This window comes from Canis lupus, chromosome 37 (genome assembly GCF_011100685.1).
Source record: "Canis lupus familiaris isolate Mischka breed German Shepherd chromosome 37, alternate assembly UU_Cfam_GSD_1.0, whole genome shotgun sequence".
In the NCBI taxonomy this organism is placed as follows: Eukaryota; Metazoa; Chordata; class Mammalia; order Carnivora; family Canidae; genus Canis; species Canis lupus.
Window position 1 is genome coordinate 23,589,110 of NC_049258.1, and position 71,470 is coordinate 23,660,579.

General features: G+C 45.5%; 4 long non-coding RNA genes across 6 annotated transcripts; 3 read left to right on the plus strand and 1 right to left on the minus strand.

Moving 5' to 3' along the window:
- Positions 1-24,392: 24,392 nt before the first annotated feature.
- LOC111094411 lies at positions 24,393-32,573 on the minus strand. Of its 2 annotated transcripts, XR_005385386.1 has the most exons (5): positions 31,611-32,570; positions 31,401-31,527; positions 31,105-31,254; positions 30,117-31,024; positions 24,393-24,535 (listed from the first exon to the last, which is right to left on the minus strand). It is a non-coding gene; the product is annotated as an uncharacterized LOC111094411 (long non-coding RNA). The 2 variants fall into 2 exon arrangements; XR_005385385.1 differs by having other exon boundaries at positions 30,117-31,254; positions 31,611-32,573.
- A 4,100-nt stretch (positions 32,574-36,673) lies between these two features.
- LOC102156055 lies at positions 36,674-57,974 on the plus strand. Of its 2 annotated transcripts, none has more exons than XR_005385384.1 (4): positions 36,674-37,604; positions 46,003-46,068; positions 55,123-55,288; positions 56,787-57,974. It is a non-coding gene; the product is annotated as an uncharacterized LOC102156055 (long non-coding RNA). The 2 variants fall into 2 exon arrangements; XR_005385383.1 differs by having other exon boundaries at positions 36,685-37,604; positions 56,782-57,971.
- LOC119867961 lies at positions 37,627-39,263 on the plus strand. The gene is made up of 2 exons (XR_005385387.1): positions 37,627-38,918; positions 39,000-39,263. It is a non-coding gene; the product is annotated as an uncharacterized LOC119867961 (long non-coding RNA).
- LOC100686867 lies at positions 48,632-49,528 on the plus strand. The gene is made up of 2 exons (XR_005385382.1): positions 48,632-48,859; positions 49,341-49,528. It is a non-coding gene; the product is annotated as an uncharacterized LOC100686867 (long non-coding RNA).
- Positions 57,975-71,470: the final 13,496 nt, after the last annotated feature.

Sequence of the window (71,470 nt, forward strand, 5' to 3'; positions counted from 1 at the left end):
AATAGGCGGCTCCTGGGTGGCTCAGTTGGTAAGTGTCTCAGGGTCCCTGGATGGAGCCCTTACTAGGCTCCTGGCTCAGCAGGGAGTCTGCTTCTCCCTTGTCCTCTGTCTCTCTCCTCCTCCCTGGCTTGTCATCTCTCTTGCTCACACTCTCTCTCAAATAAATAAATAAAATATTTTTAAAAAAAGAGAAATGCTTAATATGCGGTGAATTCGCCTTTTAAAGGGGACCCTATGAAAGAGAGAAAACAATGTTTAATGCTATAGGATTTCTGCTAACATTTCAGGTGTTGGTTGCGGGGGCAGTTGGGAGAATTGTCCCAGCATTCCTGGGGTCTCCACTCTCCTCTTCTGCTGGAGAGTGAGTGATGTTAAGGGAAAGGGCTCCAGGAGAGGGGAGAGGTGGGGGAGGGGGTACCTGCCAACCAACAGAACAAAAGAAGTCAGAGATAGGGACTCAGGAACCTCTTTCATAAAGCCCTGAAAGAGCAAGGGGAGGGGAAATGTGGAACTTCTGAGATGGTGGGCATTGGAAGACCTTGAGGCGATGCCCTTCTTCCTTAAAAGGGCTTTCCCTTCGCCAGCCCTGAGCCAGCATGAATATGTTGTCCTTCGTTTCCCCCAGGGAGTAGGAGAGAGACAGAAGAGGCAAGAATCAGTTGCATCTTAGAATATATATTTTTACTTGGGTTTCCTAGTTCATGGAACTGTCTGCAACTGTAGCTCAGGGTTGTGAGGAAGTCCCCCCAACACATCTGAGAGGCTGAAGTATTTTTCTCAGGCTTTTTTCAGTGTCATTCACTGTGAGAAATGGACAAGAACGACTCACTTTGACTTAAAAACAGCAAGATTTGGAGATCACGGAAACCCACCCCCCCAAGGCTAGGCCTCTGTATTACATGTATGAAGTTGAACTGTATAAAATTGCCCCTTTTCTTAGGTCAGAAATGGTTGAATATTGGTAAATTTGTATATTTCAGCCTGTAGTTGGCACATATTTATGGGAAAGCCAGAGGAGAGAAGAGGGAGTGAGTGTGTGTGTGTAGGGGTGTGTCTCTGGAAAGCCAGGCTTATATGTAGCAGAAATAGTCTCCCTGCTGGTAAAATGGTGGAAGAGGAATGCTCCCTTAGGCATATTTCCAAGGGGTGAATAACAAGATTAGAAATCCATGACAGGTCTTGACTTACGGGGATGAAGGAGACTGTAGGGACCCGCCCTTAGGATTAGGTGTGTGGAGAATGGGCACACCACTGGTCTCTGGGCAGGGAGCTTTGAGACCTAGATTGGATGGTGAATTAAGTCACCAGCCTTAAGTGACTGGGGCAGGAGAAAGAGTGAAATAAGGGCACCTGGGTGGCTCAGTCAGTTAAGCATCTGCCTTTGGTTCAGGTCATGATCCTGGGGTCGTAGGATCGAGCCCTGCATTGGGCTCCCTGCTCAGTTGGGAGTTTGCTTCTGCTTCTGCCCTGCTTGGATGCTCTCTCTTTCTCTGTCTCTCTCACAAATAAATAAAATCTAAAAAAAAAAAAAAATTGAGTGAAATAAAGGAGTTAATATTATCAAGAGAAATTAACCCAAGCTTTAGGGTGGTGGATTCTTCCTCACTCTTGGGCCTGTTTCTACATTTGTCTGTCCACATCCAAAGTGTTGGATGTGCTTAGGGTAACCTGGGTAGGTTAGGTGGGTAGGTGAGTGTGGGGGGAGGGTGGTATAGAAGGACATGGTTAATGTAGGGGAGTATGGTCAGCTCTGGGGAATGATACTTGGAGTCTTTATCCCCATTACCTCAACTAGTCCCTCTGGAGGATGAATATAGCTATAATAACCATGTTTTCTAATTTCCATGACATTTTACAAGTTACAAAATGGCCCACAGATATTATCTGATTTTTTTTTTTCTCAACTACCTTGTGAGGAAGGTATTGTTATTCCCGTTTCCAGATTAGGAGATAATGGCTCAGAGAGCAAATTCCCCAAAGATGGTAACCAGCAGAATCAGGCTCAAATCTCTGTTTTTGGATTCCAGAGAAACTATTGGTTTTGTTTGGGGACATGAAAGGCGACTGAGGCCATCATGTAACCAGAAACTCTTAAGGTAGAAGCAAGTGTTCAAATACTAATGGAGGCCAGGCTGGTAACAGGCATGAGTGAAGCTGGTTAGATATGGGACAGCAGGGAGTGGTGGGGACTGTGGTCCAGGACTGGCAAATCCATGCCCTGCTAACGAGGAGGGTGGGGGTTAAACACTGCTCAGCTCCAGGTGATTATTCCTGGGAAGAAATGTCAGCGTGGCTTTTTTTTGAGAGAAGCTGGAAACTCAATTAGACAGATTTTTGAGTGCCTACTTATGCATCATGTTTCAGGGATAAAGCAGCAAATAAAATGGATAAAAAAATCTCTGGCTTTTTATGTGATCTTGTCCAATTTTTAAGTTTTGGGAACTAATAGAAAATTTAGAAAACATTGTCCAGGCCAAGCAAAACACATCTGTGGGCTAAATTTGGCCTGTAGGCTGCCAGTTTGTGACTTCAGTTCAAAGATTTTGATGGACCAAGTGTTCCCCAAAGAGGGGCCTGTGCAGATGGGCCCACTAGGGCCAGGGAAGAAACTCCTAGCATTTTTATTCGTATATTTTTGTTATCTTGTGCTTTAAAAATTCCTATTTTTGCAAATGCTGTAGTAGGTACATAGCTAGCTCACATAGCACATATACATTCTCACTCATATTTAAATGATATTATTTGTGTATATTGGGGATTTGTGATCAAAATATCCTATTGATAGAAATGTGGATCAGAAAAGGCTCCAGACTGCTGGGATAGTCCTTAAAAGCAGATATTTGTACCACCCGGCCTGAAACAGGACCAAAGCTATAGTCTCTAGCTTAGTGCTCAGAGGGCTTCAGGGAATGCGGGGGTGGGCAGGTTGACTCAACCCAAACCCTCTTCTGGTCCTTCTGCCAAAGCAAATCCTATGAGTTACGGGACAACCACAGGCCTCAATGAGTGATGGAAGAAACAATTGCGTGATGGGGCCGGTTCAGGCTAGACCAGCATTTCAGCCACCCTAGTCAAGGGTGTGGGGCTGTTGTGGTCATGGTTGTTTTTATTTAGAAAAGGAGCCATGTTTGGGGGACTGTAGCTGTGCTGGAGAAATGGAGACTGAAGGGTAATCCAAAGCTGACCTTCAGTGTCGGGAAGGTTATTATAGGAAGGCAGGTGACTAGACACTCATCAACTTCCCTGAGGACAGAGCACAAACAGGAGGACATAAACTGCTAATAGGGAGATTCAGGTTACAAGTACAGAAGACATTTCTGACAGCGAGCTTTGTCTGAGTCCTGTCCTAAAGCCTGTCTTGGACACTGTACTTGACATCTGTCAGTAGAATGGCAACATCGTGTCCTGAAAAGGAGCCAGGAAATGAACGTTCTAGTCCTGCAGAGACCTTTTGATCTCCATGACCTTAGACGATGCCAGATTTGTCCTTTTCTGGATCTCATTTCCTCTCTTGGATAAAGAAGGGCATGGTCCATGGTCTCTGGTCTCTGAGCTTCTTCTTCAATCATGAGTCTCATGTTAAGAGTCTAAGTGTTGGAAAGTGTTTTCCTGGCTCAGTGCAAGTTGTCTCTAATCCAGGTCAATATACTGGCTGCTGTAGCAAACAAACCCCAAAACTATAATGGCTCATACACGGTAGATTTTTGTGGTTCATAAAAAGTGTAAAATGTGTTTTCCTGATTGGCAGGCCACTTTCCCCCAAGTAGTGATCAGGGGTCCAGATCTTTCCATCTTCAGGTTCTGCCATTTTGAATCCATGCTCTAGGGCAGCAATGCTCAACTACACCATGCTGATAGAAGGGGGAAAAACATGGACAATGGAGCTAGGGATATTTTTATGGGCTGGACTGGGAAGGTGTGTGTTAATTCTGCTCAAATTATGTTGACTAGAAATGAGTCACATGGAGGTACTTACCTACAAGGAAGCCTGGGAAAGGCAGTTTACCTGTGTGCCCAGGAAAAAGAGGAAGTGGGTTTGGTCAGTAGGAACCGATCTGTGCCACAGAGAAGAAAGCTAAAGAGAAAAAGGTGTGTTTTGGAGTGGGAAAGAGTAAGGTGGGAGTGATGCTAATTATCCTCCTGTTTGTAAGGAACTTGGAACAGTCTGATGAAGAATGGCAGGGCCTGGGCCGAAAAAGATTTCCTGCCCCACAAAGACTTGTAAGTAAGTAAGTGAGACTCAAGACACCCCAGTTTCCAGTTTTGGGAGTATCTTCTTTACCTGAATAGAATTTACTTAACTATTATGCTCCAATTTCTTCAGATGTAAATGGAAACCAAAGCACTTAATTACTCGACACCACCGTCTTAAGAGTCAGGTATTGCAACCCCATGTACATTTTGAGAAAAAATACAAGAACGATAACAATAGAGAATAAGCTTTAATTAGAGGCAGAGAAAATTAAGTTAGATGACATATAACTTCCTCCACGGTGGAACAAGGGAAGGTTTTAAGGAATGTGCAAATAACTTCAAGAAATTATGGTGAAACAGTTTTGACATCAGCAGAAAAAGAACTCAGACCTGGAGAATGGTTTGTAGAAGGAAGGGAGAACATGAGACATGGAGGCGGGTCCTGCCTCTACAAGCAAACTACTATTTGATCTTGAGTGAGTGAGCTGCTTCCCCCGTCTGGGCTTCAGTGTCCCTCTTATAAAACAAAGGGATTGAACCAACTAAATTTTGCTCAAGTCCCATTCCCAAAGAGTATACCTCTAGAGACGTTAATCTTGTCAGAGTGCAGGGATTCCGAGGGCCTAAAACAGCCATGCTGATGACCAAGTGCTTACAGGTGGGCTCCCACCACATCCAGGTGAACACTTCATTGTGGAGGCCCAATAGATGTCTGGAGCCTTGCATGTCCATCGTAGGCATTATGGCCATGTTCTATCCTGGAACCTCTCTTCTTGAGGCCTTCCACTTGTCAGTAAAATGGCAGCTGTTCCTTGACCTCTTACTTTCAATCACAGCCCACATCCCACTGACCAGCAGGTCCTATCACTCTACCTGCAAAATCCATTCCAGATCTTACCCCACCTGCCAACATTTTGTTTAGCCGCCATCGCCTCTCCCCTGTACTGGGCCAACCACGCTCCCTGCTCCTGCGCCTGCCTTCTTCCATCTGGTTTTCACACAATAGTCAGGACAGTTTGTTTTTCTCCCCTCCACTGGAAATCTTCCAATGACTTCTCATCACCTTTGGAAAAAAAAAATCAAACTCCTTGCCTTGGCCTGCTGAGATTTCTGACCTCATCTCAACCTTTCCCCCCACCCTCCTGTCCACTTCCTAACTTGGTTGCCCCCATTTTGACCCTTCTTCAAAACCCCGGGCTCACTTCTGTCACAGGGTCATGGTGCTTACTGTCCCTTCTGCTTGGGGCACTCTCCTTTCAAACCTCTCTGGCTCCTTCCCTGGCTCCATGGAGGTCTTAGCCCATATGTCTTTTCTTTGAGGGGGCCTGAGTGTCCACCTTCTCCAACCTTTTCTATCTCCCAGTCCACCGACTTCCCCTCACCGTCTCATTTCTCCTTCAAGTGCTTCACATTCCTCGAGATTATTCTCTTACTTGGTCACTTGTGTATTTTTCTCTCTCCACTAGAACATTGACTCCATAAGTGCTGGGACTTTGTCTATCTTTTGTACAATTACGTGCCTCTTGGCAAATGTAGTCACCATTCAGGAAGTGTCAGCTGCATGAACGGGTGAATGAAGATAAACTGACCATAGGACCTCTGCAGAGACCACAGCTCCTGGTGGCTAACATTTTTTTTTAGCAAAGTGAGTAGGGCTGGGTATTTGGATTTGATGGCCAAGGGTGAACCCCAGCCAAACTCCCCCAGCCCAGGATGGTGGCCCTTGAGCAGGACACAGGTCTCTGACATTGGCCAGCTGTCTCTGCCTTGTGGCCCTGATCGGATCCTGGTGCCTAGAGTTCTGCACTGCCCCTCCTTTTCTCTTTTTAGGAGGCACTTGGCTGGCCTCCCAAAGGGCATATTTGGCTTCTTCTTCAAGCCACTTGCTCTTGCTGCTGAGAAATGACTAAGCAGATTCTCCATCTCCCAGTGGCCAGCTGCCAGCCTGTGGGTTGACACTGCCAGCTCAGACTGGTTTGAGAGGACATGCCCTCCTTCTGAAAGAGCCCCCTTCCTTTGCTTGTATTCAGAAAAAGCACAAAGCAGACACCACCACCACCATCTCCTTTAAAATGGCCTCTCTTATCCCCTTTCGATGGGGCTCTTGGCTGGCCCGCACACAGGAAAGGAAGGCAGAGATTAACGTAATTCCTGCTCCCAGGGCTCGATGTCCGAGTCACGCTGGGTATTGTAAAATGACTGGTAGACAATGTTCAGATGGGGGTGTGACAATAACGACACCATTTTCTGCTTCCTGAGTGCCCGCTCTGTGCCGAGCACGATGCTAACCTCTTCAAGTACATTAGTTCAACTGAGTCTCAATGATCTTAGGAGGCAAGTGCTGCAACTTTATAGAAAAGGAGTTAGAGGGAAAGAGAGGCTAAGGAACTTGCTCAAGGCAACATGGCTGACAAGCGGAGGGATGCATTTAAGCATGGGGTTCTCTGTTTCCAAACGTACGTGCTTGTTCCTCAGGGCTGCCCTCCTCCACACCACTGCACAGATCATCCCTCAAGCTGCACACAGTGGAAACACAAAGGAAAAGCAATTTTTCTAATTTTCTCTGCCACCATCCTCTTATGTCCACCCTAGAAAGACCCCCGTCAAGTTCACTGGGAGGCTCATAGGCTTACTGTGGAAAATCGGTTTAGAAGAGAACTAGATTTGGGAACTACTGGGTGTACATAAAGTTAGAAAAGACTTTGCAGAATCGTTAATGTGTTGACATTAAATTGCAAATCTTTAAGAGAGGAATAGATCATGCTGCCATTTTTAAATTTAATTGACCAGGGAACACCTCCTCTCGCTCAGGAGTGTTTTGGGATTCTAGTGTTCCATGAATACTCTGGAAATTGCTGAGCTCTACTAATATACTCACTGACCTATAAAGGTGGTTGAGCCTTCTTCTTTGCATCCATCCATCCACCCATCTAATACCTACCACGTTCCAGGCACCACACAAGGTGTTTTCCCCTATGTCGTCTTATCCATTCTCACCACAACTCCATTTTATAGATTAAGAAGCAGAGAATCAGTAAGACCACAAACCTGAGAAGTGAGAGGCAGTGAGAGGGCTGACATTAAAATCTAAATTTACTGATCTTCTTTCTACACTTCAGTGTTTCTTCCTTCAGTTGCTCATTCAAATTCTGGTCATTTGTTCAAATCCTGACTGAAACCTTGCTTTCTTCAGAAGGTCACATGTCCCTTCCTCCCTATCCATTGTGTGTGTAGAGATCTGTCTCTCTCCTCAACTCCCTTCAACCTCACCATTTCTACTGGATTATGGAACCTACTTTAACCAGATCACAGGTTAAGGGGTGAGAAGTGTGCATGTGTGTGGGTATATGTGCGTGTCTCTTGGATCTCAAGTGAAGTTGAAGTCAAGCACTTGACACGTATTATCTCCTTAAATTGGCACTTCCATGTTTTGAAGGAAGTACAGTTGAAGGAAGTTGAAGGTTTTTTTCAACAGTCTACAGGTGAAAAAAAATTGATGCACAATGAGATTCAATCACTTGCCCAAGGTTGCAGAACAATTTCATGAGGAAGTCTGGCCACAAAACCTACATTCCTTCTACTACTCCATTCTGTGCCTACCTAGTTTAACCCCTTGTTTCATAGCTGGGGGAAGTGGGATCCAGAGAAGGGAAGTAAGTAGCTCCAAATCACCCAGCTTGTGAGAAGCAGTGTAGACATTGCCTGTAAAGCCTCACCGTAGGAGCCTTTGTCTCCAGCAGGGTGTCTCTCCAGGTTTAATATGGGTCCCAGCCATGTTGCCAGTCAGCTCCCGTTACCTGGATGCCATGGAAATGCTGCCTTGGAGCTGCAGGGACAGCAGGGGCCTGCTAGCCTGCTCCCTGGGGAATAGCCAAGGAAGGTCAGCCTACCAGTCTGCAGACCCAGCACCTAAAATAAACCAGGCGGCAAGCCCAAAAGAAACCACACAGCCTTGCAACAGCCCAGGGCCAGATGCAGCTTCAAGCTCCCAGGTTTCCTTGGCATAGGGCCGAGCACAGCACTTAGTGGCTGCTGCTTCTTTTCACTTTAAAGAAAATGAATTTCTGTTCTTCTAGAAATTCAGGCTGGCAGCAACTGAGGGATCTGAGGCCTAGGAGACCCTTGGGAGATGGTGTGTGTGTGTGGGGGGTGGGGGGCAGGAAGGAGTATTCTTCAGGTTCTTGGCTCCCAAATTTGAATGTTTATCAGAATCACCGAGAGTGCCTTTAAAAATGATCCAGGTTTCATTCCAGACCAAGAGAATCAGAGACTCAGGGGGAAAACAGGGCTGGGGACTCTGTATGGGAGCACATTCCCCAGGTAAGTCTATTCCAGTCTGGGTTTGGGAATCGGTACCCCCAACATTCTCCTTCCATTTGCTGGTCCACCTGATTTCCAGCTCCCGTTCTCAGTTCTCACTTGGTCATGATTTTTGTGACTTGTGAAACCTAAATTCTAAATTTTCCGTGTCCATAGCATTGTGGGTTTGTGACATGAAAACACCTAGTGGGGTTTCTGTTATTTTTGCAAATGGGGATTTTAAGTTTTCTCTTTCTGTAGAAGTTTTGGATGGTTCTGCTCTGCAAGAGTTGTAAAAGTCCCCAGAGGAGTCAGTTCTGAGGAATTCGGTTGCTTAAGAAGTCTGTCACCAAGGTCCTCGGTATCCAAGGCAATTCGGAAAAGTTAGAGGTTGCCAGGGTAACTGCAGCTGCCAGGGGACAGGCCATTATATTTAAATATCTTGAAGCTCCCTTGCTAGCCTCTGAAAATACCTGTTGAAAGAGGAGAATTGAAATGAATGCTGGGACACCTGCACCCCGATGTTTCTAGCAGCAATGTCCACAATAGCCACACTGTGGAAGGAGCCTCGGTGTCCATCAAAAGATGAATGGATAAAGAAGCTGTGGTCTATGTATACAATGGAATGTTCCTCAGCCATTAGAAACGACAAATACCCACCATTTGCTTCGACGTGGATGGAACTGGAGGGCATGATGCTGAGTGAAATAAGTCAATCGCAGAAGGACAAACATTATATGGTCTCATTCATTTGGGAGCTATAAAAAATAGTGAAAGGGAATAAAGGGGAAAGGAGGAAAAATGTGTGGGAAATATCAGAGAGGGAGACAGAACATGAGAGACTCCTAACTCTGGGAAACGGACTAGGGGTGGTGGAAAGGGAGGTAGGCGGGGGGTGGGGGTGACTGGGTGACGGGCACTGAGGGTGGCACTTGATGGGATGAGCACTGGGTGTTAATCTATATGTTGGCAAATTGAACTCCAATAAAAAATAAATTTTTATATATATATATATATATATATATATATATATATATATATATATAAAAGAGGAGGGTTTTCTTAGTTGAGAAAAGGTTGGAAGTTACTTTCCTCTGGTGTGGAAAGATCCAGGGGTTTAAGTTGTGTATGTAGAGGTGACTGTTGCTTTCTCTTGCTGCCCAAGTGAAAGAAGAGGACTCAGATGGGATGGGGAACCTTCCTAGCTCATCAGAAGATCAGAGAGGAAACACAAACGAAGGCTCTTCCTTCTGCAAGTTGAAGCACAGGTGGCATTATCCAAGGCGACAAAAGCCACACCGGGTGACCCTGAATGGGTATTGACATCAGGCTGAGCCAAACTCCTGGGCTGAGGTTCTAGTCCTCTCTCATCTGGGAAGACTTGCTTCCCTTACAGGGACTCTGGGGAGGTGGGTAGCAGCACTTCAGTGGCAAGAGCATCGCTTCCCTTCTGCACCTTCCGGTGGCATCATAAGGCAGTGGGAGGAAAGGAGGAGAGGACTTGCTATGGGTTGAATACCTACCTCGACCTCAGCATTGTGTTAGGTGCAGGGAAATAAAAATCAATACGACAAAGTTTCTAAATGCGAGGAGGCTCATGTTGGTGTGGAAAACAAAGGCAAAAGAAAAACTAAATTTCCTTCCCACTTACAGCCCATTGACACGTCCTAGAAACAAGCAGAGGGACATTTCTTTAGGGACTCAGCTGCCTCACTGTTAATACTTTGCTAAGAGCAAAAGGCAATCTCAGCCCATCAATATCCCCTCTAAGTCTACTTTAAACATATAAAAATTCCTTTGGAAACTTCTTTTATCTCTACCCCCCTCCCCAACCAAGATAAATGTTGGCGATCGTCCCCCAAGCATATGGCCCACTGATATACATCCGAAGGGTCTCATGACTCAGGTTTTACTAGACAGTCATAAATGACTTTTTCCAAAGATAGCTAGCCCCTCCAGGTCCTGGAAACCTTGCTCCCAAAACTCCTCAGAGACTTATGCTCTCCCTAACCCCCTTCCAACTTGAGAGTATATAATGAGCCACTCCTCATTACCCTGGTACAGCTCTTTCTACCCATGGGTCCTGTCCCCGTGCTTTAATAAAACCACCTTTTTGCACCGAAGATATCTTAAGAATTCTTTCTTGGCTGTCAGTCCTGAACCCTAATGTCTTTTCTACATCAATGTGACCAGAGATGACAAGGGATTATAATTTTGTTTGCTGACTAGATTGTTGTGATTGATTGTGCCTGCCACAACTATGTGTGTCTGTGCTATGTCTGAATCAAGATAAACCATACCATGATCCTGTTGCTCAAGGGAGCCGCGTGTGCACTGTGGCCTGGCCCAGGGAAGACCTTCACAAAGAGTGTCATTCATGCTGCCCCATGATGGCTGAGGAGTCCGGGGAGGCAAGATGGGGAAAGCAGGACCAGATAGAGGGCATAGCTGTTTCAGGGGAAGCCAGTGGGTCCTTCGGTGAGCTCAGAGAAGTTGGTGGAAGGCTCTAGCAATATATAAAATAGATCAAGTTTTTCTTGGTGGTCTTCTGTTTTGAATCTTCTAGGTCTTTTAGAAATTCTTCCCTAGAACCCTTTGTCTTTGAACAGGGCGTCTTTTTTGTGACAGAGAAAAACTGTCAAACAAATAAATTATACCACTAAAGGTAACTTAAAGCACTTCTAGAAAGATTCTATTTAAAAAGAAGGGCAGGGGGGCACCTGGATGGCTCAGATGATTGAGTGTCTGCCTTCATTCACCTCAGGTCATGATCCCAGGGTCCTGGGATGGATGGAATCCTGCATCTGGCTCGCTGCTCAGCAAGCAGTCCACTTCACCCTCTCACCCTGCTTGTGTGCTTGCTTTCTGTCTCTCTCAAATAAATAAATAAATAAATAAATAAATAAATAAAATCTTTTAAAAAAATAAAAAGAAGGGCAGAGAAAGAGAGATAGAGATAGATATTGAGAGCAAGAGAGATGCTTGATCCAAACCACAAATATTGGCGATTTAGACATTTATTTACTTTACTGAGAAAATTATTTAGGTTGGGGGTCAGCAAACTTCTTCATAAAGGTCTAGAGATAGCACATGTTTTCCACTTTGCGGGTCCTGTGGTCTCCATTGTTAACTACTCAGCTTTGCTGTCGCTCTGCAAAAGCAGCCATGGAGAATACCAGTAAGTGAATGGGTGTGGTTGTGTGCTCCGATAAAACTTTCTTTATGGACACTGAAATGTGGATCTTGCATATATTTCCTAAATCACAAAATATGTCTCTTTGCATTTATTTAGATTTTTGAAAACATAAAAGAAATCTCAGCTCATGGGCTGTACACAAGTTGAATTTGGCCCACAGGCTACAGTCGGCTAAGCCATCACTTCTATCACAGCCTAAGAAGAGAAGTACAGAGGTTAGATGAGGTTACTTTGCTTGGAGGTTTTCCTTGTATAGTCTGACAATTTGTCCATTTATTCAGTCAAATGCTTATTGAGGACCTACTATGTGCTGGGGGCTGTTGTGGGTTCCGGGCTTTCAGAAATGAATAAGGCAAAGTGCCTGCTTTAGGTAGCTTACATTTCCCTAGCCATCAGGGAAGAGTTACAGCCTGGAGGCAAGGATTTGGGTCTTGGACTCAGTTCTTGCCTCGTGGTCTTGGATCTCTCGGTCACAGGCTTGGGGACAAGGTACATTTACAACAGTGAGCTGAACAGCCTGAGCATAGATCCCCTAGTGATCAGTTTGGAACCAATAGCCTGGGAGAGCTTTAGTGTTCTGAATTTCCAACTTAAAAGTCCAGCCCCAAAATAAAAATGAATAAAATAGCTTAAAACCCAAGACCTTTCAGGCTCAGAGTACTCTGGCAAAGCATTCCAGTGGGATTCTGGGATGGTTTTCAAGAGCCGTGGCTTCTCTTGGACTTTCCCATGGCCTATTCCAAGACAACCACGGCTCTGCAGATGTTCCCCCAGGACTGGGTCATGGTGAAAGCTCTGCAGCTACCTCCGCTGCCAGGGCTGCAAGGCCAGTGCTCACATGGGCTCTGACAATGTCCCTTGTCCTCTGGCTGCCACCCATTCTCAGGTAGGTGTTTGAGAAACTCTTCGAATTCCTTCTCTGAGATCAAAGGTCCCCTCCATGATGGTGGTGGTGGGGGGATGATATGGATGATATGATGGCATTAAGACAGAGAGTGGCTATACAGTGAGTCGAAAATTGCTCCCAGCCCATGGGTCTTCATGATTAACAGGCCATCTGCTCCACATCCAAGCCCCTTTGCTGCGTGCTTTGAGGAAGGGGTAGGGAATTGAGTCTGGAGAGAAGAGAGCTGAAAGACAGGGGATGTGGTATGACTTTGTCCCTGCTTCCAAGGTCCATATGATCTGGCTAGGTGGGAACTTACATGAGACCTTGATGTCTCTCAGTTTCCTCCAGGATCGAGTGAGGAACTTTATTATATGATTACATAGTTGGAAAAGGGGTTTTCATGATGTCAGAGTCTAAAGTTTGAAACCTCCTACCTTCTTCTCTGGGGCTCTCATCTTCTGTGCATCCATCCCATCTGTCTTCTACTACCTTTGCCTCTTCTTCTTTTTTTTTTTTTTCCTTTGCCTCTTCTACTCTGATCTGGCTTAGAGATGGTCAGTCTTTGCCCAAAGTGCATCCTGGGCCAGGTTCTAAGGAAACCAGGGCAGAGGATGTGAAAATGAGGAAGAAGAGGTGGGATGTGGCCCCTGGCCTGCTGGATTTTCATTAGGATCCTCCTCTATCTACTGCCCAGCCTCCCTCCCAGATTTCTTTTAGTAATTCTAATGGATGGATGGCTGTTTTCATGGCTTGACTGTACATGTTACATATCACTCATTCAGCAATTATTTGTTAAATTCCCTCTACACACCACGTACAATGTTGGGGATAGAAGATTGGGTAAAGTAGTCCCAGAATACCAGTCTCAGATGGCATCTTCTACTCTAGAAGATCATCTACTCTGACTCCCTTATTTTATGGTTGAGGATTTTGTGGCCATGACTCATCTAAAGTGACATGAGTTAAGGGCAGAACTAGGATAAGAACGTAGAAACAGCCTATGTGAAACCAGACCCCCTTACAACCAGACAGCAGAAACTATATTTTAATACATTTACGTAGCATTAGAAATATACACAGCATGTCTGATTTCCATCTCCCTGTGGGAGGGGACAGGCATAATAATTTCTCTCTGTATATTATATATAGCCTCCACATGGTTATTCATTTCTTCAGATGAATAAACTGAGGCTCAAGAGGTTAAGAATTTAATAAAGGTCATCCGACTAGAGGTAGCAGAGCGGGGCTCTTCTGACTTTCAATCACGTGCCCATAACACCAAAATTTACACTTGTACCAGCCAGCCACCCTCGTCTCTCCTCTGTGGCTCCCTGGCCACCTCTGGTTGAAGAGGACTGAGAAGAAACCCTGAGAAGTCTTAGCAGTTATGCCCAGTTCTATCAGAATGTAGGAAAGAGGCAGGAACTCAGAGACCATGAGGGCAGAGGCAAAGAAAATTTAGGAAAGATCAGGAGCACTGAGAGAGGTAAGGGGCACTGGTGAGACTGGAGAAGAAAGAGGCATGCCCTAAGGAGAATCAAATCAGGAGCATGGACCTTGCCGATGTTGTGACAGCCTCCCACATAAAAATTGGAATAGTTTGTATAAATCAAAACAAGTGTTGTGGTAAGGGAGGAGATGGCACACACAAAGTGGCTTGGGCCTCTGATAATCATGGGTGTGACAAACCCTGCCTGTGATTTGGTTCCCTAGGGTCCAGTGATGTGAAGAGCGAAACTACCTAACTTTACTCTTGACTTCTCATCAGATTCTTTCCCACCAACCCCTCTCCCCCTGGGAACTGGCAACTGCAGGCATGTGACAGACATGCTCCTGGAATTCTGTTGGTGCAGGTGAAGTTCTATGTCAAGGAGAATTGGCAAAAAAGGACAAAATCTCAGGATTTCTCTGTTGACTTCTGTCTCCCAGGTTTTTGGAGATCCTTGTGGCAGGAGTCATTTCCAGAACTGTATCTATTATTACCCATCCATAAAATCATCAGTTTTTAAAAACAATTTTCTATTAATCAATCAGCGAATATGTAATGACAGCTTCTCTGAGGCCATTCTTCAATCAGCTGATTTGGGGGATAAGGAAAAAACACTACTAAGACTTTTCAGCAAGTGTATGAACCTCTTGGATCAAGATTAATGCCAACACTATATGTAATTATTCACGTAGCTGCTCTTGGTAGATTATGGAGGTTCTGAAAATATGTCCCCCACCCATCATCAACCTTCCAGTGGCTCTGTGTTGTATGGATAGGTTACAACTTATCCATCCATTTGACAAATATTTATTGATCACATGCTACTTGCTAGAAATGGGAATGAAATAGTGGTCAAAGTGTTCATGGCCTCTGATTTCTCAGAGCCCACCTCTAGTGAAAGGAGAGAGACCAAAGCCAAGAACAGAATAACTCAATTATGAGAAATGCTGGGGAGGGAGCAAAGACAACTGAGGCAGCATAATAATGTTCAGAGTGGTGTAGAACCCAGGATAATAGGATGGGGTGGATAAGAAATGTCCTACAGTGAGGATGGGGCCTGGAGTTAAACAATGATCAATGATGAGGAACATGGGACAGGATGATGGAAAGGGAAAGAGGGTCCAGAGAAAGACAACGAGTTCTTCAGGTGTGTATAGCTACATGACAAACTACTCCAAAATGTAGTGGCTTAAGTGGCAATTTATTATTGTCTATGACAGCTCTGTGGGTTGATTGGGCTTTGCCGGGTGTCAGTTCTCACTGGGGGTCTCCCTTGCAGTTGTAGTCAAATGGTAGTTGGGACTGGAGTCATCTGAAGGCTCGAATGGGCTGGATATTCAAGAGCTTCTTTGCTGATTTGTCTGGTGTGTGGGTTGGGCTGGCTGGAATAACTGGAGGTTGACTATCAAGGTTCCCTCTTCATGTGACTTCTCCAATATGGTTAGCTTGGGCTTCCTCACAGCACGGAGGGATCAGGATAACTGGGCTTCTTATATGGAGGATAGCTTACTCCTATGAATGGGAAGGAGGAAACTTCCCACCTTGTTAAAGACTAGACTTAGATCTGGTCTAGTGTCACTTCTGTAGTAACCTATACATCAAGGTTGTCACAGAACAGCCAAGATTCTAGGACTTGGAGGATTTGACTCCCCTGGTAAAAAGGAGAATGACTGGTTTATTCAAGGAGGGAAAGGATTGATGGTGGTCATTTTAGAAACAAGCTGAGGCTTTGAGATATAAAAGGCTTGGTATCTTAGTGGACTAGAAAGACAGCCCGTACTGCTAGACTATAGTGACAGGGCATTCAAGATGAGGCAGGAATGAGAGGCAGAGCAGGATACTTATAGCTAAGCTCTGGTGAGGAATTTAGATTTTTTTAAAAAAGATTTTATTTATTTATCCATGAGAGATCCCAAGAGAGGCAGAGACACAGGCAGAGGGAGAAGCAGGCTCCATACAGGAAGCCTGATGTGGGGACTTAATCCTGGGACTCCGAGATCACACCCTGGGCTGAAGGCAAACACCCAACCACTGAGCCACCCAGGCATCACAGGAATTTAGATTTTTAAAAAGTGTCACGATAACCTTAATATCTTGTTCTCCAAGGGATGATGATCATAAAGAGTCTCTTTTCTTCCTTCTTCTAATCCATCCCCACTCTCAGCCATTAGGTTGTCTGAAAGTCCAGTATTGTCATGTGCTTCCACAGATCCCAAACTTTCAGCGAGTTCCCAGTACCTCCTGAAACAGGCACTGGTTTTCCAACCTGGGCTTTCACAGTCCTCTGCCACATTGTGCACTTATACATTGTTCTCATGTTTTTGCTCAGCCTGTCATTTGGGACCCCATCTTTCCCCTGAGAGGTGACTTTGTCTCCTTACCTCTGTGCCTGGTTGCATTAGTCACTTTGCTCATAACACCCATGACCCCATCTCTCCATATGTCAAAATCCTACCTTTCCTTTAAAACTAACCTCAAATATCACTTCCTCATATTGAATGGAACCCCTTGTTCCTTGAAACCTCCTACTTCTTTTTTTTTTTTTTGTAGATTTTATTTTTTCAGTCAAGAGAGGCATATAGAGGGAGGCAGAGACATAGGAGAGGGAGAAGCAGGCTCCCTGTGGGGAGCCTGATGTGGCACTCGATCCCAGGACCCCAGGATCATGACCTGAGCCAAAAGCAGATGCTCAACCATGAGCCACCCAGGCGTCCCGGAACTTTGTATCCAATCTTGTTGATTGGAAGGTATTGTTACAACTATGTGCATCTTGCCCTCACTTTCACGAGCCCATCCCCATTGACAATAGGTCTCTGTGGACAGAAAACATGACTCCCTTGCTTCTTCTGCCCCACAACCCCATGCCTTGAGCACAGCAGTCATTTAGTTGATGCCTGTCGAATTAAACCGTGGTTTCTCTGGGACACCAGCCTCCAATTGTCTCTTCCTTTCCCATGGCAAATTTCAGCATTCAGCTCCCGGCAACCCCTGGTCCATGGCCTCAAGGTTCCTGGCAGGGCTTTCCCGCAGGACTGAGGAACTGCCATTTCCCAGACAGCCTGGCCTACACCGGCTAGTGCCGGCTCCCAAGGAGATGGAGAGCTTCTGATTCTGCAGGCCCCCTGGCTCCTCTATTCCAGCTGCCTTGCACTTGTTTTCTTTGGCAGGAGGAAGCCCTCAGCCACCACTTCATCTTCCATTTATAGGCATATATGCATCTTTGTTATTCTTTTCACAAAATGACAGTGTTCTCCGCTCAAAAAAGAAGGAAAGAAAAGGAGTTGAGGGCTGTTGCAAAGCAAAGAAGCCATCTGATATAAAGCCAGCAGGGCTTCCTACAATATTTCTGTCTATATTGGAGAATGGAGGACATTCTTCCTGCCTCTACTGTTCTCTCCTCTCTCCTCAGCCTGTAGTATTAGTTCCTCAGACTTTCTTGGCAGGTTATCATGGGTGAAAGGAGGGCCAGGGCATGGGCAGTGGATATGGCAAAAGCTTGTCAATGGGACAAGAAAATGGGCATGGCTTCCTGGCTTGAATTCATGTCTACAGATTCTTGAGTCCTTCTGACACTGAAGTACTATGTGGCCAAGAGTCAAGCTCTGTGGGTTCTGGGTTTGTCCATCAGGCAGGCTACACCTGCACGTAAAAAGGAGGAATAATAACAGCAAATATTTATATAGTGCTTCTTCTAGGCCAGCCTCTATATTAGGCAGTTTTAAAATAGTAACTCATGTAAACCTCTCAAAAACCCTATGAAGTAGTACTATTATTATCCTGGTTTTACAGATGAGGGAACCAAGGCAGAGAGACATTAACACACCTAGCCTAAAATTCTTCCAATGATGAGTGGCACAGCTGGGATGTGAGTCCAGGAAGGCTGGCTCCAGACTGTGTCTAACCACTTACAATGCTGCCTTAACAGCTCATCAAATGAAGACGTTTAAATAACCTAACAGAATCACTTAGTCCTTACATACCCAAGTACACTGGAAACAAGTACACTGAGGGTTGTGGGCAAGAACTTGGACAAGTCTGAACCAGTTCTCAGCACAGGTAATTCAATTTGGTTCAAATTCTGTCTTTCCCACAGATTTATGATTCTCAGGCTAGTGTTTTGCACCTATTTGGAATGGTAGATTAGCAAAGGGATTTCCTGATGTATCCAAGAGCAACCTGTTTCTCTTGGCTCAAACTCATGGCCTGGGAATTCACTAAGTAACCAAATGATTCATTTCTTCTTCCCTTCATTCATTCATTAAACTTTGATATGTCTTCTGTTTGTAAGACACCATATGGGCACGAGAATCATGAATGGAAAAGAGAGAAATGGAATGAAATAGATGTGGTCTTTACCTTCAAGCTGTGGGTTTGTGTGTATATATACTTACAAGTAAACCTGAGAAGCCAACTGTATCTGTCTACATAGTCTTTTGGGTCATTTAATACTCTGTGAAGCACTAAATGTGGCATGTTTCACTGGTCTCCTGGAACCTAGAATGCCTCACATTAACACTACCAGACTTCAAGACTTATTATAAAACTACAGTAATCAAAAACAGTTGCATTGGTGAAAGTATAGAAAAATAGATCAATGGAACAAAATAGAGAGCCCAGAAATAGATCCATACAAATATAGATGACTGCTTTTTGACAAAGGAGTAAAGGTAGTACCAGAGAGCAGAGATTTTTTTTCAACCAATTGTACTGGAACAACTGGACCCCACATGGAAAAAAATGAATCTAGACATAGACCTTACATCTTTCATAAAAATTAACTCAAAATGGATCATAGACCTAAATGTAGAACTCAAAACTGTAAAACTCCTCTAAGACAGCATACAAAAAACCTACATGACCTTGGGTATGGTGATGACTTTTTAGATACAAAACCAAAGACATGATCCATGAAAAAATGATAATTATTAATAAGTATAATAATAATCTGGATTGTAATCTGATTTCATTTAATTTAAAACTCCTGCTCTATAAAAGACAATGAAGACAAGCCATAGACTGGGGGAAAATATTTGCAAAGGTGCATCTGATAAAAGACTATTACCCAAAATGTGCTAAGAACTTCTGAAGCTCAACAATAGGAGAACAAACAACTTGATTTAAAAATGGGCCAATTACCTTAACTGACACCTCACCAAAGAAGATACACAGATGGCAAGTAAGCATATGAATAGATGCTCTACATCAAAAGTTATCAGAGAAATGCATAAACAACAGTGTAGTACCACTCCATACCTCCTTCAGTGGCCAAAATCCAGAACATTGACAACACCAAGTGCTGACGAGGATGTGGAGCAACAGAAACTCTCATTCATCTCTAGTGGGAATGCAAAATAGTGCAGCCTCTTTGGAAGACAGTTTGGTAGTTTCTTACAAAACTAAACATACTTTTACCATACAATTCAGCAAATATGATTCTTGGTATTTACTCAAAGGAACCAAAAACTTAGGTCTACAAGAGACTTGCACCTGGAAGTTTATAGCAGCTTTACTTAAAATTGCCATGGCTTGAAAGAAACCAAGATGACCTTCAGTAGGTGAATGGATAAATAAATTGTGTTCATCCAGACAATGGAATATTATTCAGTGCTAAAAATAAATGAGCTATTAAAGGGCACCTGGGTGGCTCAATTGGTTAAGTGTCATGACCTCAGGGTTATGAGATCAAGCCCCACGTCAGGCTCCACACTAAGCATGGAGCCTGCTTGAGACTCTATCTCTCCCTCTTCCTCTGCCCCCCATTTTTTGCTCGCTCTCTTCTGAAAAAAAAAAAAAAAGAGCTATTAAGTCATGTAAAGACATGGAGGAACCTTAAATATATGCTACAAAGTGAAAGAAGTCAACATGAAAAGACCACACAAGTGCATTCCGATTATATGACATTCTAGAAAAGGTAAAATTATAGAGACAGTAAAAAGATCAGTGATTTCCAGGGGCTTGGGGGTTGGGGAAAGAGATTAATAGGCATAACACAGAGGACTTAAAGTTCAGTGAAAATATTCTGTATGATACTATAATAATGGATGCCTATCATTATACATTTGTCCAAACCCATAGAGTGTACACCCCCAAGAGTGAATTGTAATATAAACTGTGGACTTGGGCTATTACAATGTGTTGGTGTAGGTTTATCAAATGTAAGAAATGCACTACCTTGATGGGGAATATTGATAAAGGGAGAGGGCGTATTGATAAAGGGGGAGGGCATACATGTAGAAGCAGGGGGTGTATGGGAAATTTCCATACCTTCTTCTTAATTTAGTGTTAACCTAAAATTGCTCTAAAAAAATAAAGCCTTAAAGCCAACCAATCAATCTGCCCACCCTGGGACTCTGAACTTGAAAAAAATACTTTGTATCTATAACAGATACTAATTGGTTATCTTCCCAGCATCTGTTTTCCCTTCTTTACCCAATTGTCCAATTTTATTTGGGAATTCAATTGGTTTGGAGGATGATACTTTGCTATTGACTCAGTAGGAGCTTAATCAGATAGGCTATCCTACTTGCTGCTAATAATAATTCTTCCCCTTTTTAAAAAAAAGATTTTGTTTTTTTAATTTGAGAGAGAGAGACAGCATGAGAGGGAGGGGCAGAAGAAGAGGGAGAGAGGGAATCTCAAGCAGAACTCCCCACTGAGCACAGCTTGATCTCACAACCCTGAGATCATGACCTGGGCCTAAATCAAGAGTCAGATGTTTAACTGACTGAGCCATTCAGGTGTCTTGGCAATGATCATTTCTGAAGTGGCATATGTATTAAAGTAGTCAAGTCTGAGTGAGTTTCAGGGCTTTTGTTGTGAATGTTGGGACAAAGATGCTCCTGCATTTCTTCTAGATGTGAGTGAGGAAGCTCATGATTTTGGGAGCTGCTGGCAGCCGTCTGAAGAACAGTAGGGGAACCAGTGTTAAGGTGAAGTTGAAGTTAGGTCAGAGACATAGAAAGAGAAGAGGTTCTAAGTGAAACTATTAAAGCCAGTATATCTGTCATCTTTTTAATTGGAGGAGCCAATAAATTCCCTTTAAAGTTTAAGCTATTTGGGTCAGGTTTTCTTCTACATGAAGTCAAAAGACACAGCAGGAGGATGCATTGGCTCTTCTGGCACACAGTATTCTAAACATGAACAAACAACTTAGCCTCTTTAATTACTTTCATGGGTGCAGGTGGAGTAAAAAATAATTAAAATTTTTAAAACTTTTAAAAAGTTAATTCTTTTTCTGTATATCATTTCCTCTTCTGGAGAACACAAATGCCACCTGCATGGCTGCCAGAACCTATTGGTTATTATATTGGGCTGCATGGACAAGTGTTCTTAAAAAAATAGAGCAGAAGGCAGTAGAGGTAGAGATTCTGTATTTACATTTCACTAGCAGCTTTTCTTTCCATGCTTACTATCTTTAGGAAAACAGACTGTCTCTCCCTCATCCTTTTTCTTCGAGATTGAGAGGTTTGTGGGGTAGGGTGGAGTTTAAAGGGGAAGGTGTGAGGAGAGCGGTTGTAGAGTGTGGGTAGGAGGAAAGATTTTAATATAACCCCCAGAGATATCTCTCAGGGTTGTCTCTCTGTTTCATAGGAAGATAAACTGAGGCTTAGATTTGGATCCCTTTCCTATAACACTCAGACAACCCAGTAGCATTATAGAGGTTTGAGCTCCAGAGTCTGAACTCCCCCATCAGTCTTCTCTTTCTAGATGACCTCTTTGCTTCCTCCTGTCTTGTTCATTGCTTCCCCTAGAACCAAACCAGATGTTCTAGAGAAAGCACTATGCCAGCAGTCTAGGCGGAAAGGCCTGATCCCCTGAGATGCCATTTCCTCAGTTCACTGTTCTGAGCTGACTCTGGCTCCAGGTGCTTTTAAAAGTCAGGTGACAGGGTTTTAGGACCTCTGGGAGTTCCCTTCTGAAGAGCACAGAGGCAGATGTGACATGAATTATCATAAAGTTGAAAGGAGACTGAGGGCTGGGCCTGGCAGTCAGTAGCAATCAGTAGGAGTCTAAAAGATAGGAGCAATTAATGAATGGTGTATATAGCAGCATTGTCTCCTCTTGCTTCAGCTCTTGGAGTTCTAATAAAGGTTTTGGCTACTTTATAGGGACTGGGATTTTTGCCCCAGTAAGATTTCTTGTCTTTTATTTATTGAAAAGACAGGGTTAACAGAGCCCTTAGAAAGAACTGGGGCTTGGAAGGGGGTTGGGTATGACAAGACTATAGGGTGGAGGGGGTGGGGCATAGGAAACGACTTGGGAGATTGTGCCAGGAATAGTCACAGATGAATAAAGTTTGAGAGTTGAAAAGCATTTTTAGAGATCATCTCTCCTATACTCCTCATTTCATGGGAGAGGATGCTGATTGACTTCCAGAGAAGGAAGTACTTGCCCAAGAGTTCGATGTAAGCTACTGATAGAGACAAGGACCCAGGCCTCTTTACTTCCAGACTGAGTGTATTCATTATCTATTACTGTGTAAGGAATTACCCGAAAACTTAGTGACACAAAACCATGAACACATTATTTCATAGTTTCTATGGGTCTTAACTGGGTCCTTTGGCTCAGAATCTCTCATAGTCCTGCAATCATGGTGTTAGGAAAGGCTGCATCCTCATCTGAAGGCTTTCCTGGGGAAGGATCTACTTCTAAGCTCACTTGTCAGGATTCTGGTTTTCACAGGCAGTGAAACCAAGCACTTCAGTTCTCCACTGACTATTGGCCAGGGACCTCCATAAGTTCCTTGCCATATATCATTCTCTGCATGGCAGCTGACTTCCATCAGTCTGTATAAGTAAGAAAGCAAAAGAGGTGAGCAAGACAGCAGCCAGAGACCTTTTCTAACCTAATCTTGAAAGTGACATATATTCTTACTTTTGCTCTATCTCCTTCACTGTGACAAGTCACTACATGCAGACCATACTCCTGAATAGCAGGAGGAAGGGATCTTTAGGAGCCATCTTAGAAGCTGCCTAACATACCGAATACTTTCCACTATTATTTGCTGCCTCCTTCAGCAATATGGCAGAAAGTGTTGGGAAAGCAGAAATCTAGGAGGTGGGTGTTCCATTCTTCTCTGCTTTTGAGTTGGAGAAAACATTCTTCTCCTCAAGGAAGGTAGAACAAGAGTTAGAGGCAGAAAGGACGCTTTAAACCGCAGAAAGACAAAACCATAATAATGGTAAATACTTATTTTCCCCTAATATAACATTTTTTTATTGTTGGTTAGTTGTTTGGTGAGTAAGATAGAAAAAAAAGCACAGGATTTGATTTAGAATCTGAAAACTTTAGTCCAGTTATGCTCTGTAACCCCAGACATAAGTCGTTTATCCTAACGGAATCTCATCTGCTCATCTAATCACTAGGATAGCATGCCAACTTCACAGAATTAATTGAATGAAATGTAATACCCTCCAAAGTCAACAAAATGCTTTCAGATAAAATGACTTAATAGCAATGTGTGTGTTAGAAAGTTGAATGTGGATTTACTTTCCTGGTGCACCTAGGTCTAAAAGAATGTGTGTGGTAGCCAATGCAATAGTGCAGGAAATAGAAATAAGTAGCAGGATTATGGGGGAGGGAGCAGCCAAAATTGTTATTATTTTCTGTTTATGTGATGATGCATTCATTTGCTAAGGCTGACCTAAAATACCACGGACTGCTTAACTTGAACAACAGGAATTTATTTTCCTACAGTTGTAGAGGCTAAAAGTCCAAGATCAAGGTGTTGGCATGTTTGGTTTCTTCTGAGACTTCCCTCCTTAGCTTGCCAATGGCCACCCTCTTGCTACCTTTTTTTATATGGTTGCCTCTCTGTGCACACACATCCTGTGTGTCCAAATTCCCTCTTCATATGAGGTTACCAGTCAGATTGGATTAAGGCCACCCTGAAGGTCTCATTGTAAATTAATCACCTTTTAAAAGGCATTACCTCCAAAAACAGCCACATTCTGAAGTATAAGGGGCCAGGGCTTCAATATATGAATTTTGGGAGGACTACAGTTCAGCCGTGATAGATGAAGTATCAAAAAATTGAGAAACTGAACTAAAAACTTGGGCAGCCCGGTAGCTCAGCGGTTTAGTGCCGCCTTCAGCCCAGGGCCTGATCCTGGAGACCTGGGATGGAGTCCCACGTCGGGCTCCCTGCATGGAGCCTGCTTCTCCCTCTGCCTATGTCTCTGCCTCTCTCTCTCTCACTCTCTCTCTCTCTCTCTCTATCTCTCATGAATAAATAAATAAAATATTAAAAAAAAACTTATGAGAACTAATAAGAGATCAATAGGGCAGTCAGATATGAAATAAATATCCAAAAATATAGAGAGCTTTATTGCATACCAGTAATACCTATTAGAAAATAAAATGAAAAAGAGACTCCATTCACAGTTGTTACTCATCTTCAGTCCAGGAGCATTTTCACATATGGCAGCAAGGAAGAGCATCTTTGTGACTCAGGGCTTCACTTTGTCACCTGGACATAGAAAGAACATAGCTTGCAGCCAGGTCTCATGAAAGATCTTATAAAAATATTCCAAACCTCTTGTCCTCAAACTTCTAACCCAGAGCATGCTGCTGCTGGATGAGACATAAATGCCCCACCATCCTTCTGGGTCCTCTATTTTCTTATAGGTAGGACACATGTCCTCACAAATCTCCCAGTCCAATTCGCTCTGCTCCAATACAGGGACATATTACACGGGAAATATTAAACCACCCCCACCCCTGCCAAGAACTTTTTCTCCTGGCAACCACATTCTGAGTGCAGAAGCCAGTCTTTACTTTCCATTTATATTATTAAAACCTTCATTTGAACAATTTCCTCAGAACAAAGAGACTCTCTATACTAAAGGGCTGTTGATGTTTCCATCTTGTGCCAGACAGAAATTGCTTGCAGCTTGAAGAAATTAAAAAAAAAAGTTAATTACAGAAGTAATATGTAATAAAATTCAAACAATATAGATAAATCAAAAGTCTTCTTTGTTCACCACTTAATTTCATTCTTCTCCCCAGAGATGATCACTGTCAACAGCTTGGTGCAAATATTTTAAAAATGTACAAAGTTGTGTGTGTGCGTGTGTGTGTGTATGTAAATATATAAATATGCATAGGCATATATATGTGTGTGTTTATCCACACACACACACACATGCACATACCCTATTTTTACATATAAAAAGTTCTAGCCTCTTAAAGGGGATCCTTCTGTAGGTACTATCACTATTTGCTTCTTTTCCCCATCTAATAATGTGTCTTGGAGATCTCTCCACAGCAACACTGGTATGTATATGTGGATTTATGCACATATGCATTTATATCTACATTTTAGAAAAAGATTTTATTTATTTATTTATTTATTTATTTATTTATTTATTTATTTATTTATGAGAGACACACAGGGAGAGAGGCAGAGACAGGCAGAGAGAGAAGCAGGCTCCATGCAGGGAGCCTGATGTGGAATTCAATCCTGGGACTCCGGGATCATGCCCTGAGCCGAAGGCAGATGCTCAACCACTGAACCACCCAGGCATCCCTTATATGTACATTTTAACTGCTACGGAATGTATCACGGTGTAGATGTCATTTACTTTATTTGCTGAGTCCCCTGTCAGACTTTACAGCAGGCTCACTTTTATTAGTTAAGTCACTCTGCAAAAGAGTCTTATTAACTTTAAATGTTGCCATGAATATTATTGAACACCCCCTTGTGTAGAGATAGAAAGATTTCTCTAGAATAGATAGATGTCTACAGGTAGGTCTAAGAGTTTGGCCATTTGCATTTTTGATGGATAGGCTTTTAAACTCTTTTTTTCTTTTTCTCTTTTTTTCTTTTTGGTTTCTACTTCTTTTACCTTTCAGAGTCTGAAAAATCTTAAAGGCCTGAGTCATCCTGAACAACCCAGATGTAGCCCTGTGTCTCCTCTCACAGTTTACAGGTTCCTATATGATTTGGCTGCATTGCTTGGTCGGTCACAATATTCTTCTCAGACTAGACCTTAGAACCAGGAACTGGCTCCTTACTCATGTTCTAAATTGAAAGCTTTCCCTGCAGAGAAATCAGCCTCATGAGACTGGTCTCACTTTTCTGCTTAAAGCTCAAAATCTCAGTATACACTCTGTACACTGGAGGATGATTTATAGGCACACGGCTTGGTACAACTTAACACAATCAGAATAAAAATGTCAGGCTTATGTTTCATTGTCTGGCTGACTTCACCACCTCTCTTAGTCTTGAGTCTGGAGGATGCTAGGTGATGGTCTTTCTGGTGGTTTGGACCTTCCCAAATTCAGGTCCAAACTTTTCTCCCAGCTGCCACTTTGGCCACTCTTAGTTCCTCTAGCAGAATTTTCGGCATTCCGGTCTTCCCCAGGCCTGCATTCTAGAGCAACTCCCTCCAGTTTGTTCTTTCCACTCAGATTAGTGTGAGTCTGAGCTTTGAAAGACACCCCTCCTCTGCCCCATCTTCTAAGGCAGAACCACATTATTTTGCTCTGACAGCCATACAGCTTTCTACATCTCCTCTCCAGCTCCCGACTCAATCCTCTTCAGATCTAATCAGTTTTCTCAAACACTAATTAATGGTTGTAAAGTGACTGCCTTTGCAATGAGAGCCCTCGGGCCTCCATGAGAAATTTAACATAACTGAGAAGGGATGTATAGTTAATAAATTCATGTATGTGATAATTATTTTTTATGTGATTCAGGTGGATGTAAGGGATTCTATGGGCAGTGAGAAAGAAACAGGGATGTCTGGGTGGCTCAGTTGGTTAAACATCTGACTCTTAATTTTGGCTCAGGTCGTGATCTCAGTCATGGGATTGAGCCCCTCTTTGGGCTCTATCCTTGGTGGGGAGTCTGCTTGGGATTCTCTCTCTCCCTTTCCCACTGCCCCTCCCCCTGCTGGTGTGCTCTCTCTCTTTCTCTCAGGTAAATAAACAAATCTTAAAACAACAACAACAAAAACTCAGAACCATGACCTCCAGCTTCAGGAAGCTTACAGAGAATTATAGTAGAATAAAATCATGAATATGAAAAGACATATCAAAGACTACGCGTGTGTGTTGAGAGTATAAAAGTGGGTGTGAGCTAGCCAGTGATGGAGGAGCGGCCAGGAGGGCTACCCTAACAGCACCTGCTACTTACAGGTCTTTTTTCCTTTTGTCAGAACAAAAGCATTCCGGGCTCCAAGACCCTTTCATTGCTCCTTTCCACTCCACCATACGGCCTTGGCCCTCAGGTTCTTATGTAAACAGAAGAGGCTGTTCTACAATCCCTTCTAACTGCCATATTCTTCTCTCTTTGCTTCTATCTTATGGGAGACATCTGTGGTCACTTGTCAGCAGCGTTTATCTCATCCATGTGTCCATCTATTCAACATGATTGTTAAGCAACCATGACATACCAGGCACTAGACAAGGGGCGGGACACACAGTGATGGACAAAACCTCATGCTACCTGCCCTCATGGCAGTGTCCAGGTCTCAACTACCAGTTTGGGTTCATGGAGCCCTCCCTTTCCTTCTTTAGCCAAATGGACACATTTAGAATGTAGATGTTATGGACTCAGCAAAATGGGGAACTTCTGGTGGGTACCTGAAGGGCCCAAGACAATAGTCTGCATCTTTCAGGTACTTAACACATTCTTGGCAAATGGTACCAAGGACCACTCTTTCAACATAAGTACTGGCATAACATAATGGCCTTTTACTCCATAGATATTTATGGAACACTGGCTGCTGTCTTGGATGGCTGTGGAAACGTATAAAGACAGTTCTGGGTACAGAGTAGACATTCAATAAAACCCCCTTTAGTGGGGAGGACATTGTTCCAACCCGAGTGATCCGAGCTGATGCTGGTCTGTCTTCAGGGAAATTATGCTCCATTAGGGCCCTGAGACCACATCTCAGTGGCTATATTATTACTGTATTCAGGGAGGTCTGCTAGAAGGGCAAACACAGTGAGCTGGAAACGGAGAGGTGATAAAGCCCATTCATTTCTAGCCAGGTTGATTAGGAAAAAATCCTGGGAGCTGTGTTTTAAAATATGGGAGGAATGTTAGAGAGGTGATAGTGAAAAATGAAAGAGGTCTCCTTCTCTCCTTCTGGAAGGGAGCCTTCCCTCAGTCTCTGGCTTGATTACCTTGCAGTTGAAACCAAGGAAAGTCAAGTAGACCTAGGAGAGAAGATGCCCTCTTGTCTCTAGGACCTTTGGGGTCTTGCTCATTTGCTCCCCAGCTGTTCGGTAGAGATGAGGTGCAGTCTGTGCTGCAGGCAGAGAAAAGGAGCAGATGGCCCCAAGAGGAACTTCTGAGAGCTCTCTGATATTTTGAAAGTCTATTAGTTAAAGAAACCAAGGCATGCAAAGCAGGACCTCTTTAAGACCAAAAGCTTTAAAAACGAATTTTAATTAATGAAACTGTAAGCTGAAAGAAATGGGGGAAGAGACATCTCTCTTTTTCCATCTTTGCTCTTTGTCTGCACCTGCCCCCAGCTCACAGGGGCGCCTCCGCCAGCCCTTGCAACACCGGGGGCTGGGCATCAGGCCAGCCTTTCTTAGACGAAATCCAGGCTGCCAGGTCACCCCGCCCACCACACTTCCCCCGGCTGAGGCCCACCCCTCTCCTGGGAGACACAAAGGGCTTCTGTGACTCAAGCTAGAGCTCACAACCCTCCTCTTTCTTTCCAGCAACAGGGTGAGGTTGTGGGGAGCATCTTCGAGGAGGCAACCCTGGCCTGACTTGCTATGTTACAAACAGCATGGATGTTTCCATTCCTCAGTCCCTGGGGCCACTGCTCCAGACCTACACGCCTACTCCACTCCAGTATAGACCTTACGCAGAAATACCAGGGGTCCCTGTTTGGCTCCAGCTGAAGTTGAGGGCAGGGGTAGTCTGGAGAGGAAGAGAATTTATAAAACACTTGCTCAGGATACATTGGGAATGGTACAGCTTGTTTTGCATATGGATCCTCTGAAGAGCCTCCTGGTGATCCCAGAAGGAGGTGTTCTTAACCCAATTTTACTCAGCAAGCGACAGACACTCAGAGATGTTGCACAATTTGTTCAAGGTCCTATAACTGTTAATGTGGTTGTAGCAAGACTTGAGTCTAGAACTGGTTGATGCCAAAGCCTTTGTTTTTTCCTGTTAGAGTTCGTTGCTTAGGGTTTGAAATGAACAGCCTGAATTTTACCAGGTCAGGAGAGATGAGAAATGTCTGCGCCTACTTCTCCCCGTCTCCCACCCCCAAGGATCCTAGGCTACTCCTATCAAAATACCCCTTCGCCTTGGACTGACATGGTCTGGTGGCAGGAGCCAGAGACTGTGACGGTGAAGGAGGCCGCACAGAATAGAGTGCTGGGCCTGCCACCAGAAGCGTGTTTTTTCCAGTCTGGAGGACCCCGTTCTTCCCCCTGTGAGAGAAAGGTGGTTGATTGGACAGATTGCCTGATCTTCTCGGGTCTGTTTCTTAACTCTGAAACACAGGTCATAAGATAACTGCCAACTTCATGAGGTTGTGGTAAGGGTGAAGCTAATATGTACAAAGCTATTATTATTATTATTATTATTATTATTATTATTATTATTCCTGGGTGTGAAACTTTCCAAAATTCTATTAATTTAAAACAAACATATGGGAAACACATACTTAAATCTGGGTGCCACCACTTTCTTTGATTTTCATCTTTGTGTGTGTGAGTGTGATAAAGAGTTGGGAAAGGTGAAGGTTGGTAATGTTCACTCCTCTGTGGTGCTTGCTTGGATCAGGCCCTGGCTTAGTAGGCTCTGCACTAAATGAAAAGAACAGAGAGTATGTGGGAATGAGGAATTACAGACGGGAGAACCTAGGCTAACCCTGTCCAATTCAAATATAATGACCGTTGCGTTTGTGACTTTCAATTTTCTAGTAGCCACATTTTAAAAGCAAAAAAAAAAAAAAAAACAAAACAAAAAACAAAAGTAAATTAATCTTGGTTCTTTTATTTAATTGGAGCCATCTAAAATATTATTTCAATGTACAACTTATGTCAAAATTATTAATGAGATATTTTACACTTACATTCTTTTGTTCATAGTAAGTCTTTGAAAGCCAGTGTGTATGTGACAGCCAGCACACCTCTCAATGTGACCTAAGCCATGCTTGAGGTGCTTGGTAGCTGTGTGTGCCCAGTGGCTCCTAGACTGGACTGCATAGACCCAACCCCTCTCAGAAGCTTCTATCTGCTAAATCTTCCAGAACATGTCTTGCTGCCTGACTATTTGGAGTGGAAGGAAAGAAATCATTCTTCTTAGGAGCCAGGCAAGGGAAGAAGGGCCTCCTTGGTGCCCAAATTGGCATCCCTGTGGTCTTAACTTTCAAAGAGCTCACAGTCTCCCTCCCAACACTTCCCTACAATCCGTGACTCCCAGGCACCATTTACTTTTGCTGAGGCATCAGAGTCCCCCTAGCAGCAGCCCTAGATGTAGCTCCGTGACTCTGTCCTTGCTCTCCTGTTTGCTGCTAATTCGTTCAATAGAGCGAAAATGTTCTTTGTGGGGGGGAAAGTGGAGTTGAGAATAAAGCCCACCTCTGGTTCTGGCAGCGAAAATAAAATGTAATCTGTGGGTTCCAAGTTAATTCTGTGTGTTAAGATGGCAGTTTCGCCTGGCTGCATATGGTAGAAGGGTTCATGGAGGAAGGGATTCGAGAGGTGGCTGTGGTGCGCTCACACATGGCTGTTTTCCCCACTAGGCGGGACCCCTGGAACTGTATGCATCGTAGGGAAGTCACGGTCTACACTCCGCAGTGAGCATCGCTGTACCCGGCTGCCTGGCACACATCTGCCCTTCTTTGGTGACTGTTCCTCCATTTGCCTTTCAGGACCAACCCTGCCCTGCTGCAAACCCAAACTTGACCATCATTTTCTGTCTCCTGGGACCTTGACTTTTGTAGGGGAGTGATGTAAGAATGGAAAACAATTGGGGCCACTGCAAGGCAAAGAGAGCGGTTTGACTTTCTTCTGCTTTTGGCCTGGCTCCCATCATGAGGCCCAGCTGCCCAGTCTTACCTTCTATTCTCCTAGCAATCCCACATCCTTCCAGTAGATTCCACTTCTCCCCTCTTTTAATTTAGCTGGGATCTATGTCTGTTGCTCTCGACCAAACACAAACAGATGCCCACTTTGAGCAGCAGGTGGACTTGTGGTCTGGCTCAGGCTCTGTAGCCAAGAAGAGCAAATAAATAGAAAAGGAAAAGAAGGGGGATTAAGTCATCAAACCAGAGATTGCTTTGCTGGCCTCCAGTGGTGGCAAGGGTGGGAGGGGGCTCTCTGTTTCCAGAGCTTTTTCTCCTCCCCTCGCTCACTTCTTACGATATCCCTGGGAAGTGTGATCTGCACGTTAAGTGAGGCGGCCTGCCCAATGGCTCAGAGGTGGCACAGAAAGACCTTGATCCAGACTCTACGTGTGATGCTTGCCACTGCTTTCTGTTCCTAGGACAGAAAAAATAAGAGAGATGGCCACTACTGGGTGACATTTCCTTAATTGTATTCTTTAGAATTGTAGGACTTCTTACCATTTTAAGAATTGGAAGGGACTCTTGGAGAGAGGCACAGAGAGAGGCCCTTATTGCCACGGTAAGTCTGGATGGAGATGAGCTGGAACCTACTCTCCGAGCTTCCAGTGGAGTGTTCTGGGCTCCTCCCTACTCACAGTGTGGTCCCTGGACCAGAAGCAAGAGCATCACCTGGGAGCTTCTTAGAAATGCAGAATCTGTGCCAGCCCCGACCCCCTACCTGGCCTACAGAATGAGTTACAGAATCTGAATCTGCATTTTTATCTGATGCCAGGTGGTTCTACGCATGTGAAAGTTTCAGAAGCTTTTTATATACCCGGTGAGATATTAGTGCTTTGTGTTCCTGAAGGAAACAGTAAGTCAATACATCAGGGTCTGGTGTCTAGTCCTGTGAGGAGTTCCCTCTTCTTGAAAGCTTCCATTTGGAGTCACTTTTGAGGAGGATCCCTGCAAATTGTGAAATTCAATCTCTTTGTCTTTTCAATAAAAGCCACCTGTGTGTTAGGCCTGAGGACTTTATAGCTAATTAATTACAGAGATACTTGCCTGTTGCAAATGGAAAAACTTAACATGATCCTAATCGGTGAGTTTATTAATCTATCCCTGATCCTTTTGACTGACATCCATGTTCAGATTTTATTCTTCACAGCCTATGAGGTTAAGAGACGGATTCCCTGATTTGTTTCCCAAGAAACAATGGCGTTCGTATGTCCTGATGTGACCCTTCCATCCCGCCCTCGTGGATGGTGTGGCCCTTGCTCCCAGGAGTTTATAGTCTGGAGTTTATAGTGTATAGTTCTAATGGGAGAGAAAAAATTGTTCTCAACTGCTACATTTTACAGGAGAGCAAGACAAACCACTAAAAGTTGTGAGACCTGGCCTAGGCCAAAGGGCCAGGAGAGACTGAGAGGAGGTCACAGTGGGAGTCTGGAGCTTTCTGAAGAGCAAGGGAAAGCCTGCCTATGGGTGCAGGGCCCAGCCTCAGCTGTGGGGCATCCTGAGGCTGAGGCAGGGGGCAGGGTCCCGAGTCAGGGCCGGACAGGCACAATGATACCGAAAGACACAGTCCAACTTACTCAGGGCTGTGATTCATAGCAGCTTATATTCTTACAAGCCCCTGTGAGGTGGATCTTGTGACTGACGTTTTACAGATGAGGAAGATGAGGCTAGCGGAGGATGCAAAATTCAGCCAAGATCCCATGTCGGGTAAAGGCAGTGCCCAGGTGCGTTGCCTTACCCTGCTGCCGGCCCGGAGGTGGGTCACTTGAGCTTCCGCCCGAGTCCAGCTGGGTTACAGTGTTGGTGGCACAAGGCTGGAGGTAGAGATGAAGTGGCTCCAGCTGCCGGAGAGGAGGCGTGCCAGGCTCGGACTACAGCAGGACTAAGAGACATCAAGTCACAAAGAGGGAGGATTGGTGCTGAAGGAATCCACGTGCTGGACCCTTCTCCCTGGTATAATGCTGCACAGTGAGAACTGTCACCTGTCCAGCCTCGGGGACACTGAGCTAGCCAAGTGCAGGAGTGGGTTGGCTGCAGGGCTCAGCTGAGGGTGAGGTCTCTAAGGTTGGACTCATGAAAGTTTGGAGACGGAGAGTGGCTTGGGGGGGTCCAAGAGTGAGGAGAGGCTCTCTTGAAGAGGAGTAACCTGCTTCCCCACTCATCACAAGGCGAGTGACCAAGACCTGTGCTCCTGGGGGCTGGCCATGAAGACCTTGCTCTGTTGGGTTCTTGTCCCAGGACACACCTGGGGAGCGAGGGCTCAGATTCCAGAGCCAGACTGCTGCTCTCCTCTAGTCTTGAAGGACAGAACCATTGGGTGCCCCGACAGCCGAGCCCCAGGCCATGTCTGACTTGCCCTGACTGCCCCCAGGGCATGCGGAGTCCCCTCCCAGCTGCCGATGCCGGACCTTCTCTTCAGCACAGGCCTGAGTGTTTCTCCAGAACTTCCTGTTTGCCTGCGCTGCAGAGTCGCACGGGTCCTACCCAGGGTCATCTGGTGCAGCCCCAAGTGGGAGATGGGGGTCAGCCGTGTTCTCCCCACTGCTCCTCTGGGTTCCGTCCACCCACACAGCCGGGTCCTCTGGGACCACTCTCATTGCACCCTAAGGCCAGGGGAGCAGAGGCCCTGTATCCAAGTCAGCTCCCAAGAAGGTCAAGGTGACCCAGAAGGGCTTCTGGCCAAGATCCTTTACTTTTCTATTTTTTATTTATTTATTTTTTGACTTTCCACAAAGGCCAAGTAAGTGATGACTTCAGGACATGGCGTTCCAGAAACAACTGGAGGGAGGAACAGAGTCCCCCTTGCTCGGGGAGATGTAGCAAAAGTACCAAGTACCGAGAGGGCGAGATCTTTGAGCATCACGTGGTCAGAGGACCCCTGTGCTGGTTCAGCTCCCAGGGCCTGCCTGGTGGGTGCTGAGCTTGCAAGGAGCTGTCAACAGAGAGGCAGAATGAATGTTCCTGGAGGGCAGGGACTAAATCAACACTCGTGCTGGAAAAGCTCCAGCATGTGGGCCTGGAAAATGTTCTTGCAGCAAAACAGAGTTTTCCGGGCGGCTGCTATTCCTTTCACAACCTGACTGAAGTCACTAGGCGAGGGTCTGGCTGCCCTGACTAGCCTGGGGCTGTTCCCCAATTAGTTCGATTGTTTCAATGCTGAGAGAATTATTGAAATACAACAGTGTATTCGAACATTCTGTCTGGGGAGAACATGAGTCTGGCAAATGATGGGCAAACAGGCTTTTGAAGCCGAGGGTTCTGGAGCCCTGAGGTAACTTGGTCTGGGGCCTCTCCGCTGGTCACTTCCTGAAGAGACCTTGGTCTGTGACGAAGCATCAGACAAACAGGACGGCTAATGAAGAGAGTTTCCTTCAGAGTTGCATTAGCTACCACTCCTGACGCCCTGCGAGGCTGGGCCTTGGGTTCTGTATCACCGGGGACCCCTGACCTGAGGGCTTCCCGCCGAGTTTGGCCAGTGGAGGCACCAGGTGGAGACCCGTGGGCTGAGGGAGAGGTATGTTGGGATTTTTCCAGTCTGTTCCCACTTGGAGGCAGCTGTGGCCTCCCCGTTCCTGCATCACACACACAGTTGGGGCTCTCGTGGGGCTCCTGGGACACTGTTTTGCTCCTCCGCTCCTTCAGAGCTGCCCTTGCCAGCATTGTTGCTGTTCTCGCTTGTTCCTGACTCTTGACTTCACCCCTTTGCACCTGCCCACTGCTCCACCTTTTCTGGAGCAACTTTGGTCAAGGGTCAAGGCAGAAGTCAAGGGTCTTGAGTTGAGGCATTGGAGTGGTGGGCGGTGAGCTGGGCACTGGGCAGGGGAAAAGGAAAAGCAGGCCGGGGGTGGGGGGCCTGCAAGTTCTGCCCAAGCTCCTCTCTTAACCAGAGCAGCCTGACTGGGTGGCTGGGGAATATGAGGGCTTCGGTCCCATGTGGGAACCTGAGCTGGGTCCCTGATGGACGATGCTTTGTTCACCTCCTTTCTGAGCCCTGGGTCCCGCACTGCCCTGACTCTTGAGTATTGGTCTCTATCAAACATCTGGCACCCAAACTCCATCTTACTGTGTCCTCAGAACCCAATAAATTCGTCTATTTATATCCAGAGCAGCAGAAGGTTGACATGTCGCAAGGATCCCTCAAGCTTTCTTTACATGGAGGAAAGAGAACTCCGGGAAGGCAGCTGACAGCCCTCACATTCTCTCGTGCCCCCTGGGAGCTCTGCCTCCATGTAGGGAAAGCCTGTCATTTCTGATTAGGGACGGCAGGGCTTTGTGCAAACCCGGAGGGTTCAAAACAAAACAAACAAAAGGGATATTAGAGGAGGTAAAACCGTGGAAGATGAGGGAGTACATTTTATATTTTTTAGATATTTTTTTCTCTTTACGAAAGTAGAAACTGGAGGGAAACACAAGTTTGAAGAGTTAGGAGAGTCCAGAAGTGTCAGTAAAACCGTGGAAGATGAGGGAGTACATTTTATATATATTTTTAGTATTTTTTTTCTCTTTACAAAAGTAGAAACTGGAGGGAAACACAAGTTTGAGGAGTTAGAAGCATCCAGAAGTGTCGCATCCAGAAGTGTCTGTCTTAACATCAGGTGAGATTTTGCTCTGAAACAGTGTGCATTCACTAGGGTTAGGAAACAGGAAAAAAATCTTTGCTCCATGACCTAGACGTTTTCTGTGGCTTGTGTCGCCACATCTGACCACCCCTGTATCGCCATGTGGCTCCTAACTAGTGGTTTTGCCACCTGCTCCCTCGCTGGTGAAAACTTCATACCCACGGTCCTCTCATTCCCTCTTCTCCCTTTTCCTGATTGCTTCCCCTTCAGGATCCCAAAGGCATGGCTTGGTTTAAAGGGGAGTCTCAATGCCACCTGGAGCCACCCTGGTACTGGCTGCTACCTTGGAGGTAACTCAAGCAAAATATCCCCTTAGTGGGGGGATGTTGAGCAGAGGTGCTGGATCCCTGGCCAGAGATATTGGCTGGAGATATAACCAAGGTGTGATATAAACACACCTGGCTGAGGTTCATTTATGACATCACAGGTGCACCAGTGGATCACACAGGCAATATCCCTGCTGACATAGGGTGAACACCATGTTGGCTACCCAGAGTGTAAAGACCTCGAAACTAGGGCTAAAAGTAAAGCTAAGAGACAGGTCCCAGGTGTGGAGACACTCTGACCATATGGGTGACCATATGGGTAGGACTAGCAGACTGTTAGAGATGGGGAGACAATCCGGAAGGCCAACAGTCTGCTAGTCCTACCCATATGGTCACCCATATGGCCAGAGTGTCTCCACACCTGGGACCTGTCTCTTAGCTTTACTTTTAGCCCTAGTTTCGAGGTCTCTCTTTATATTTTACAGCTCAGAACTGGCCCTGCATTTCTTCCAGGTGGTCTCTTAGCACTGGTCCCTTTCTATGGTGGGGAGGGAGATCGCACATGGAAACAAAGACCTGAGTATGGTGATGGTGTCCAGCCAGTGCTGGGGCGCATGACCTGAGTATGGTGATGGTGTCCAGCCAGTGCTGGGGCGCATGGGGAGAGAGTCAACGACAAACGACTCTTGATATTTTCCAAGTCCTGTGATTTCATACCTGCCAATTCTCTCCCAACCTGTTGGATGGTTTCATACCTGCCAATTCTCTCCCAAGTCTGCCCAAGCCCATTTTCCAGCCAACAGATCAAAAAGAAAACACGTTCAGCTTTCACAGTTTTATTGAGATGTTAAGAAGAAACAGCCAACATATACATTCCTCATTTCGTCACGATTGGCATTTAACCCACACGATAGGCTCTTCTCTGGCCGTCATCCTCTCTTTGCTGCCTGGTGCTGTGTGAAGTCCACCAGGACAGAGCCCACGGGTGGCATCACAAGTGGGAGCGGTAATTGCGATTGGCTGTAGGGGAAGGACAGGTTTGCAACAGGGACAGCAGTTGGAACGTCCCCATTCTCCTCTTCCTGCCCCAGTAGAAATTAAACAGGAAATTCTCCACGAGGGAGGGCTCCTGTTTGATTGCTCGCCTGCTCATCCTTACCGTCATCGCCCCGTTTCCTACTCTTCACGCTGCCCTTCCGGTATTTTCTTTTGCTGCCACCTCTCTTGACTCCCTTGTGAGGAGCTCGGTTCTTGCCCCTCCTCATGCCATGGCTCTTTAATTTGCGGCTGGTAGACATTGTAATTTCTGCCAAAATGAGGGGCTTTGCAGGGCCGGGAGGCCAGGAGTCTGGGTATTTAAGGCCTTAGCCATTGTGACTGTGAAGGGGTGTGGCTTAGCAGGTGGGTGGGGCTCCACTGTGATGTCACTGAGCTTTGTTACACTTGTCATATAGGAGAAATAAGCTGGCCCCTTGAGTGCAGCTCAAGGCTATCCTCAATTTTGAGGCCCTTTTTATGTTAAATGAGGACTTCCAGACAGGTGTTATTGAACAACTCAATTTCTGCTCTGTGTCAGGCCTCTGGGGGAGTACAAGAGACCATTAAAATAGGTATCTCCTGCCTGTAGGAAGTTTAATGACTGTTGAGTGTGTGTACGTGCATGTGTGTTTAAATCTCTCTTACACCACTGGGAGATCACAAATGTATTTCTGCAAGGATGTGACTCTAGGAAACCCAATTCAATATGAGCAAAATATAAATATTCTTTCTCTTTCATCTAACTCTGACACTATGGGCTAATTTTGTGACTGTCCTATGTATTGTAGGATATTTGGCAGCATCCCTGACCCTCTACCCGTAGATGCCAGTAGCTGTGACAACCAAAAATGTTTCTAAACATTGCCTTGGGGGAGGGGCACAATCACCCTCTGTTGAGAACCATTGGCTTCACCATTTAAAAAAATTCAGTCGTCTAATATTTATTGATCACATAGTATGCATTATGCACCTAGGTGTTAGAAAAATCATTGTGGATAAAACCAGACATAGACCCTGGTTTCATGGTGGCCCTCAGCCTCATCAGCGAGGGAAAAAGTCATCAGAAATCTGCACAAATCAGTAAACAATAACTTCCCAACATGGTGCAGGATAATTACATCTTGACAGGGTGCAGGATGAGGTTGGAGAGGCAGAGACCAGACTAGGCTCATGTGCATTGGGAAGCTACAGAAAATTGTTTAAGAGGGTAATGTGATGAGATTAGAGGTTGCTGGGTAGAAGGTGGATTGATGGGGATGTAGAATGAATAAAGGGAGAGTCTAGTGCCAATTGCAGTGGTTCAGGAGAGAGGCATATTTGATTGTGGCTCAGGCCTGAGCCAGAAGGGGTGTTGATTAGGATGTAGAGATGTGGGCAACAGACACAGACTTGGTGATGGATGGACTGGTTTTGGTTGATGAGAGCAGAAGGTGTACAAAGTGTGGCTTTTGTTCCTGTGTAATAGAGCTAGCTGGATGCTGGTGCCACACACCGGCTTAAAGGCTAGTGGTCATCATGCATTTTGGTTGAAAACATTTTAGGTTTGAGGTGCCTTTGATATTTCCAAATAGAGATATTGCATGATTGCTGGGTACATGGGCGTGGAGCTCCAGGTAGTGTGAGTTAGAGATCACCACCATCTCCAACTTTCCCAGTAATGGATTCAATATCCAACCTTCTCTTCTTCCTCCTTCATACCTTATATTCAGTCTTTTGGAAAAACATTTCAAAAGAATTCCCTCTTTCTGTTCCCCCTTCTCTTTCCACTGCTATCATTCTCGTTCAAGAACCAAGCACCTTCCATGCAGCAGGCTCTTAGCAAAAGTGGGTTGAATAGAAAAGAGAACTCATTCAAGTTCTACTCTTGGCATTTCTGATGTCTATAGGTAAAAGTACACGTCATGTTTTTAAACCTAGATTCCTTGTAAAGCCATCAGAAATGATACTTTCTATTATCCTATTTCCAGGAGGGTTCTGTTGGAGACCTTGATTTGCTCAAAGAAGGAGGAGCTCCAGGAAACAGGCTGCAGCCTTGTCATTTTGTATCTTGGGACTTTCCTGTGCACCCCTGCCTTGTTCCTCCTACAAGCAAGCTCCGTGAAAGCACACATTTAAAAATTATGTTTGCTGCTATATGTTCCTGAGGCCTTGAACATTCCTGCCACAGAGCAGGAGCCTGATAAGGATGTGTAGGATATTTGTTGAATAAATAAAAAGTCCTTCTATTTTTCCAACTGCCTCATTCCTCTCCATTTTGTCCCACCTCTCCAGGGAAGGTGCTCCTGACTTTTCAAATTCTCATTTTTCTTGGTAATTTGTCCAGGGCCCATGGTCCTTTAATACTGTTCTCAAAGTCAACCAAATCTAAGTGTGTGGCACCCTGATCCATGCCCATGTTGCCGTGTAGTGTGCGCGAGTGTGATCTCAAGAGGAGGCAGTGTCTTGGTTCCAGTCCTGAGTACACCATAAGCATCACTTCTCTGCACTTCAGGTCCTTTCTTTTGTAAATAAACTGGTTGGGTTAGGTGATCCCTGACATTTTCAGACTTTTGTAGTAGGCTGCTTGTAGTTAGGGGCTGTGTTTTTAAGTTTCTACTGTGTTTTCCATGGGTACTGACAGAGTCCACGATAGGTGGTCAATGAACATTCATTCATTCCTGCCTCTTGGGCATTATGAAGACAGACAGTAAGACACAAAGTGACTCTGGATACCACACAAGAGCATTTCTAGACAGGGAAGTGTGAAAAAGATGTTGTCTCCATCATAGGCCCCATTATTCCTGAGCCTGCTGGCTGAAGCATTTGCAGAGGAACTGGCCTCGTTAGTTGGAAATACATTTTCTGGATGGTCCTGGAGACTGGATAATATTTCTCTCCCCAGTGCCCTAAGTCCATCCCATCCCCAAAGACCCACTCTGCCAACGGGAAGCTGACATCACAGGGAATAAGGCAGTCACACTTGAGAACTGATGAACAAAGAGGAGTCTCCTTTTGCCTAGGATTGAGGAGAAGTTCTGATTTCAGACACTCATGCTGAGAAACTCCAGCAGCAGAGTCCAGTGTGGGGGGAGGTGCTTGCAGGCCAGTCGGGGCTGGGGCTGTGGGTGTTTGGGTTGGCTTCTGGGTCAGGCCTCCTGGAGTGAGGACAGAGTGGAGCTGAGCATTAGGCACTGCTGCCCGTCTCTGTTTCTCTTTCCATTTCTGCCTCAGTGTTGCGTGAGCCAAGGGAGATTTAGATAGAGCACAAGGAGTTCACTCCTGACCCTTAGGGGAACTGGAGCTAACCTTTGCAGAGTGTTTGTGAATCCAGTCTGCTGACTGTCTTCTTATCTCTAATTCTGTTTTTTAACTCCTCTTTTTTTTTTAAAGATTTTATTTATTTATTCATGAGAGACACAGACACACACACACACACACACACACACAGAGGCAGTGACACAGGCAGAAGGAGAAGCAGGCTCCATGCAGGGAGCCCGATGTGGGACTCGATCCCAGGTCTCCAGGATCAGGCCCTGGGCTGAAGACAGGCACCAAACCGCTGAGCCACCTGGGCTGCCCAATTCCTCTTCTTTCTTGGATGTAGAAACTGAGGCACAGAGTGGTTCCATGAGCTCCTTCAAATAATCCAGCACAGGAATAGCAGAGATGCCCAGTAAAACTATTTGTTCCATACTTTGGCTTGACCCCTGGTGGGTCTTAGTTTTGTTTCTCTTGAATAGAAATGGATATTTTCTGGTATTGCTAAGGGGACATGGAGAGAGAACTAAATTTCTTGTCTTTTTAGAAGAGGAGCTATCAGCTCCCTCTGTCTTTGGGCTGAGTGTTATCTTGCCTGAAAACAGGTGGATAAACTGAATAGTAGTCTTTTATCTCTTGGAGGGATGGCCAAAGTGGTGCTGTGGGGAAGGGGTTGGAGGTCAGTACTCCCAACGGCCCTTTTCTTAGATTAGGAAGGGGCAGGGGCTTTAAGCATCATTGTTTTAGAAGTCAGATCTCTGGTGGGGTCCCATCTCACTTCTCCAATTCCAATTCACTCCATAATTTTCCTGGTTAGTCCAATAGATGTCTTCCCAGGGCTAGATCTCCCCAGCAGGCCGGGAATTGGGGCTTATTAAGAAGGAAAATGGAAAAGTTGCTGACAGTCCTTACACATGTTGATGACTCAGTCTGAATCCCTCTCTAAAACCTAAGTCTCTCCAGATGTTGACCTCAGCTGGGAAGTGGGGACCTTCTACCCTATTCACATGCACACCCTGTCTCCTTTGCTTTTGCTGCTGCTGCTGCTGTTTGGGCAGGCGAAGGGGGCTTAGGGGCAGGCAATGGGATGGGAAAGCTGCTGGAGAGTGGTCCCACCAGGGGCAGAGGTCTCTGAGCTCAAGACTCATCTGCTGTCTCCTGTAGGGAATAAAGAGAACCCAGAGCCCAAAGCTAAAGAAGAAGGGATCTCAACTCCACTTGCCTCTTCCCATCTAGTTCTGGGAAACAAGGAAGCATCTTGGTTCTGAGGATGACTGGGTTCTGCCTGAAGGTTTGCTGGGATTCTTTCCCATTTGTCCTCCAGGCTCCTTTCCCAACCTTTTTGAATTTGAATTGCTTTCCCAAAACTGTTTTTTCCATAAACAATTTCTGTTTTCCAGGAAGAGAGAGTTTGGGCTGCTAAAAGGGAGGAGACACATCACAAGACCAGTGGCCCTGGGAAGTTCCTCAGGAGTCACCTGGACCCTCCCCCCTCCTTCTGGAGGTCAAGAGGCTTGTCCAAGGGCTGCACCCTGGCAGTGCAAGAGCTATGGCTGGACTGGGGATTGTTGATTCCCATGCCAGAGACTGCCTACTGCTCCCTACTACCCTCCTTGCTAGACAGGAGTAGATGTGGCCTTCACTTTCCATCTGCTTGCCTTTTCTCTTTTACAGGTACCACTAGGGCCATAGTGAAGGAATCTAATACTGAAGGAAGATGGAAGACTGGGTGGGGGAAGATAGTGAATTCTTAGAGGTAGGGTGTGAGAATTTGGAGGTCTTCTGCACAAATTTGAGATTCTCCTTTTGGAAAGAATTCAAAGTTTTATTTTTGTTATTTTTGGACTTTCAAAATGTTGTTTGAATACATCCATTCGTTTTGTAACTATTAGCGATAAGGCTGCATGGTGTAATAGTGCACAGAGTAACTCTAAATTTTAGGCTTTAGAAGCTTCCAAATAAAGTTTCCACATTAGCTACTCCCCTGACCCCACTGATCTTAACCCCTGTCTATACCGTAATGAAGAAAAAGCTGTCTCTTGCTGGAATGCACTGGGGATACAGTTCCCTTCAGTAATAAGGCAAAAACAGGGCTGTGGCCTCAGAATACAAAAGGGGTGTTATGGTATGAAAATATCACACATATTCAATCATTGGCCTCATGTGGTCTTTAGGAACAAATGTGTTTTATCCATCTACCAACCGGAGTAAGGAACTTTGAGTTGGTAGGGTTGCTAGAGAACAGTTTCATAATAAATAGGTCTGGGGATGAAGGGTAACTTGGCCAAAGTCACAAATTATAGGCAAACTTAGATCTCAAGCCCAGATCTCCTCATCTCCAGGCCAGGCTTCTTGCCACTGTGCCATGAGGTACTACTGTTGAGATTTATGGCCTTTTTTTTTTTTTTAATTTTTCCCCTGTGCTCTTTCTCTGTTTTTCTTTTCACCCTTCATGTTCTGAAGGCCACAAGCCATGAACTTTTGCCCTCTTCATATTATCCCACCCACCAAGCACTATCATGTCACTGAGTTTGAGAGTACCTGCCTTGTGAAAGGGAGAAGAGTTGACACCCAAAGGGGCTAAGGATCAGAGTGACAGAGTGTTGTCACACTTGAGGGTCAATGCCTTTATAATTGATTGCAAGGCATTGTGACCAACATATTGGTAGGGTACATTGGCCAGAGGAGACTCTCAGTATTTCTGGGATTATCTTTTGTATAATTGTCTCTTATAACTCCACTGACCAATATTTGGTCAAGAAAGAACATCATAATCCAATTATATCTCTTTGGCTTGCTGTGAAGAAACTCCAAACTCCACTTCCTACTCTTAGTGATGAGCAATAAGGGTGAAGGAGAGAAGATATGCTGGAAGAACAATTTTACTTTGGCTCTTGATGATCTTGAAAATTGGAAGAGACAAAGAAATCTTGCCTGATAGACTTGTTGCCTATTTGGTTTCTTCATTGTTCTTTTGGGCAGAATTGCTCATATTTTGAAAAGTAAGTTTAGCTGTATTTATACTAAAGAAGGAGAACAAAGTAACTCTTTCACAAATCTCAGAATTCTGTGGTCCAAAACACAAAGATCTGGTGACCCTGTCCCCCTCGCACCCTATCCTGGGACAGCAGGGATGACTGCCTAGGGAAATCTTCAAAACAAAGGCTTTGCTTTCGATAATGACCCCCTTCCCCCAGTCCTCCACCCCAAAGATGCAGATTCTTTGTGTGTTGCAGTGACCAGATTTTATTGATCAAAAAAATTGTCAATGATGGGCAGTCTTATTTTTGTTCTGGGAGGAAACGTGGAGGGTAATGCCACAGAGGTGCTCTGGAGTTCTGGTAAGGACTATATCACCGTGCGGAAATATTTGTATGTCCTATAGACCACTGTCCTGCAATAGTGCTGGGTGGTTTCGCCATGCTGTAAGGAAGCAAAGACAATGGAGGTTATAAACTTCCCTGATTAGGGTAGGAGAGTCTCAGAAGGTTCTTTAGGTGAGCACATAAGGCCAACTTGACATTTTCCAGGTTTTCCTTTATGGTTTTGTTACCCTTTTAGCTATAGTTTGGCCTGACTTACTTGAAACTTCCTGTGATGCCTGTTCCTCATAGGCCATGTGTCCCCGGAACAAGCTACATTGTGGGTGGGATCCAGTGCAAGATGATTATACTGGCCTCTTGTTAAAAGATATGTTCCGGATGATGATAGGAGAGCATAAACCAAGCCTCAGGTCCCCTGAGTACAGGGCTGTTTATAAGCCTCTGAAGCTCCTTTTCACTTAAGGCGCTTCTAATGGTAAACATCCAGATCCAGAGAATCTCTATCTAATTATCTTTATAGTCCAGGAGAGCTGATCGATGTCTTATTCATAATGGGGGGTTGATGAATATTTGCAAATGCCTTGCTTCTCACTGAAGCAATGCCTCATGCCTGAAAATGAATGAAGCCTCTTCAGTAATGCCTCCATCACTACTTCCTCTCTCTCCTCCTTTTACAAAACATTCCCCAACTGCTCCCTTTATGTCTACACTCCCTCAGGACCACATACTCAAGAACTTGACAGTTGCTCCCCCCCTTTCCTTGGTGGTACATTTTTCTACATTCCTGAAGAAAGCCCTCTGAGTCCTAAGGAATGGGCAACAATGCTATATCCTAGAGTGGCTGCACTCAGTGATGGTAGATGTTAGAATCCCAATGTGGGTTTTCTGGTTATTTACCTGAAAATGATTTTCTGAGCCTTGAGATGGGGCAAAGGGGGATCATCGGAAGAAACCAGGCCACTGTGGACTTGGATTTCCCCACTCTGGGATGTCACAAAGTCCACATGAGGTCAGCGACCAAACCTATGGGAGAGGGGCTGAGCAGTAGGACCTGGGATGATCTCCTTCAGCATTTATTCAGATTGATTTTCTTGATCCAAGCCTCTTGATCTACTAAACGTGGACAGATTATTTCATTTCTCTGGTCTTAAAAATCTTCTTTTAGTTAAAGCCAGAAGGACAGGGACTTAATGACAATCCTATTATTTTACTAATGAGGGAACTAAATGCCCAGTTGGAAATTACTTCCTTAAAGGCATCAGGAAATTGCTCAAGGACACATAAATACTAAATAGCTGAGGTGGGAATTAAATCTGTGTCTACTTAATTTTAGTGCTTCTGCACAGTGTCTCCTCATGTATTTTCTGCTATGCTGGATAGGGGCAGGGAGTTCCATCACCCAGGGAGTGACACACACTTCATGTTTATCAAGAGGACAGATGTGGACAAAAGGCTTGAATATTAAAACCCAGAGAACACTGATCCAAGTCAGTGATGGGGATGGAGAAGAAGGGATGGATTGTAAAACACTGAGGAGGTAAAGGGAAGAGCTATGAAGGGAAAGTTTGAGTCCTAGACTTCTGTCCTGAGTGAATAACCAGTAGATACTGAAGCAGCACCTATATTTGTATATAAAGCGCTGGTTTTAGTTTTGCACAGATGGAGATGCCTACTGAATAGACCCAATGTTCACTCATGTGCTCAGAGAACAAATGAGATATAGATAACTAGCTGAGAAGAGCAATGGGGCTGGTGATGTAGAACATTGGTAAAGTAGAGTTTTGTGTAGTTGAAACTACAGGAGTAGAAGAGATGGTCTAGGGGCAAAATTACAGGATTTGTCATCAGCCTTTGGACGTTTTAGGGGACGTAGCTGGAAAGAGACAGCAGAATAAAAAGAGTGAGGTTGCAAAGTAACAATATGAAGTTCATACGTGGAAGCGCCAGACCTGGGGTGCTCATATTACTCACTGGGGACCTACTGAGTGCTAAGCACTGTGCAGAGCACTGGAGGAGGGTCATCTTGCTTTCCAATCCTTATTTGACCCTGTGGAGCACGTGACTGTTAGGTTCCTGCAAAGACAGAGGAGGAGGGGGTGTGGTCAGGAGTGCAGTGGGTAGAGGAGAGACAGGAGGTGAGGTAGTGGAGAGTGGAGGTTGTTTTGGAGCAGAAGAAGGTAACCCTCTCTGTGGCAACCTCTCTCTCCTTTGCTTTACAGCCAAGCTTCTCTAAAGAGGCTTTATTCGACCATTATTGCTCTGACATAGAAGGTTCTTCCAGACTCACTTTACCCATGTGTCCTTTTCCTCTACCTGCCCTCAACCTCCTCCTTTAGAGATAAGTCTGTAGTTTGGGATGGACATCCAATCTTGACTGGTCCTTATTATTTCACTCTGTGTCTTCCTTTAGGCAACTTATATTCTGGGAGTACAGAGCCAAGATAATAGCTTGTGCTTGGAGCAGTGGCAGGAATTGGTAAGTACTCTAGAGATATTTACCTATTTATTTAATCCTTATATCAACCCTGTGAGGTTGGTACTATTATTGCTGCATTACAGGACTAGGGTGGTTGGGTTATTTGTCCAAGACTCTGCAGCTAATAAATGGAGGAGCTGAATTGTTCTTGCATAAGAAACTGGAATAATTTCTCATGTAAGACTGTTTCATACATATTTTACATTAAAAAAATGCTAAGCAAAAAAAAAAAAATGCTAAGCATAAAGATAGGCACTCAAGAAATTCTCAAGAAATCCCTGCTAATCGAGAGGTGGATCACTATTATTTGTCAAAACAAAGTTCTTGAACAAAGATATCTTATTTACAAAGTGAGGATTTATTCAGGTATTTGGTGTGTGTAAGGGAGGGGGATCCAAGTTGATATGTACTTAGGCTGGTAAATTCTTAGGTAGATTTTTGTCATAATTTGGGATCTCACAAACATGGCTCCATCACTTCCTTTCTATCCATTCCTCACTCTGACCCACACCACCGTGAATGCATAGGAAAGAGCACAGAAACATATAGGCCCAGAGGCCACTGCAGATCTTCAATACAATTTTGGATGAATAAATCAGTTGTTCTATCAAATCATCTCTAGGGCATATCATGATCATCCACTCTAATCTTTTAAGTTTAAAGATCTCAATTTTTAGGTATGGAAACAACTGGACTGTTAGTAACTTTTGATGAAAGAGGACATAGAATAAATTAAACTCAACTTCACATATGTGTACATAGGTAGTTAAAAAACAATTCTATGTATCTCTCTTCTCTAACTTCTCAACCTTTATTGCATTCCCTAGTATTAAAACCACAGGTCTTACGTTAAAAGAACAAGAGTATTTTTTTAAAAGATTTTATTTATTTATTCATGAGAGACAGAGAGAGAGAGAGAGAGAGAGAGAGAGAGAGAATGAGGCAGAGACACAGGCAGAGGGAGAAGCGGGCTCCATGCAGGGAACCTGACGTGGGACTCGATCCCGGGTCTCCAGGATCACGCCCTGGGCTGAAGATGGCACTAAACCACTGAGCCACCCAGGCTGCCCAAGAACAAGAGTATTGTAGAATTTCTTGCCTTCTAGTGTCTGCAAGAGGCAGGAAACTAGAGGGACTATGGGAGGCGCTTGGATTATCATCTCCCTTGCCCCTGCAAAAGGTGGATCCTCTTGAAGAGGATGAGCCATTGTTCAGGAAGTGTGTTTGAAACCAAGCTTTAAAGGAAGAGAGGAGATGACTTGTCCCCTGGGGCCTCCCTGCAGGTCTTTGCCTTCTGGCACTACCTAGCAACCATCCAAGTGTATTCCTGGACTCTTCCCTCTCCTTTCTTGTCCATGTTGAATCTTCCTTCATGATCCTGACATTTTCATGCTCTGGGGTGGCAACCCTTGACCATTACTTGTTAATTTTGGACATACTATTGAGGAAGCTACTTGGGTCTCTATTTTCTTGCCAACTGTTGTCCAGTGAAACTTTCAAAAGCAAGACTAATCATGTCACTCTTGCTCAGAATGTTTGGGAAACTCTTTACCACCCTACAAGGTTTCATATCTGCCTTCTCAACCTCAACCTTGCTTTTTAGCCATGTCTTCTTTTTTCCACCTCAGGTAATCTCTGCTGTTCCAGCTAAGTTGAGTTATTTGAAACAGAAAAAGTACAGGTGTTCATGAAAAATTCAGTATCTTACTTGATTTTTTATTTTTTAGCATCTTTACTTACTAAATTTTTATGTGTCCTTCAAAACTCAAAACAAAGGCACCAAATTCTATAATTACTTCCTCAACAAACTCTTCATCTTTTGGGCACATTTTACATCATTTATCATATTCTGTCCAGAATTTTTTTGTATGCATGTCTTCTCTTCCCAGACTTACAGTTTCTTGGGGTTGAAGCCGTATTTCTGTGGGGCTCTGGGGGACATGGCAGGGATAGTAGATAATCAAGATAAATTGAGCTACAGGTTTGAACTCTACATTGTTGGAGATTGGAGTTGGGGGTGGGGAGAGGCAGGAAGGAGAGATTACAAAGGATCACAGGGCAACTTTTGGGAGTGGAGGATATGTTTATTATCGATTTATATAAATAGATTTATGGGCATATACCTATATCAAAACATCAAATTGTACATTTAAATATGTGCAGTTTATTGTATGTCAATTGTCCTCAATACATTCTTTAAAAATATCCATATTGTTCAAATCCTTGCTAAAAAAGTTCTTTCTATAAATAAGATGATGGGACCAGGAATGCATACCTAAATGTGCCAGCCAATAAAGGCTTTGAAGTTACGGAGTCTGAAAGACTAGTACAATTTTACTTGGTTTGTAGCCTACAGGGTGGTTTGTATGGGCTACAGTGATGGGCAGCCAGCTGATTCTAGTAGTCCTAACAGGTCCTCTCTTGATTTCATCCAAATGTCTCAGTGCTTCCCAACCACCCAACCAAGCTCTTCTGTTGACTTTCAGCCATTGTGACAAGGCATCACCAATCATCAGGTCCTTTTACCAGGAGCTCCCATGTCATGGCCACTTGTCTCTCTATATAAAGGGAGTGATGGGTGGGCTGCTTTGGATACATGGACCTGGGGTGAAGGAGGGGGACAGCAGACAGAGGCTGCTGTTGCAACAAGACCCCTGGGGCTGGCCAGAATTGGGAAATGTAAGAAGATGGTGCAGGCTTGTAGATATAAGTGTTCATCGTGCCATCTGAAGGATTTACTACAGAGAAAAAAAGCAAGGAAATTATGCCAGAAAAAGAACAGGAAGACAAGGTATTGATGACATTTTCTGATAACAAAAGGGGACTCTCAGACTTGAGGAGCTGCCATCCTAGCTTGCAGGTGTTCCAAAGTGTCATGCCTTTGTCAAAGCAAAGCTCTCCTTTTGCCTTCCAGAGACTGCCTCCAACTCTTTGACAGCCTCCCTGCTCCCTGCAAAACTGCAGCTCTCTTCCACTTTCCCACCAGTCCTAAAAACAAAACAAAACAAAAACAAAAGAAAACAAAAAAGCAAACCCTAAACATTCTGCATTCATTACTTGTCTTCTTTATGCTAGAGCCTCCCATGAATCTTCCCTTTCAGTAGAGAGGGTGACATAACCACTAGACCTACCTTTTTGAAGGTTGATTTCTCAAACTTTCTGGCCTATGTCTCACGAAATCTGAGAAACTGAGCTGAGAAGTTCCCTATATAAAAAAAATACATGGGTTTCCTGAGCATAAATCTTACACTTTCTCATTCTTGTCTCCTTAGTCAGCAGCATACGCCAATGCTCTGGTTGAAGACACTGCTTGACGTCATGCTTTTCCATGTCCTGTTTTCTTCCACGGCCAGCAAAAAGAAAAGCCTATTATGTGGCCGGCCCAAGACCACCATAATCATCTTTGATTTTACTTCTCTGCCCCCAGGTCTCTAAGTAAAATCTGTCTCCTTTCACTGAGGAATGGTGTTTTGTGTGTTTTTGCTTAGCTGGAGAGTGACAACCTGGAGTACCCTGGCCTTTTTTTCATGTTAACAGGATAAGTGAGGTATAATAGATAGAGGGATAAACAAGGGAGTCAGGGGGAAACACACACTTCCTGCTTAAGAGGTTTGCTAATGAAATGTATGATTGGGTTTTGGCTTGGGATAGGATGAGATGCTTTCTGGATGTGAAAAGAACTTAACTTGGTTTGAAAGAGATCTTCTAAGCTGCCTGGTCTGGGGTACAACAGCCAGAAAATCCATGACCAGATCATCAGCTTATACTTCTAGCTTCACTTGTTGGTAATTAGTAATGAAAATGCTCAGTTTTTCTAGAAATTAGTTCAGGTCCTGTCAAGATGGAGCCCAGGAACTGTGAACATGAGGAAGGGCAAAAACATAACAGAGGCCTAGAATGGCATATGAGTATTTAGAACTTTTTTTTTTTAAAGGATGACATCCCCAAGCATCTTCTGACAGTATACCCTAGATATAATACAGTCTTGGGACCCTTGGGGTCAAGTAATTCTGATATCTGTGTGGAATCCCTTGTGTCATTGAACCTGAAACTTGTATAAATAATTCACATGAAGGTACCACATCATCTCCTACCCCCAATGCATTTTACCCTTAAATCGTAAAAGTTCTGCAATCTTTAAAAAATCATATGCCAGCCAGACCAAAGTTGATCTATAAGATTGAGGCCTCGAAACCCAATTCTTCCATCTTCTTTGCAACCTGAAAGATGCAGAACCTATTGTTGAGCCAACTTAGGTAGGTCCCTGTGTTTTGTCCTACTTTCTAGATATTGATGAGCCACTTGTTCCTGCTGGAACATGGGTTTCTCTAATGGCCAATTTGCTCTTGGTGGGTGCATTAGGTCTTAGCATGGGAGTGGGGAGAGATTATAGTTTCAAGGTGTTATGGCAGGTGTCCCTGGGCCCAGGAACAGAGGCATCTTGCAATAATGTTATAGTTACATTACCAGATGTAAGTATATCTTATGATGGTACTTTAATATAAAATGTTAGTTATAACAGTAGATAGAAGCAGATCTTGCAGTGGGACCCCACAGTAAAAGGTTAGTTATAACATTGTAACTAAATATATTTTCCGTGGTGTCCTGTAGTAATATGCCATAGTTCTGCCTTAAGGTGGTACCATGTTGTAATGCTCTACTGTATCTTGTAATAATGTGCTGTAGTCACATGTTTTGCACACACTGGTGGAGTCTGGGAGAGAAGGAGAAAGCAAAGGAGGTCATTAGGTTTTCCTGCTTCATTCTGGTGCCAGTCACCTATACCATGCTCACCATTTTTGCCAGATTTACATAGAACTTGGCCTTGTTCACGTGCATGTGTTATTGAAGGGCTTATAGTCTACAGAGTCAAAGTAACAGCACAGGGACACCTGCCTAGCAGGTGCCCCAAGGTTGAAATTAAGTGCAAGAACTTTGAATCATAGTGTCTAAGGCATTAAATATTTTTTGATGAAAGTCCTGTATGAAGTGAAAAAATCATGACTGAAGTTACACCTCACAGCAGCTTTTGTGAGTTATGTCAGGTGACAGGGCCATTTGGAGGGACCTGGAAAATAAAGGGCTGGATAGTACATGTTTTAATTTTTGCAGGCAAAAGCTGCCACAGTGAGTGGCTATATGGCCACATTCCAACAAGACTTTATCTGGAACTTGTGCTATTATTTCACTTATCTTGTAACAATGATATCAAATTTACAACTGAAACACACTGAACAAACACAGTGAATGATTAACTTGAAAAAAAATCACTGAAAGGCAGAGGTAATGGAGTGTCCTTTCTACTCTCACAGTCCCCTGAGCTTCATTAAGCCCCTGGGACTCATCCTGGCTCTGCCTGGACCAGGATCTTCTTTCTTTGGGTATTGTGTAAGTGTCAACTTCACTTTTCCTTTTCTAAACCCTTTGTGATAGTTTATCCTTTCTATTTATGGACCTTCAACTCCGTCTGGATGTCTTCATGCAATGGGCCGTCTTTCTGCTTGTCTTGGTGGTAGTCAGGCTTCTTGTAAAAGAGGTCATTTGGGGGGTTGAGGGTAGGACTAGGCGATTGGGGCTAGAGCACAGAACCTACTAGTCCTGAACCCGGTGTCCTGAGGCAGTTAAGCCAGTGACAGGAAGAAAGCTAACTGGCTATTCCCAGGGTCAGGACATTATGTGATGCAATGTGGTCATAATGCTCTATAAAGTCACCATTATCCTTATACCTCATAATAGCAGATGTTGAAACTGGCCCCAAATTGAAGTTTGTAAGTTTATTAATTCAAGTGCAATCCCTTCTGCCTGTCTACAACCCATTTTCTAAAGACTTTCTCCATTCTTTCCACTTTTTAAAAATTTTATAGTTGTCTGTTACTATGCCATCTGATGTCTATTTCAATATACTCTCCAATTACAGCAGATTATCTTACTTCCATGATTATGTTTACCTGATGGCTTCGGAGCTAACTTTAGTCCACAGATGTGTTTTGACCATGCAGGCCAACATGGGGTGAGCAATAAATATTCGAACTAGGTGCCACCACTGAAGTCAGTGACTTTCATATACAATCTGGATTTTTTGACTTCTTGGTTGCTCTTAAAAATTTGTTCTACAACGCTGCATCCCACTTGAGTTCAGAAGTACCTTTGAGATGGGGCATGTACTCTTCACCATCGTCTCTGCAAATCTCTGCTTGTTTCACTCACATATTACTGGCCTGAACCCTGAAGACATTGACTTTGTAACCTCTCTCCTAAACCTTTGGAACCTACAACTACTGACTTTGTTGGTTCCACTTCTCTCTTGCCCATATTTATCAAATAGTTTAGGGGCCAGTTCGGTATTGTAGGCAGGGGAGCTAAGGGTAAGAGCCTGGGATTGAGTCGCAACAGTTTGCTCTCTTTTGGCTTCCTATTCAGATCCCAAGGACCACACATCATTGGGGCTATTTCATTCCTGGCCTCAGAATCCCTGTTTGTTTCTAAGGCACAGTTTGAAATCCATGGGGGAAAAAGAAGAGAGCCAGCTGTCTAGATGTGCCTCGGGTTCTATATTGGGAATGAGAGACTCGTCACAAATCAGAGTCCTCCCATCCCTGACACTCAGCACTACATTTTGATGGGTATCCCACTGTGGTCTCTAAAACAGTCCCCTTCCACACAGCTGGAGCAGCCAGGTAATTGTGTTAAGCAGAGGAACTGCCTGAAACAGGTCCTAGCCCCAGGAGTCTTTTCCACTGTCCTGAATGCCCGCCCAGCAGGGACCCTGTCTGACTTCTGCATCTCTGGTGTTTGACAGTAACAATGGCAGCACTGATGATAATGTTGTGACAGGAGAGTTCACTGAATTATCAGTTTGTGTGAATCCTCTGAGCATTTCCTCTTCCTTGTTTGAATCCTAGAGCCACATTTTCCTATTGTTTCCTTGCTTTGGCTGGGGGACAAAACAAAAGCTCTTTGAAGATTGCTTCCTTCCTGAGTTTTCGATATCTAAAAACCGGTGCTCAAGAAGGTATTACATTTTGGGAGTGACTTGACTTTTCTCACCCTCCAGTAGAGCCTGAGACAAGGACTTGAGTACATACAGGTTTTATATTATGAAGTAGATTCTAGGAAGCAGGAATGGTGGGAATTGAGAGTGTAGGCCTGGAAAGGGGGAGCATAGAGTATGTTACGGGGCTGATGACTGTCATAGGCAAGGGAGGTAGAAACTATATAAGATGTACCTTAGAATTGTCCCTCCTGATGATGGGAGGCTGGGACATTTATCCATTGATTGATTTTCATCTCCTACTAGTTGAAGGCTTCCCCTAGGGAATGTTAACTGCTTCCTTCCCCAGCTGTCTACAGTCTTTGGTATGTGGGAATACTTTCTCCCTGTTATTCTGTTCTTTATTCTTTGGGCTTCAGCCAAAAATGAGCTGGAAAATGCATCATTTTAAGATTTAATGTCGTGTATATATGATTAATCTATTTATATCTGCATTTTATATACACACATATATAATTTCTGCATTTATATATTAGATACATTGTCTATTAGATACATATCTGTAGTGCAGGATCTACTTAATACTCTGTTATTTGGATTTACATAAAATAATTAACCAACCAACTTACTGCATTTCTAATTATTTGCTTTTATTGAAAAATGCGTATGAAATATACATATTTATTCAGCATTGTTAATATTTTTAAAATTTTTCTTAGGATACAGCTATAGAAGTGAAGTTACAGAGTCAAAGAGGATGACATCTTTAAGATTCTTATTACATTTTTTTTTCAAAATCATTTTTTCTAGAGGTTTCATTGACTTATCCTCCCAACAGCAGTGTGAGAGAGTACTTACAGTGAACTTTGGCAATGACCAGGAATGGGTAATTAAGACAGTTTGTAAATCTTATTGCTTAGAGAACTTTTAGCATAGTAGAGATATCTACTTATTTAGGATAGGTTAAGGTAGGTTAGGGGGTTATTCTACTTAAATAGAAAAGGGATGGATGATACTCATTCTGGATTCACCGATCTCTCTATGACAAGCATGCTTTTTTTTTTTTTTTTTAAATTATATCTGCTGGAAAGAGCACATGCCCATCCATCTGCACACATTAAACACAGAGAACATATTCTTTTTTTTTTTTAAGATTTTATTTATTTATTCATGAGAGACACAGAGAGACAGAGAGGGAGAGGCAGAGACATAGGCAGAGGGAGAAGCAGGCTACATGCTGGGACACCGAGGTGGGACTCGATCCCAGGATTCCAGGATCACACCCTGGGCTGAAGGAAGGCGCTAAATCACTGAGCCACCCAGGGATCCCCCAGAGAGCAGATTCTTAGCAAAGAGTCCCAGTTTGGGGATATTTGAGTTTTCAAAGGTGCCATCATGTGTTCCATTTTATTTTCTGTTGATCCATGTAATAAATGAATTCCCAGGTAGTCTGTGTTCAAATCTCCATGACTATGTGGAAAAGCATAAACCAGATATATGTTAGGATTGTTGGAATTTCAGTATACATTACCAAATGCTTTGAGGAAAGTCTGACAAGGAAAATTCTCAAGCTATTGATCATCAGGATTGGGAAGGACTTGATTTTCCTTTGTCTCCTCTGTTTCCCATGAGTTGACTGGTAATCAAAGAAAGAGATAAATGGGGCACCTGAGTGGCTCAGTTAAGTGTCTACCTTCAGCTGAAGTCATGATCTCAGAGTCCTGGGATGGAGCCCTATATCCGGCTCCCTGCTCAGTGGGGAGCCTGCTTCTCCCTCTCCCTCTGCCTGCCATTCCCCTTGCTTGTGCTCTTTCTCTGTTAAATAAATAAATAAATAAATAAATAAATAAATAAATAAATGAAAAATTGTTTAAAAGGTGGTCAAGAAAAGAGGCAAAACAAAGATCTAGATAACTTGGGTTTCTATTCAGCCCTTGGACTAGTGAGCAGGGACCATAGTTCTCCATCAGAACTCAGGTGAACGAGTTGCAGCCACATCTATGTTTTTTTCCAGCACCTCCTCTGTCTTCGTGTTTGACCTCCTTGCCTTTCTTATCTTACAGGCTCAGGGCACATTCACATCTGTCATCAACAAGAAATGGGCTTGGGTGTCACCGGAACCAAGGGGAACAGAATCTAAGGATTCTCAAACCCAGAATAAATTCTGACTTCCCCAGTTCTTCTGAGGCTTCCTGCTAGATCTTTTAAAGCTCTCAACACCGATAGCTGGTTAGTTTCATGAAAGAACTTGGTAAACAGCTGATTTCCAACCCTTGTAGGTCCCCACCAGTGTCTGAGACAGGCCATTCCTCCAGAACACCAGGGGGAGCTGTTGTGCTGCCCAGTGCCAGCACCAAGATGGTTTCTAAGGGGAGTGTGGCTATAGATGTAGGTATATGCAAACCAACAGGACACAAGTACGGAGGATATACTAGTCACAGAAAGCAGAATATTTGAAACTGGGATGGCCCTAGAGTTTCCAGAACTATGGTGGCCAATGTCCATGGAGGAAAATGTAGTTTCTATCGTATCTGTAAGCTGCTGCCTCCCTAGATTTCCCCTTTTTCACCCCAATCCCTGCTCTAAATGTTTTGATTCTTGATGAGGTCTGCAGATACAATAAGTGAAAAGAAGAATCCATCCCAAACTAATAGCATTCCAGAAGGAAGAGATATAGAGAAGAAACATTGCTGCCACTATACAGCTTACGTTCCATGTCTGCCCATTCCTAAAATGTCTTATTAATTGATATTTCCAAGGGCTTAGACCCAGGGCTGGAACAGCAGGTGCTTAATAAATACTTGCTGAACGGAGGAATGACTCCAGTTCCAGGGCTGGTTTTGCCACTCTCTGACCCTCCCTGGTCTCTCTGGGACTCAGGCCCCCCATCTGGGTACTAGTGGGTGGGAGGAGAAAGGGAGATCTCACTAGCTAGTCACTGGAGTCCACTCTAGTTGGGATGTTCTGTAGTTTCCATATTCAAGGACCTGGGTAGTTAAGTGTCTGAAGTAGGAGTCGTCTTTATTGCCTCCCACAATAAACTGACCCATACGTGGAAGAGAAACAGTCCAATTCTTGAGCCCACATCAGAGTGAGTATGCACATGCTGAAACAAGACACAAGCTCTCTTTTTTTAGCTCTGGCCCCACCCCTGTTCATTTCAAGTGGCCCCTGGAACTCAACGACATGGAAGATAAAGTGATTCCAATGTCCCTAGGGGGATAAACTTAATCCCCTCTGCCAGGCAGCCCCTGGTTTGGGGTAGCCAGGGCTCCTCCCTTTTTGCCTCCTATGTTCACGGCTCCTGTGGGCATGACTTAGTGGTGCTGTTCCACACTGACATTTCCTTTCAGGAGCAGCTGGTTTTGCAGCTTCCAGCTTTTCCAACACTTTCCAAAGGAGGCCCATTTCTTCCCTTCCAAAATGCCATTATTGGTGGGCTGGCAGTCCCTTCTCAGGGCTCTGGGTTCCTCCAGCAAAGGAGCAGCCTCTCTGAGGGGGCTGAATTTCAGATCTGGAGGTGTCTTCCTTCAAGCCTTCAGGTTTTCAGAATTCTAATACTCCCTCTCGATCCCTCACACTGAGAGACGTAGGTACTTCTAATAATTGTCACCTCTTTGCCACTTTCATATTCCCCTTGGCCTCTTCGGTTCTTAGTACTAAGTTAATTATTCCTTAAATTCTCTCCGTGAAGATAACTCGTGTGTTTTCTGTCTCCCAAGCCTAGATCCCGACTGATATAGGTCCCATAACAAGGAAGACAGAGGTCATCCCATGAGGCCATAAAATCCTAGGCATGCCAGTTTGTCTACTTGTGTGCAGGTGAAGTGGCTCCACCAAGGGTAGTCCAAGGCCAAGGGTAGTCCTCCAGAGGAGAATGGACGCCAGTACAAAGCACTGGGGAAGAAGAAACCCAGTAGAGCTGGAAAAGCATGCAATGAACCAGTAAGAGGGATCTGAAGGGACCTGCCCAGCACCCTGGTGGTTTCCACTATGTGGACATTGGAAAATCTAGTTTACCCCACACAGAGGCTTAGGGGCCAGATGTGTGATCCCGGCAAGTGGTGTTCCAGGAGCTCGTGGCAGGGAAACATCAGTCAAGTCAAGGAAGATGAGAATATCTCCTGGAGAGGTAGGCAGAAAGAGGCGGACATGCTTTCCAGGCTGGAAAACCAGAGAAGAGTGGTTGAGGCAAGTCCAGGAACACAGACTTGACTTGAGGGAAGCCTCCTACATGAATCCAAGGAACTTGCCAGAGTCTTTACTTTGCTTCTGTGTGTTGGAGTCGTATCTGTATACATGACTCAGGCACGGTACACACACCGAGCAGGTCCCCGGAGCAAGTTGGGGTGGAAACAAGAAGATGTGCTTGCTGAAGAAAGGGATCAGGCTTCCCTGTACTCACTTTAGATGAACCTGGGATGGCACCCTGTCTGCTGGCTCCTCCTGGAAGGGACACCTGACTTAGTTTATATTTTTAGGTACATCTGCAATTGATGATAGGCTGTCACACAGCAGGAGGCTTGTGATGTATGATGTGGGGAATGAGTCCCTTCAGATTTTCACAGCGTGTCCTCTTGATTTCCTTAGCTAAACAATGAAGCAATTGGACACACCTTGCTCAAACTACTCCAGATCTTTCCCAGACCTGGTTGGGGGCATGTGCTCGATCCCCACATGTAACACATTCTCCAGGATGGTCCCGGGTGCAGATGCATTGCTTTGGGAGTGCAGCCACGGTAGCCTTGTACCCCACTGCCACAAGCCACACATTGTCCTCTCAGGAAGCTTGCTAACAGCAGGTGAAGCCACCTTGTCTTATCATGGGGTGTTTTCATGTGGATGCACGCGGCTACCACAGAGGTCCAGGCACGGGAGTGGTCCCAACATCCTTCTTGGTCTTGGTGGGTGACAGGGAAAGGGGAGGAAAAAGGCAAATGAAGTGTGTCTGGTGGTGGTGGGGTGGCTTGGAGAAATGGGGTTGTTGGGTTGCCCACCAGCTGGGCTCCGAAGCAGGCTCTCTGCCTTGGGAGGAAGCAGGCTGGGAAATCCAGCCTTTACTGTGTGTCACCTTCTAGGGCTCCTTCTGATTTCCTGTCTGGCTGGAGAGAGCGCAGGGGCGGCTCCAGAAGCACCGCGAAGTGAGGCTTCCCTGTTCCTCTGCTCCGACCTCCCGTCTCCCCTCGGTGTTGAGGCCCAGCTGCGCCCTTGTCCCTGCGGCCCCAGGGAGGGAGGCTCAGGTGCAGAGAAGTTCCAGGGAGGGAACAGAAGAGGGAGGGCAGGGCAGAGGAGGAGGAAGGAAGGGCTCGCAGAGGCGGAGGAGGACGGGATGGAGGGAAAGGCCGCAGGCGCCCCCGACCCTAGTTCTCGGCCTCCTGGGGCAAGGGAGGCTGGGCTGAGACTGCACCATGGGGGGGGCGGGGGGGCTCGAGGAGGGCCTGGGCTGCCTCCCGCGGGGACCGTGGCCGACCTGCAGGGCACACGCGCACACGCGCACACGCGCACACGCGCAGGCCTCCTCCAGCTTCGCTCTCCTCCCCCGTCCAGTTCTCAGAACTCACTCCCATCGGATTCCGGGAAGTGGCTGGTGCAGCTTGTAACCGAATCCCGTCGACTCCCTTGGTGCCGCGGGGCGGCCCCTCTGCCCGCCGCCGAGCCTGGCCCCCCGCAGGCCTCACCCCCACCCCCCACCCCGCCGGGACCCCCAGCTGCAGCCGCCTCCGGCTCTCCTGGGGGGAGGGGGGAGCTGTCACCGGGCCTGTCCCTGCTCCCGCCGCCTTCCGTCGGTCCTGGGTCCAGACATAGCTCGCTTCCCCCCAGCCAGCCCTGGACCAGGGGACTAGGGGGTGCAGGCTCCGAGGGGATGCTCGGAAGGACGCGGTCTCACCGCCTCAGAGGGATCTCCCGTCCACCCGGGGCTGAGGGCTCCGTTCCTTTCCCGCATCTTTGCTGCCCTGCTCCCTCCTCCTCTCTAGTTGGAGGATGCCTGTGGCCACATCTCCTATGGGAGGTGGGAAGGCAGGTCAGGGCTTGGCAAGTATTTTTTTGTTTGTTTTTGTTTTTCTGTAAAGGAAAAGTCAGTAAATATTTTAGGCTTTGCAGGGCCACATACGTTTTGGGTGCATATGCTTTTCCTTTCCTTCCCCGATCCCCCAGCTCTTTAAAAATGTTAACTAAAAAAAAAACAAAAACAAAAACAAAACAAAAAACCAAGCTAGTTAAGAGGCTGTACAAAAATAGGCCATGGCCAGATTTGGCCACAGTGTGTTGACCCCCGGACTAGATGCTCTCTCTGGCTGTTACCTGTTTTAAATGTCTCCAAAATTAATTCTGGGCCTAGATTGAGTCGTGCTGAGCCCTAATTCCACAGAAGATCACTCAGAGTGTTGACAAAGGGTGCCACAATCTAATAAGTTTGGGAAGCAGATCCCTTCCTACAAGGACTTCACAGGCCTCTGTAGATGGGAACCATGTCTCTCCCAAACCAGACCTTGGGAGATTCCAGCGTGTTTGTCTGTAGCACTCTAGCTTTGAGGAAAATTGCTGGTATTCTATGAAATGCCTTTGGAGAAACATTTTTCTGTACGGATCTTCTGCCAGCTTTGCTTTTGACTTTGGAGAATCTACTTTTCGTCTGGAGTTTGAACCCTGTCTCCAGCAGCAAGTAGCGTGAACCCCAGGAGGACACACCTATTTACTGAGCAGCCTCCTCTGGCCAGGAAGAAGGGGCAATAAGGGACTGGATAGTAGGAAGAGGTTTGGGACCTTGTGCTTTGCAAATGGGGAGGGGCCCAAGAGCCTGGGATGGGGTGGCAGGCCCCTTGAGAATGGGATATAGGGTATTTCTTATTCCCCAGCTGAGGGGCTTGGAAAGCTCATTCATTATAGTCCTGTTGGGGCAGTGAGATCCTCCCTGGCCCCAGCACCACCCATGTGGGCACATGCAGTTAGATCCATCAGGTGACATCCCCAAGGACCAACTTGCTGTGAGGGAAAGAGCATGTTCAAGTATTAGAAACTTGGGCTCTCTTCTCAGTCCCACTGATAATTAGCTATGCAAAGTTGGGCAAATCTTTTCCTCTTGGGATCTCAGCTTTTCTCCCCTGTAGGGCCAGGATATGTGCCTTTGGCCAGCTTCATGACTTGTTGGTGATGGTCAAATAAAGGAAGCCCGTGTGTCTGGCAGGATACCTGAAGAATGGAAGGGATTGTCCTCGAGCCACCTTTGTGTGGTGACCCACGAAGCCACAGAATGCCAGCCCAGGTGGTGGTCTGTGGGCACTGCCCACCTCTGCCCTGTGGGGACTGAAGCTCAGAATTATAGCCCACATCCTCTGAGTTCCCTTCCACATTTCATGTAGGAGGTACAGTGGGTGCAGCATTAGAGAGAGGAGAAAATATGGTTTGATGAAGAAGAGCAAGGAGTCCTCTGCCCTTTGGCAGTGATCTGAAAGTAGCTGCGGTTGGGATGTAGGGTGTCTGGCTGCAGAAACATCACTCCTCTGAGCAATCTCTGGAGATTTGCAAGGCCTCAGCATGAATGCCAGAGATCTTGCTAGCAATCCAGAGGGCAGGGCTTGGGGCCAGGGTTCCCCTCTGTGATTCAGGTCAGGGTTGGGATGATCAGGGGAGCAGGGAGCCTCTGGGTGCCTGGGTGACAGTGGCGGGGGAGCATCTGTCAGACCACTGTGGCAGATGACTACAGACACAAGGTCCTACTGTGCTCGGGCACCAAGGCTGGGAGAAAGGCCCCAGGTAAAAGGTGGTGAGATGAGATGTTAAAAAGTTGATCAAACACCTTCATCATCAGCATGAATATTTTGCTCAAACCTTAAATCCAGAGAAGGAGGACACAGAGAAGAGGCAAGTGAGGGGAAAGCTGAAAGCAAGTAACATCTTCAGACAGGCCATTTGGTGGTATGGTTGTGAGTGGATGAGTAGTTTGGGAGGGGAGTGTTGAAAGAAAACTCCACCAACCTAGAATTCTGTATCTAGCAAAATTATCCTTCAAAAGGAAGGAGAAGTAAAGACTAGACATTTTTAGACAAACAAACATGGAAGGTGTTTGTCACCAGGTGACCTGGCTTTCAAGAGATGTTAAAAGTTCTTCAGAGAGAAGGAAAACTGTATAGGTCAGAAACTCAGAGCTACATAAAGAAAAGAAGCAAAAGAATTTTTTAAAAATAATAATAAAGAAAAGAAGCATTAGAGCATTAGAGAAGAAATAAAGCAAATTTTATTTTTATTATTCTTAATTGACCTACCAGAGAGCAGTTTGTTCAAAATTATAGTACCCACAATGTATTTGGTAATTATGGTTTATGAATAAGAAAAATGAATGATAGCAATGTTATAAGGGATGGGAGGAGGAATGGGGGATATTCTTTTATTGTTATGAGGTGTCTCCACTTGTTTCTTACGATGTCCAGGTTAATGGAGAGACGGAGCCTGGTCCCTGGCACATGTGCAGATGAAACTAGGCCCTCTGTCTCTCTCAGGGCCCTGGAACACTCTAGTGCGGGAAGGGGCTTGCCTGAACGTGGCTTGGTCCACCCACCTCACATTATAAACGGGGAAGATGAGGCCTGCAGGTCATTTATAGTAACACCCTGGATTGTGGGGAGAGAGATGGCTGTCCTTCCTCTTGTTAGGGGCTTTCTTGTGTGCAGGGTCTCCTGTGATCTGTGTCTCCTAGGAGTAGTGTGGGAGGTGGTGAAGGGAGATGGACCTGAGGCTGTACGTTTCAACCACGGTTCTTGAAGTGTGGTTCTTGGACCTGTGGCATCAGTCACCTGTGAACTTGGACATTCAAGTTCTCGGTCCCTCCCCAGCCTAGGGAATCAGGAACTCCCCAGTCATCTGTGTTTTAACAAGCCCTCCAGGTGACTCTGATGTTCCCCAGAGATGGAGAGCCGCTGGCCTCAGGTCTTCAGGTGGCGCATGGAGGGAAGACCAGCATCTCCATCTTGACTGGAAAGTGCTGGGGACCCACAGAGGGGCCGCAGAGGAGGAACCTGCAAGCACTCTCTCTGCTCTTCCCTGCCCTCCCCATTGGCTACAGCGATCCTTAGATCTCCTTCCCACTGGGCACATCCCATAGTCACCCCTCTGGGCTCGAAGCCTTATCTACTGGTCCCAGATAAAGAGTGAATTGGCCTAATCAGTCTGACTCGACTGACTGGCTCCAGGGAGGTCTACTGGTGGTGCCACCGCCAGAAATGGAGCAGCTCACGTGGCTGACCCCCCCCCCCCATACACCATGGCCCCCTCGCCACCGCCATCTCTCCTCCAGGAAACGCCAGTCCTGGGCTCGGCTCTCCCTCCTTTCCCAAACAGTCCTCAGCAACTTTATTCCCCAGAGAGATAAGGGTGCCTATCTAGAATTTCTGTGAAAATCATAGTGGCGAAAGCCTCTCTGTCAAGGTCAGGCTGTCTTATGGGTGGCTGCTGGGGGGAGAGAGAGGAACCCGGCTGAAATTATCTCAGCCTGCCACAGAGCAAAACAATGTGTCTTTGTAGCTCTCACCAGTATTGCAAGATAACTGACATTTTGAATTACTGCTAATTCTCTGCCTTTATTGAGGAAATGGACCATCTTTGAGGCCACTGCTTTGCTTATTATTATAATGCATACTTAAGTAAATTGATAGGGCAGGGTCTCCCCACATTGCAAAGAGGTGGAAACAGGGCTTGGAGACATTTGTTGACTCTCCTCGGGCACTGAGTAAGTCCTTGGCTCAAGCTGGGAACCCAAAGCCCCATTCCTGGTATTGTGGCAGGAACCAGGGCTAATGCCCAGGAAGGCCCCATCTGCGAGGGAGGTCGGCTGATGGACCAGATGTCTTCCCAGATGTTCCTCCCAGGCTCAGCCTGTGTGGCATGATGGCTCAACTAAAGGGATTTTTAATCCTGGGGAAAATGGTTGTCATTCAGGGCTGGCTCAAAATTTGGCCAAGTCAGCTGTGAGTGAAACCAAGAAGTAGGGCCAAAAAGCAGAGAGGGGTTTCCATGAGATCATGGGTAGTAGCCCTGGGATGAGGTGGGGCTGTGGCTGGGAGCAAGGGGGTGGACAGGGGCTGTCAGATTGTGGAGAGACTGATGGTGCTCTTCTGGGGCATCCTCACTCTGCTGCTTCTTCCTGGACCTGAGTTTTCTCCACTTTCTGCCTTCCTGTTCCAGAACCTGGAGGTAGATGGATCCAAGTGTGGGAGGAGGGACATCTGGTCAACCGCTTAATTTGTGCCAAAGGCTGTTGAATACCATTATTACTTAATTATTAAATTGCTATTTACTCATTATTACTGAGCAAGATGAGTTTAGGAGGTGGCTGGCTGGCTAGTTGTAGGGATCAGGGGCAAACCCTGGAAATATGTCTTTCTTTCTAGCTTTTAGATCAGTTTTCTGCAGAGCCTCAGTGGAGCAGAAAGGTCTTCTGTGGTTGAGACAGGGAGGGGCTTGGAGCCCCATCCCCTCAGCTTCTCCACTGAGTCACCAAGGTGACTTCTAAGACACCTTGGAGAATCCTGGGGTTCCATGGAACACAGTTTACAAACCCCTGGGGAAGCCTAATTAATGCCACATTATTATGAGGTGAATTGAAGGCCTGTGTCTCAGCGGGAGCACTCAGGTGGCTCCAACCACTCCCTCAAGAGTCTGGCCAAGAACAAGTTGTTGAGAAGCCTGTTTATTTGCCACACCAGGCCTGCTGCTCCATAGCCCAGGAGTGGGGCCCGCTACTAGAAGGACAGAGGTGGGAGCTCCTCCCTAAGGCAGGCCCCACTGGTGGCTGTGGATTCATTTCCAGTGGGGATGGGGAAGGGGAGGTGACAGTTGATGGGGCAAAGAAGCAGGAGCTAAGCCAAGAAGAGCAGCTACTTTTCTGGATTAGGCTTTCCACGCCTCTGATTTTTTCTACTTCTATCTCAATAATGCAGACGTCAGAACCTTTGGGTCTTCACCCTAGGACTCCCACCTACTTTTTTACCCTTCCATCCATGAAGCCAAGCTGGCAAATGCTGCAACTTGTAACCCCCGAAGGGTGGCTCATAGCCCCAGAAGCACAGCCAAGGTTCTGACAAGTCCTGCATGAAAGAGACCTCTTCTGCTTTGCATAACCATGCCTTACATTTCATGGGGAAACACCTGTGCAGTATTCCTAGGGATCAGCTTCTGTGTCAAGTTCTTACACCAAAGTCAAGTTTATTTACTCATAGCATCCTCCACCCCTAGGGTTCTATTTTGCTGTGTATTGAGTCTCTCCCTTAGTGAAATTCAATCTTCACAAGAGCAGGGACTCTAACAGAGGACAGTGCTTCACACACAGCAGACAATTAATGATTGTCAAATGGAACGGTCAATGAGTGGTCTGGTGCTGGGGGAAGGCAGCTGTTGATAGCATGCCTTTACCTGTGCTGTCCCTCCCCCCGGAAACACCTTCCCTGACCTCTGCTCTCCCCATTCCATGCCTATCACTTCTCTCTGGTCTCTGACTCACCCTGTCTATGGAGTCTTCTTGGCTACCCACCACCTGCCACCATCCGTCTTTGGCCACACTCCCCCAGGACACCTGTTCCTACTTTATCAGACTCTGCTTACTTGGCTTTCCTCTTTGGGTAAACTAAGGAGAGCAGGTTCAATTCAGGAAGCAGGCCGATGGCTGCACCGTGATGACTGCTGGGCCGGGCTGGGGTCGCTGCGGCAGACAGAGGTGATCGCAGGCTCTACTCTCCTGGGCCTGCTGTGTGGCGTGGAGGCAGCTCCTACCGGATCTTGAGAGCCAAGTGTTAAATTGTCAGGGATTTTCCAAACATGGCTCTTTACGAAACCATGGTTGAACAGCCACCCCGGGCTTGCCGCAGATACAGGAGTCTGGCCACAATCTGCAAAAGAGTTCTATGAGACTCAATTAGCTGTGTGGAATTCACAATAAAGAGTGTTGTATGCTTTTATTATTTGCAAATTGTCTGCTTCACATCAGCAAACTGTATTTCATGTGTATTTTTGTTCCTGGAGAGCCGGTTGTGAACACTTTACCCTGACCCTGAGTCAGGCAGGCTCCACAGCTCTGTACCCTGCGGGTCAGAACTCTGCATTGGGGCTGTTCTGTGTTCAGGTGCTTTCCTAGGGAAGAGCAGGTGCCTGTGATCAAGGGGAAGAGAGGTTTGCTTGGTCCTGTGGGATCTGTAAACTCTTCCCAGTGTTGGCAAACTGAGTCTCCGACCTAGAAATGATCTTAGAGGATGGGCACTGGGAGGCCCACAGACGTGCTCACAACCACAGACTTTGCTCGTGGCAAAATAAAGTCTGGATCCCCATGCCTTGGCACATGTCACACTAGCACGCTGGCCTCCTTCGTGCGCTCCTGGTCCCCGGGATACCCTGCTCCCTTTCCCGGTTCTCATGAGCTGTGCAGATGTTCTTCGCTTCTTTGAGAGCCTTTCCCAGGAGGGGGAAGGGAGAGCGGAAGGGAAGGGGCCAGCGAAATCCGCGTGAGCCTCACTCAGAGGGCATCCTGAGGCGCCATCTGCCACAGCTGGGCTCCCGGCTGTCCAGACACACTTCACTCCCGCCCTGACAGATGCCTCCAAATAAATTAGCTCCCAGCAGGAAAGGGGTTGGAGAGTTCTAGGCCTAGTGAAACCGGATCTGGTCTGAAGGGACAGATAGAAACTATGTCTGAGCCAGGAGGTGCAGGCCCCAGGCCAGACCTGGGTGCTGGAGCTCCGCAGGGAGCCCAAGAGGCAGCTAGCTCCCCAGTGGATGGCTTTCTGTATCTTCCCCCGGGGACTCCTCCCTTCCTCTCCTCTACCAACTGGACTTGAGTTGAAGGCTCCATGTGTGTGAGCGCACAGCTGGCCACTGCCTGCCGGCTTCCTAGACCCACAGCCCTCAAGTCAGCACGGCAGCCACCCAAGGGCTGCAGGGCAGGGTGAGTCCCTGGGTCAGCGAGGCTGGGGTAGACGGGCCTCGGTAAGTCTCACCTGTTGATGGGATAGACGAGTTGGAAGCCCACTGTCTTCCCATCAGTGAAGTCGGCCATAAGAAGGTCTGCTTTGTTTGAAGGCGTCCCGGATGCTGTGGGTCCCAGCAGACACTGAGACGAGCTGCGGCTTATTTTCATGGTGCAAAAAAAATCACACAGATTCCCTTCTCAGGAACTTTCCTTTTGGATCATTGCATCACTTTTCCTTCTAGGTCATGAAGTACGAGGGCACTTTGGACCTCCTCTAGTGACATGTCCCAGTATCTGCAGCCCACGTCCCCATACCATGAGGGCAGTGTGTGGAGTTCCTCCTGTGGTCACAGTCAAACTTCTTTGATGGTGACTCTACTATATACATTCTTATTGTGGACCAAAGAGACCTCGAGCCTGGGGTAGATTGCTCTTGTTCATGCAAGTGCTCTTGGGTTCAGAGGAAAACCTAAGCCTCATTTCCCCTTTGTCTGGGGTTTGCCACTTGCATTGGTGGGGAGTGACAGCGGAGGACATATGGGTCATTCAGACTCAGGGGGCATCTAAGATGGGGCAGCTGAGCCTTGGATTGAAAGGCAGGGCCCAGGGTCCAGGAGTCCAGGAGTTCAGAGACCTGACTAGAACAGCACTGGCTAGCCAGGTGGAGAGCACTCGCTCAGGGCCAGAGCCAGGTCTGTGTCTGCCCTCTCACTGATGTATGGAATCCAGGCCACTGCTTGGTAGCCAGGAGCTACATGAAACAAACCTGTCTTGCTACTCACGCCCTCGCCAGCCTGCTGGGAGATGATTGCCGCCAGAGAGAGGCCAGAAGCCAGCAGGTGAATGGTGCCCCCAATGGAGGCTTACCTCACCCTGCTGGCATCAGGGCTGACTCAGAGGACAGGGTCTCGTATCACTGCTGCCTCTCGTGCTCCCCTTGGCAGTTACCTCTCCAAGGATAGACCAGGCCAAGCTCTGTCGCACTTACATAACGAGGCCTGATTACGCCTGGTATGTGCGCGCTGGCAAAGGCCAAAAATAAATGCTATTGACCGATAAGGATTTGAAACGCAGTTTGTGTGGGTGGAAAATGGGTAGGTCTGATGGCAGCAGGTATTGCTAATGCCAGAGAGGGGCAAAAACTGTGCAAAAGCCATCTGAGGCCATTTCTTCACTGACCCAGTATGCCCTCACGGCAGCTTCCTCCCATCTCTTCCCATAAAGTAACAATAAATCCACTGCCCGGGGCCTATATTCCCTTGGGGAGATATGAGGGGGGCATGGTTCCAGCATATTGTCCCACAGAGGGATGTGCTGAGAAGGATCATCCGAGAGGGTGAGAGGTGGCTGGGTGGGGATTGTCACTGACATTTTATGCACTGGGAAGCTAAGGCATAGAAGTTTAATGATGGGCCCAGCTTGTAAGAGGCAGATCTGCTTCTAGAACATGGTATTCTGATTCCAAATCTACAGCATCTTCTGTAGCATGTTTCCTCCTTCCACTCCTCTGACTTATCTCCTGTGCTTCATAAGCACCCACTGCTTGGGCTGGTAGACCCGATAAACCAATCTCTGACAAGGACTTCTTAGATATAAGTAATGTACATGGTCAGAAAGAAGACACTTGGAGTGAGTTACATGGTGGCTTTTAATGTAGAGTTGCCAGATTTAGCAAATAAGAATATGGATGCCCGATTCATTTTGAATTTTGAATAAACAATGATGGTTTTAGTTTAAATACATCCCAAACATTGCACAAGACACGTACCTCTTCACACAGGACAAAGGTCCTGTGTCTACAGGTGTTAGGGTCATAGCAGAATTTGACCTCAGATCTCTCTAAGCTAAAGAGGTACCTCTAAATAAAAGTCCAAAATTCAAATTGAACTGGGTGCTCTGTATTTTATCTGGCAACCCTATTTTACTAGTCCCTGAGCCATGAGAACATGATTTTCTTTACTACAAAGACCAGCTCTATATTGGAATATTATAGCTTGTTAGCTAAGGAAGATGTGTTAGAAAAAGGTTGAGAGCTGATTTTCTGGGCAAATTTGAAGTTAATTCTGCAGAACTAGCTCAGGGATAGGTGGAGAGGGATTGAACCAAAAACCCCAGGATCTGCCAAGTTTATGTAACCACCATATTTCCAGCCATTGGCATTATGGTCTCACAGCTCTTGGATACTCTACTCTGCTTTTGTTTCATTTTATTTCATTTTCCATTTTCTTTTTGCCTTTGTGTTTCAGTTTGTTTAATTTCCATTGAGCTATCTTCAAGTTCACTGATTCTTTCCTTGACTGTGTCAAGTTTATGAATCTGTCATTGGCTTTCAGCACCAAGAACTGGTTCTCCAGAAATGGACCGAGGATCTAGCTGGGAGGGACTGGCCAGGAGACAGACTCTCTAGTAGTGGTGGATGCAGCATCCTGGAAGAGAAGGTTGGAGGAATTTCATCTCCGAACACAGCTTATGTGAAGTCCTGGGGGAGGGGGAGGCAAGACTCCAAATGGGTTGAGTCTTTTCTATCCCAAACATTTCATCTACTGTGGCTTAGAAGTGAAGAAGGAGGGCAGCCCGGGTGGCTCAGCGGTTTAGTGCCACCTTCCACTCAACGTGTGGTCCTGGAGACCCTGGATCGAGTCCCACATCGGGCTCCCTGCACGGAGCCTGCTTCTCCCTCTGCCTGTGTCTCTGCCTCTTTCTCTCCTCTCTCTCTCTCTCTCTGTCTCTCATGAATAAATAAATAAAATCTTTAAAAAAAAGAAAAAGAAGAAGTGAAGAAGGAGTGCTCCTGCTTTTTTCCTGAGATGCCAAGGCAAATCCTACATGGAAACCAGGGAAAGAAAGCCTTGAGTTCAATGAGATGTAAGTGAAAATGAATAACTTTAGAAAGAGAATAATGGCGAGTGTATTTCTACCCTGAGGGAAGAGTCAGACATGAGGAAGCACTAGACCTGCTGGATTGAGACCTCTAAGGACCTGGTTCTGTTGTGATTGCAGGGCTGGTTCAGGGAGCCTGGCAAAGTGAGAAGATGCTAGTTAGGTCCTGGAGATAATTGTTCATATTCTTTTTTTTTTTAAGATTTTATTTATTTATTCATGAGAGACACAGAGACATACAGAGAGAGACACAGACACAGGCAGAAGGAGAAGCAGGCTCCACGCAGGGAGCCTGACATGAGATCCGATCCCGGGTCTCCAGGATCACGCCCTGGGCCGAAGGCGGAGCTAAACCGTGAGCCACCTGGGCTCCCACCTAATTGTTCATATTCTAAAGACCACAAGCACTTTGTTTGGAACCATAGCTGATACATTTTGCTCCACATTTATCACCAGCCCTCATTTATTGAGGTAAGTCCCTGTGGTGGTCATTCTGGGGACTCTAATGGTAAATGGGACTCGGTTCTGGCTTTGTGGAGCTTTTAGTCAAGAAATACCCGGAATATGTATCCAGGTTTGCATGAATAGTTTTTGGGTTTTGTTTTTGTCATTCAAGTTTCAGCTTAAGTGTTAACTATGATGACAGGCCTTTCTTCAATGTCTAACCTAACATAACCACTCCCTCATTTCACATAGTCTTATTGCAATCCCCGAGACCTAGAATTTTCTTGTTTATTTATTTGCTCACTGACCATCTTTTCCCTTTAGAATGTAAGCTCCTGCAAGGACTTGTAGTAGATTTCCTCCTCCTATTCCTGGCTGTATTCTCCTTGTCTGGCAAATAATAGATATTCAATAAAATGTGATTTAATGAATAGAGAAAAATTCTTTGGTCATAGTTTTTCTGCTAGTCAATAAGTTAACATTTGACCTAAAGTGGATTCCAGTACTCTTTTTAACATGCTGCTGTGTTTTTGTCCAATTTCTTGTTTAACAATCCAACAAGCGCCATACAAAGATAGGAGGGCACAATAGCCTCAGGCTATGAGCTTTTATAGGACTGTATCTGTGGAAATTTTTTTTTTTTTTACAGTGACTAATACAGCAAAGCTTAATGGATGCTTTTCAGACTGACTGATGAATTTAGGTTTGAGCTTGAAGAGGTTCTGACACAGTGGCACATTCCTTTGGGAGCCCCTATGCCTTCCCTCCTCCAGTTGTTCTGAACACCAGTTCTGTGTGGTAGACGAGTGTTTAGTTTCTGGAAACCTTAACGAACAAAGAACATAAATTTACAAAATAAATATACACAGAAATGTAATTTATCTGATTGAAAAAGCTGCAACTTGCTATTTAAGCAAATCATTTTATGGCGATGCTTTGTGGAGCGTATGTCTTACAGGAAATAACTATGATTTTAGACACCCAAACAAATAATAAAATCCAGCAATGGTTGTCAGTTCTGTTAAGTTTCTCTCTTGAGTGCCTAGCTGAGCTGCCGGAGAAAGTAGAGTCCTTTGCGGCTTTAGGGTCAAAGGTCCTGTGTCTACAGGTGTTAGGGTCACAGCAGAATTTGACCTCAGATCTCTCTAAGCTAAATAGACCTGACTTTGCCCCAAAGTAACAGGACAAAGGAGTGTGGTGGGGGGAGAAGGAGAGAAAGACTGTGTGTGTGCATGTGTGTGTATGATGTGTGTGTGTGTGTGTGTATGAGAGAGAGAGAGAGAGAGAGAAAGAGAGGAGAGAAACAGAGAGAGGTGATTGATTAATTTATTCAGTGATTACGTCTACCACATTTATTAACCTCTTACAAGGGCCAGACATGTTTCTAAGCCTTGTAGGTCCTAACAAGGTGAATCAGATAAGGTCTCTGACCCCGCACAGTGGTGTTCACGAGGAAGGGACAGGAAGGGACACAGATGTTGGGTTGGGCTGGAGGAGCTATGGGCTTGGACTGAGCTATGTTGGATTTGAGAATGCAGCAGGACATTGAATTGGAGGCATCTGGATGTCAGTTTACCTATACACAAGGTTTTTTCTCTGGGCTCTAGGCTTACAAATCCAACTGCCTAGTGATATCACATCCTGGATATTTTTTTTTTTAAGATTTTATTTATTCATGAGAGAGAGAGAGAAAGAGAGAGAGAGAGAGAGGCAGAGACACAGGCAGAGGGAGAAACAGGCTCCATGCAGGGAGCCCAACGCAGGACTTGATCCCGGGTCTCCAGGATCACACCCTGGATGGAAGGCAGGCGCTAAACTGTTGAGCTACCCAGCTGCCCTCCTGGATATTTTACATTCAATGCATCTGAAGCTGATTTGCACCCCCCCACACCACTCATCCTCCAGTGTCCCCATTCTCTGTGAATGGCACTGCCACTGACCTGGGCTTGGAACCCCAAAGCTTCTCCCTGATTCTTCATTTCAAATTCATCCAACCCCAAGTTGACTGCATCTCCAAAATGTTTCTCAAATCTTCATCTCCTTCCTCTGCCTCTCTAAGCCCCAGTCTGGATTTCTGTCACTTCCCACTTGTCTCCTGCAGGGCCTCCTCTCACTGAGCTACCTACCCCCACTTC